Source organism: Henckelia pumila, chromosome 3 (assembly GCF_033568475.1).
Source record: "Henckelia pumila isolate YLH828 chromosome 3, ASM3356847v2, whole genome shotgun sequence".
NCBI classification, from domain to species: Eukaryota; Viridiplantae; Streptophyta; class Magnoliopsida; order Lamiales; family Gesneriaceae; genus Henckelia; species Henckelia pumila.
Window position 1 is genome coordinate 56303524 of NC_133122.1, and position 65316 is coordinate 56368839.

The 65316-nt window shown below is 35.2% G+C and overlaps 2 protein-coding genes and 4 pseudogenes across 3 annotated transcripts; 3 read left to right on the forward strand and 3 right to left on the reverse strand.

Annotated features, from left to right (window-relative positions):
• The first annotated feature begins 26732 nt into the window (after positions 1–26732).
• On the forward strand, positions 26733–29842 carry LOC140890840 (transcription factor bHLH122-like). 2 transcript variants are annotated; one of them, XM_073298955.1, is made up of 6 exons: positions 26733–27983; positions 28071–28255; positions 28336–28509; positions 28614–28679; positions 29279–29347; positions 29424–29842. In XM_073298955.1, the coding sequence occupies exons 1-6, from the start codon at positions 27419–27421 to the stop codon at positions 29475–29477; spliced, it is 1113 nt and encodes a 370-aa protein (XP_073155056.1). In that variant the 5' UTR covers positions 26733–27418; the 3' UTR covers positions 29478–29842. The 2 variants fall into 2 exon arrangements, with proteins under 2 accessions (XP_073155056.1, XP_073155057.1); XM_073298956.1 differs by having other exon boundaries at positions 26735–27983; positions 28339–28509.
• Positions 29843–37869: 8027 nt separating this feature from the next.
• Positions 37870–40448, forward strand: LOC140891398 (uncharacterized; annotated as a pseudogene).
• Positions 40449–40862: 414 nt separating this feature from the next.
• LOC140888759 (LOB domain-containing protein 4-like) lies at positions 40863–42681 on the reverse strand. Its single transcript, XM_073296458.1, has 2 exons — positions 42501–42681; positions 40863–41218 (listed from the first exon to the last, which is right to left on the reverse strand). Exons 1-2 carry the CDS (start codon positions 42679–42681, stop codon positions 40863–40865), a joined length of 537 nt encoding a protein of 178 aa, XP_073152559.1.
• A 4297-nt stretch (positions 42682–46978) lies between these two features.
• On the reverse strand, positions 46979–54060 carry LOC140888760 (uncharacterized; annotated as a pseudogene).
• A 1930-nt stretch (positions 54061–55990) lies between these two features.
• Positions 55991–58508, forward strand: LOC140888761 (IRK-interacting protein-like; annotated as a pseudogene).
• A 4779-nt stretch (positions 58509–63287) lies between these two features.
• The window catches only part of LOC140888763 (ETHYLENE INSENSITIVE 3-like 3 protein), a 2349-nt pseudogene continuing 320 nt past the window's right edge, over positions 63288–65316 (reverse strand).

Genomic DNA, 65316 nt, shown 5'->3' on the forward strand with positions numbered 1-65316 from the left:
GAATTGAACATGAGACAGAGACGTTGGATGGATTTGCTTAAGGATTATGACTGTGAAATCAAGTATCATCCAGGAGCTGCTAATCTCACTGCTGATGCCTTGAGCCGCAAGGTGCGACTGTCCGCACTACAGACTTGTTCTGTGGCAAGTGCAATTGAAGATTGTTGTTCTTAAGGATATACCTTCAAGCATAAGAAAGGTATGCAGAGTATCCAGATGTTTGCGATCTTATCTGAGCCTGCTTTGTATTCTCGGATTCGAGATGCTCAGATGGCTGATCCAAAGACCCAGCGTTTGGCTCATTTAGCCAGGGATGATAGTTCGTCTGGATTCCATTATCAGTCAGATGGTTTTCTTTGTTTATCTGGCCGTATTGTTGTTCCGAATGATGATACTCTGAGGGAGGAGATTTTATCCCAGGCTCATCGTTCTAAATTGAGTATTCATCCGGGGAGCAACAAGATGTACAAGGATTTGTGTATCAGGTTCTCGTGGAAAGGAATGAAAAGGATTGTGTATCTATATGTTTCTAGATATTTGGTGTGTCAGCAGGTCAAGGCAGAGCACCGACGACCTGGAGGGTTGCTTCACAGTTGTAGTAACCTAGATACCATTTTAAGATAATAATATGTTAAACATGATTAAGGGTTGGTATTTAACCAATTTCGGAGTGTTATTGGACTTCAGAAGTAAAATTTGGGCTTTTTAATTTTGGGCCGGATAGTAAGCTCCGATCCCAGATAGTAAGCTCCGATCCTGGATAGTAAGCTCCGATCGGAACGGAAGCTCCGATCCTGGAACGGAAGTTCCGATCCCCAGCTGCCAGAAATGATCGATGACTCAGTCGCGAGTTTTGACAAGTGTTGATCATAGAGCAGATCGGAAGCTCCGATCTTAGATCGGAAGTTCCGATCCTGGCGTGGCAGACATGCACGCAATGAGCTGGATCGGAAGCTCCGATCCCGAAATCGGAAGTTCCGATCCTGGCCGAGAAATTTGCCTATAAATAGGGCTTCTCAGATTCATTTCTGAATTACGAATTCCCGAGTTTCTTTATTCAGTTATATAGTGTGAGATATACACTTGAGGGCCCTATCGGTTATAATAAAGGTTCTGGAATAACCAAGGTGTGGTTATAGTCATCCGGGACTAGCGACTTCAAAGGGCTAACTACGGACGAAGGTATGGTTCGGGAATCTATTTAAGTTTTGGGAGTACTTATTAGCTTAGTTAAGGCTTATAGAATTTATGTAGTGATACGGTGAACTTTTGAATATAGGCTTGGAACTAGGATCCTATTATACTTGAACTAGCCTAGAGGTACGTACACATTGACTGAGATTGCCAGCGAGTATAATGTTTATATGTTGCATTTATTTGGCATTGTTATATGGCATGATGTATGATTTGTCGTTTTCTATACTTGTATGTCATGTGCATATACACGTTGAGCTTTGAGGATTTTATTATACAGCAGGATTCGATATAGCTGTATAATGTTTACTGTTTAAGATTTCGATTTGGTTGTATCACTACAGATTTAAGTCTAGATTATGTTACTAAGCTGATATGTATATTATGGTTTTGTTTCCGCATGTCTTACTCTGTTAAGTTATTTTGCTGTATTAAGTTTAATGCATGCTATTAGTTGTCAGTTAGTAGGTGATACCATGCAGGGTCACTACATTTTTGGTATCAGAGCATGCATAGATTTTGGGATTGGTATTTGGGATTTAGTTTAGTCTTGAGTAATTCTTGCGCATTTGGGATTTTTAATGTGCAATTCTTTTCAGGATATGGCTGACGAGAGTCACGGTAGTGTTGGCCAGGGAGGTGGTCATCATCATCGTCGCCATCATCATCAGGATGATCAACATCGTCCTCATGAGGGTCAACGTCGCTATACTATTAATAAGTTTATGCAGGTAGGACCGAAACCCTTAGTGGGAGGCGAGAATCCTGAACAAGCTAGAAGCTGGATGTCTAAACTTGAGAGCACGTTCCGAGCTTTCGAGTGTACTGAGGAGCAGAAACTGGAAGTTCTAGAATTTGTTCTAGAAGATAGAGCACGTTTTTGGTGGGATGCCAAGGTTGCTCAGGCACGTACTGAGAGAGGACAGGTGACTTGGGGGGATTTCTGTCGGGAGTTTCAGAAATTGTATTTTCCTCCGGCTGTTCGCCAAGCACGATCTATGGAGTTGCTTACTTTGAGGCAAGGATCAATGACTATTGATCAGTATCAGCAGCGATTTCTTGATCTGCTACCTTTCAGTCCTCATATCAATGCGAGTGATGCGTCGAAGTATGATATCTTTCTGCAAGGCCTGAACCAAGATATCTACGCACAGGTTGTCGTCTGTGATGACCCGGTGTCTTATGAGACTTTGGTGAACCGTTGCCGTCTTGTGGAGACCAGCAACAGGCGTGGACAGTTGATGATGCCAGCACAGCCTAGTGGATTTGTTGAGCATATTCCTTGTTATACCTGATTATAGAGCCGCTCAACTCTATACTCGATAGTCTGTCACTGAGAGTACCGCGACGGCGGGGGCATTTATGTCTGTCTACTCTGGTGTACTAGACGAGTGTGGTTGCACCCAGAGGTTGATCCGTGCGGTGGCAGCACTCATATGGCGCCGGTTCTGAGCATGACTTTTCAGATGATCTTTTACCAGACATCATGTTGCATGCATTATATACATATGTTTACTCATGTCTATGTACTGAGCGTAGCGCTCACGTCCTAGTTGTTATCTTGGACACCCTATTCCATGGGGCAGGTCGCAGGATGGACGGAGCTGGTAGTTCAAGGCAGGACTAGGGAGGAATGAGATTCGTTTGTATACTATTCTATCTGAGCCAGCATTATATTCTCGGATCAGAGATGCTCAGATATCTGATGTTAAGACTCAGCGATTGGCACGTCTAGCCAATGGAGTTAATACATCTGGATTCCATTTTCAGGCAGATGGTTTATTGTGCCTATCCAATAGAGTGGTTGTACCTAATGTTGCGGAGCTCAGGAATGATATTCTATCTCAAGCTCACAGGAGTCGATTATCAGTTCATCCTGGAAGTATGAAAATGTATAAGGACTTGCGAACTAGATTCTGGTGGAAGGGAATGAAGCGAAGTGTTTATCAGTTTGTTTCGAGATGTTTGGTTTGTCAACAGGTCAAGGCTGAACATCGACGACCAGGTGGATTACTGCAGAATCTTGAGATTCCCGAATGGAAGTGGGAGCACGTGACTATGGATTTTTTTACCCACTTGCCTATGACTTTACGTCAGTGTGATGCTATCTGGGTTGTCATTGACCGTTTAACAAAATCAGCACATTTCATTCCTTATAACCGGGAGTATTCTTATGATCGCATGGCACGCTTATATATCCAGGAGATTGTGCGATTACATGGGATTCCAGTGAGTATAGTCAGTGATAGAGATCCGCGATTTACTTCACGTTTTTGGGTAGTTTTCAGCAGGCGTTGGGTACCACTCTGAGTTTGAGCACGGCGTATCATCCGGAGACTGACGGACAGTCAGAGCGCACTATTCGTACGCTGGAGGATATGCTACGTTCTTCTGTCATGGATTTTGGCTTATCTTGGCAAGATCAGTTACTTTTGATTGAATTTGCCTACAATAACAGTTATCATCGTAGTATTGATATGGCACCTTTCGAGGCATTGTATGGTCGACGGTGTCGTACTCCGTTATTCTGGGATGAAGTAGGGGAACGGCAAGTCGAGGGTCCTGAATTGGTGCAGCAGATTGTAGACAAGGTAGATTTAATCAAGCATAGGATCAAAGTTGCTCAAGATAGACAAGCCAGTTATGCGAATATTCGCCGCAGGCCACTTCAGTTTGAGCCTGGTGAATATGTTTTTCTGCGAGTATCACCTTTTAGGAAGGTGATGAGATTCGGTGTGAAAGGCAAGTTGTCTCCTCGTTACATTGGGCCTTTTCAGATACTGGAGAAGATCGGAGATGTTGCTTATCGTTTGGCTTTACCGCCATCTCTTTCCAGTATACATAATGTTTTTCATGTGTCGTTGCTTCGACAGTACATAGCTGATGAATCTCATGTGATTCAGTCTACTGATATTCAGCTAGAGCCAGATCTGTCTTTTGTTGAACGACCAATCTGTATCCTAGACAGGAAGGAGAAAGTTCTTCGGAACAAGACTATACCACTTGTGATGGTACAGTGGCAGCGCCGAGGCATTGAAGAAGCAACTTGGGAAACTGAGAGTCGTATGCAAGCAGAATATCCTGAGTTGTTTGCTTTGTATTTTTGATTACCATGTAAGATGTAATTACCATTGTTGTAATAAGACATGGTTTGATGTTTCATATTGTTATCTTGATTTGTCTTTAGATGTTATTTCGCAGACGAAATATCTAAAGGTGGGGAGAATGTAGTAACCCAGATACTATTTTAAGATAATAATATGTTAAACATGATTAAGGGTTGGTATTTAACCAATTTCGGAGTGTTATTGGACTTCAGAAGTAAAATTTGGGCTTTTTAATTTTGGGCCGGATAGTAAGCTCCGATCCCAGATAGTAAGCTCCGATCCTGGATAGTAAGCTCCGATCGGAACGGAAGCTCCGATCCTGGAACGGAAGTTCCGATCCCCAGCTGCCAGAAATGATCGATGACTCAGTCGCGAGTTTTGACAAGTGTTGATCATAGAGCAGATCGGAAGCTCCGATCGTAGATCGGAAGTTCCGATCCTGGCGTGGCAGACATGCACGCAATGAGCTGGATCGGAAGCTCCGATCCCGAAATCGGAAGTTCCGATCCTGGCCGAGAAATTTGCCTATAAATAGGGCTTCTCAGATTCATTTCTGAATTACGAATTCCCGAGTTTCTTTATTCAGTTATATAGTGTGAGATATACACTTGAGGGCCCTATCGGTTAAAATAAAGGTTCTGGAATAACCAAGGTGTGGTTATAGTCATCCGGGACTAGCGACTTCAAAGAGCTAACTACGGACGAAGGTATGGTTCGGGAATCTATTTAAGTTTTGGGAGTACTTATTAGCTTAGTTAAGGCTTATAGAATTTATGTAGTGATACGATGAACTTTTGAATATAGGCTTGGAACCTAGGATCCTATTATACTTGAACTAGCCTAGAGGTACGTACACATTGACTGAGATTGCCAGCGAGTATACATGTTTATATGTTGCATTTATTTGGCATTGTTATATGACATGATGTATGATTTGTCGTTTTCTATACTTGTATGTCATGTGCATATACACGTTGAGCCTTGAGGATTTTATTATACAGCAGGATTCGATATAGCATTATAATGTTTACTGTTTAAGATTTCGATTTGGTTGTATCACTACAGATTTAAGTCTAGATTATGTTACTAAGCTGATATGTATATTATGGTTTTGTTTCCGCATGTCTTACTCTGTTAAGTTATTTTGCTGTATTAAGTTTAATGCATGCTATTAGTTGCCAGTTAGTAGGTGATACTGTAACACCCGGTATTTTTAATTACATAAATCCGCCTGCATAATTAGGATATTTAATTATTTAAAATTATGATTTATGGGTTAAATAATTATGTGAATTATTTATGCATGATTTAATTTATTTTAAGCATTTAACCCATAATTAGGGATTTTTATGATTTTTAGTATTTTATTATTTGATCGCGTAGACGGGACCGTGGACGGACGAGATGACGACTTTCCACCCAAATTATTTTATGAGCCTTTTTAGAGCCTTAAAATATTATTTTAAGTTTTATTATCTCAAAATTTTAAGTATTTAATTTTATTTAATTTTTAGGGGTCATTTTTATCCAAAATTAGTCAAAATATTGACTTTTTAGTATTTTTAAAATCCCCTTAAATTAATATTTCGAGATTTTTCTTATGTTATCAGATTTTTAAAGTTTAATTAGGAGTTTAAGTTGTGTAGTTAATATTTAAAACCTTTTATATTTAATTACTAAACCTATATTTTAATTAACACAAAAAAAATAAAAAAATAAATAAAACCTAATCTACCCAACCCTACTAGCCGATCACTTTTCTTTCCCTCATCAGCCGTCACCCTCACCTCTCAGCTCTTCATCATCGGCCATCACCATCCAAGAAGCTTTAGCCGTGAGTTTCTAGCTCGAAGTCACCCCGTCGTCGCCCCGTCGTCCCGAAGCCCGTCGTACACGTTTTTAGCTCTATCAATCGGTGTTAAGGCATGATTTTATTCCCTTTTAAATCCTATATCAGTGTATGTATGTGTGTGGGTGTGTAGTGCCGAGATTCAACGTTTTTTTGACAGCAAGTTTTTCAAATCCTTTCTCTATTTGCACTCGGTTTGGCTTCATGGTGTTCATGCTCACGTTTTTCATGTCCATGGCTAGGTGGGCTGCTGGTCCATGGTTAGAAGGGTTCCTTGGGGTCCCTAGGGTCGAGTGGTAGGGCCGGACAAGGGCTGGAATGGGCTAGGATCGGCCTGGTTCGAATTGAACCATGGCTGCCAATTTTCTGCACAGATTAGGGTTTGGGGAGAAAGGCTGCGGCTCGGTGGTTCCTGGCTGCATGGGGGCTGGGGCCTGGTTGGGTTAGGTCCGCCCGGACGTGGGCTACGTCCGGGCGGCGGCGCCCCGGCCAGGGGTGGCCGGAGCCGGCCGGCAGCAGGCCAAGAAGGCCTGCTGCTCTCGGCCGAGAAGAATGGAGAAGGGGGCGGTCGGGTTCTAGGGTTTTGGTGGTTTCCGGGTCGGGTCTTGGGTCCGGGTCGGGTCAGTAGGTTAGTGGGTTAAGTTAAGTGGGTCCGGGTCCGGGTTATTTTATTTGGGCTCGGGTATTTTTATTTTTAAGTTTTTAAGTTAATTAGGAATTAAATGGACTAATTAAATTCCCAAAAATTTAATTAGTACCATTTAATTTATTTGGGTTCCATTAAATTATTTTGGGTTATTTTATTTATTTTTGGGCTTTTAATAATTTTTAATTAAGTTTTTAAGTTGGCCAGCAGCTGTATCAACCCATGAGAAAATTGCATGTGTCCTGATTATATATTTAATTATTTTTATGCATTTAAGTTATTTTAATATTTATATGTTAGTAAGAAAATTAAATTAAATATATGAAGAACACACAATTTATTTAAGTATATGCATTCATGAAATCAATTTTTATGCTATGATTGAAATTCTATGGTTGAGCAAATAAAATATTTTAGTTGGAAATTGAAGTAGTGTGGCCATTTATGGGCAGTTTTCTGCCATTTATGTATGGGCAGTTTCTGCCATTTATGTATGGGTGGTTCGCCACCAGCCTCGTACGATGGTTTCTTAGACTGATCAGTCGCACTATAAGTATGGGTCACACTTACGGATAGGACCATTCGATGTTAAGAAAATAAATGCTCAACAACTCAAGTATGTATGTTATGTATTATGTATTTATGTTTATTTAAGTAAGTTATGTTATGTAATTTTAAGCCTGCTCATTCATGTATATGTATGTATTAGTATTAAATTGTTTTAAATTATTTTGAACCCTTGTTAGTATGCATGTTGGGCCTCTAGGCTCACTACACTGATATGGTGCAGGTGAGTACGTAGAGGAGCAGGTTACTCCTACCGGTGGTGAGGATGTATGAGCAGCGCTGCAGTAGCCCCGTGACCGTGACAGCTTCTGAGTCACCATGTTTGAGTGTCATGATACATTTTAATATTTTTATTGGTTGAGGTTTATTGGAATATTTTATTAAATATTTTTAGTGCATGACACATTTTATTATTTTATTTATGCAGTATATTTTTAATTCTAGGGTTGACTCAAATGTTTAATTATTTTAAGGATTGCATTTTTCTTAAGTATTTAATTATTTATTTATTTAGTCATGTATTTATTTTAAATATTTTATTCTGTGCATATATGTATGGGCATATATGTACATATTTTATTTGGTAGTATAAAAAAAAAAATTTCCGCATATTTATTTATTATAGAGTTAGGGTCGTTTCAGTTGGTATCAGAGCACGGTCCTTGGAGGGGTCACTACTGCTTTGCGAGCTCAGAAATCCACGCTACCGGTCTGTAAGTTTTAATGTTTATAGTATGATTTAATTTCTAGAATTTAAGTTAGCCTTAATTTTAAACACTTAGTTATGCATGGCGATTTATGTAAATAAATATGTGGTGGTGCAGAATGCCTCCCAGACAGGTGAATCGACGTGGGAGACCTCCACATCCACCTCCACCTCCACCGCCACCTCAGCAGCACCCCATGACAGCACTGGAGCAGGCCAGTGCCACGATGATGGCGGGTATTACTGCCTTGCTGGAGCAGCAGGCGGCCCGTCCCAGACTGTCCCACGAGGAGGACGTCGCAGAGAGGTTCCAGAAGAAGGGGCCTAAGGAGTTTTTGGGGACCACCGATCCGTTGGTGGCTGAGGGATGGATTCGCTCTCTTGAGTCCATCTTCGATTATATGGGGATCACAGACACCGACAGGGTGAGCTGTGCGACGTACATGATGCGAGGCGATGCAGCCCTTTGGTGGGAGGGTGCAGTCAGAGGAGTCCATCTACCTACACTGACGTGGGCTGAGTTCAGGCGTATCTTCTACGCCAAGTACTTCACCGAGGATGTGCGCAGTCGCATGATCCGTGAGTTCATGAGTCTCCGTCAGGGGGACAGGTCGGTTGTGGAGTATGTGAGCCAGTTTGAGAGGGGCTGTCATTTTGTGCCCATGATTTCTGATAGTCCGCAGGAGAAGCTGCGACAGTTTGTGGAGGGCCTGAAGGCTGAGATCAGGCATGATGTGCGGATGGCAGACGTCTTTACATATGAGTCTGCAGTCAGCAGGGCCTTGCGTTCCGAGGAGGGACGGAGGGAGATACAGAGAGAGCAGCAGGGTAAGAGGCAGTTTGTGCAGACAGGGTATCAGCGACCATCTTCGCAGCCACCTGCGAAGAAACAGTCTACAGGGCCATCTAAGGGCCCGAATCAGCAGAGGCCTCAGGGGAAGCCACAGCAGCAGACTAGGGGCGGGGCCCCTACTCCAGGGAGATATCCAGTGTGTCCGAAGTGCCAGAAGATGCATTCCGGGCAGTGTCTATTGGGAGCAGGAGTCTGCTATCGTTGCAAGGAGCCAGGGCATCAGATTGCCAACTGCCCGCAGAGGCAGAATGTCAGTGGGCGAGTTTATGTGATGCAGGCTGAGGAGGCAGACCCAGATACCTCCTTGATCACCGGTATACCTAACCCCTAGAACTTTTTCAATTCTTTGCTTTTTTTTAATTGCGATTATATCTGAATGCCTGTTACATGAGTTTAATTATCAGCATGCTAGAATAAGAATTTTGTTTCTTTGTGATTAGAATTAAGGATTTTAGTGTTTTAACCTTGGGAGCATAGTGGTATGAATTGTTGGGAATCTTCTGCGTGCAGGGAGAATTCTAGTTGGAGGCAACTCCACGTTTGCGTTGCTAGATTCAGGAGCCACGCATTTGTTTATCTCCCGAGATTTTATCAGACGGATAGGCATTTCACCGGAGGTTGTAGACAGTGGTTACGATGTTACCATGCCATCCGGACAGATTATCACTACCACTAGTGTCATCAGGGATCTGGCATTGGAGTTGCAGGGACACTCCATTCGAGCAGATCTAGTGGTTCTTCCATTGACTGGGTTTGACTTGATTTTGGGTATGGACTGGCTATCAGTTAATGGAGCTTCGATCGATTTCCGACTTAGGACAGTGTCAGTGAAGCCAGCAGGAGGTGAGATGTTTACTTTCTTTGCATCTCAGTCTAGCAGTATTCCTCAGATGATATCACTTGTTCGTGCGAGGAAACTGTTGCGCCATGGATGTCAGGGTTTTCTTGCTAGTGTGGTCACTACCTCGGATGTTTCTAGCAGATCTTTATCAGACATAGAGGTGGTACGTGACTATCCAGATGTTTTTCCTGACGATGTGGCAGGAGTTCCACCAGTGAGAGAGGTGGAGTTCAGTATTGAGTTGTTGCCAGATACTGTGCCTATCTCTAAGGCACCATATCGACTTGCTCCTACAGAGATGAGAGAGTTGAAGGAGCAGATTCAGGAGCTGTTGGAGAAGGGCTTTGTTCGTCCTAGCTTTTCTCCATGGGGAGCTCCAGTGTTGTTTGTGAAGAAGAAGGACGGCAGCATGAGATTGTGTATTGACTACCGAGAGCTCAACAGAGTCACGGTGAAGAATAAGTATCCGCTACCGAGGATAGAGGATTTATTCGATCAGTTGCAGGGAGCTTCGGTATTCTCCAAGATCGATCTGCGATCTGGTTACCATCAGCTGAGAGTCAGAGATTCAGACGTGTCTAAGACTGCCTTTAGGACACGATATGGGCACTATGAGTTCTTGGTGATGCCCTTTGGATTGACCAATGCTCCAGCAGTTTTTATGGATCTCATGCATCGTGTTTTCCAGCCGTATCTAGATCAGTTTGTCATTGTATTCATTGATGACATATTGATCTACTCGAGGAGCATTGAGGAGCATACACAGCATTTGCATACAGCCTTGCAGACCTTGAGAGAGCATCGACTGTTTGCAAAGTTCAGTAAGTGTGAGTTTTGGTTGGAGCAGGTGGCGTTTCTAGGCCACATTATTTCTAGGGATGGGATTGCAGTGGATCAGTCCAAGGTGCAGGCAGTGAGGGATTGGGGGATTCCAAAGAATGCTTCGGAGATTCGTAGCTTCTTGGGTTTAGCAGGATACCATAGGAAGTTCATCAAGGGTTTTTCCTCTATTGCAGTACCCTTGACTTCCTTGACCAAGAAGAACGCGAAGTATAGTTGGAGTCCAGATTGTCAGAGGAGCTTTGATCAGCTGAAGGATGCACTTACTTCAGCACCGGTGTTAGCTATGACAGTGCCACATGAGGAGTTAGTGGTGTACACCGACGCGTCCAAACTTGGTTTGGGCGCAGTACTTATGCAGAGTGGCAGAGTTATCGCATATGCGTCGCGACAGTTGAAGATTCATGAGCAGAACTATCCGACGCATGATTTGGAGCTTGCAGCAGTGGTATTTGCGTTGAAAATCTGGAGGCACTATCTTTACGGCGAGAAGTGCAAGATTTTCACCGACCATAAGAGCCTCAAGTACTTCTTCACCCAGAAGGAGTTGAACATGAGGCAGCGCAGATGGCTTGAGCTTGTTAAGGATTATGATTGTGACATTAGCTACCATCCGGGTAAGGCTAATGTAGTGGCAGATGCTTTGAGTCGGAAGTCGTCAGTGGTATCATGTTTGACTGTGCAGTTACCACTACAGACCGAGATTCAGAGATTTGGTTTGGAGTGCTATCCGAGCGGCCATGCACCGAGCTTGTCAGTGTTGACGGTGCAGCCAGTTTTGAGAGATCGGATTAGAGAGGGACAGTCCACTGATGAGGAGCTACAGCGATGGAGACAGAGAGATGAGGCCAGAGGTAGTCTCTTGTATACAGTGGAGGATGGCATCGTTCAGTACCGTGGGAGGATGTGGGTACCGAACGTTGATCAGTTGAGAGCCGAGATTCTAGCAGAGGCTCATGCATCTCCGTACTCCATTCACCCCGGAAGTACGAAGATGTACCGAGACTTACAGTTATTGTATTGGTGGCCTGGGATGAAGAGTGACATCGGGAGAGTGGTGTCAGAGTGCTTGACTTGTCAGCAAGTCAAAGCAGAGCATCAGCGTCCAGCAGGACTTCTTAGACCTCTTCCCATTCCGGAATGGAAATGGGAGAATATTACGATGGACTTTGTGGTTGGCTTGCCGAGGAGTGCCAGAGGTTGCACAGCGATTTGGGTGATTGTAGACTCACCAAGTCAGCTCATTTCTTGCCGGTGAGGACTAACTATACAGTATGCAGAGCTTTACATTAGAGAGATTGTTAGACTGCATGGCATACCAGTGTCTATTGTGTCAGACAGAGATCCGAGATTCACATCTGCGTTTTGGAAGAGTCTGCACACGGCTATTGGGACTAGGCTTCTGTTCAGTACAGCATTTCATCCCCAGACAGATGGTCAGTCTGAGAGAGTGATCCAGGTTCTCGAGGATCTTCTGAGAGCTTGTGTCATTGATTTTCGGGGCTCTTGGGAGACTAGACTGCCATTAGTGGAGTTTACCTATAACAACAGTTTTCAGTCGTCTATAGGTATGGCTCCATATGCAGCACTTTATGGGAGGAGATGCAGATCTCCGGTGCATTGGGATGAGGTTGGTGAGCGGATTTTGTTGGGTCCGGAGATTGTGCAGCAGACAGCTGACATTGTGACGCAGATTCGAGATAGGATGAGGACTGCGCAGAGTCGACAGAAGAGTTATGCAGATGCCAGACGACGCGATTTGGAGTTTGCAGTAGGTGATCACGTATTCTTGAAGGTGTCACCTATGAAGGGAGTAGCGCGTTTTGGACGGAGAGGCAAGCTTAATCCGAGATATATAGGGCCATTCGAGATCTTGGAGCGAGTTGGCACGTTGGCCTATCGTTTAGCTCTACCTCCAGGGCTAGCGGCAGTGCACAACGTTTTCCATGTATCCATGCTTCGGAGATATGTCTCCAACCCGTCGCATGTGTTGGATTTCGAGCCCTTACAGTTGCCACCAGATCTTGTTTACGAGGAGAGACCAGTGCGGATCTTGGCTAGAGAGGAGCGGAGGCTTAGGACACGGGTCATACCGATGGTCAGAGTCCAGTGGCTGAATCACTCGGAGGAGGAAGCTACTTGGGAGACCGAGGAGGATATGAGGACTCGCTACCCGGAGATGTTCGGGTAAGTACTTTAATTTCGAGGACGAAATTCAATTTAAGGGGGGGAGAATTGTAACACCCGGTATTTTTAATTACATAAATCCGCCTGCATAATTAGGATATTTAATTATTTAAAATTATGATTTATGGGTTAAATAATTATGTGAATTATTTATGCATGATTTAATTTATTTTAAGCATTTAACCCATAATTAGGGATTTTTATGATTTTTAGTATTTTATTATTTGATCGCGTAGACGGGACCGTGGACGGACGAGATGACGACTTTTCACCCAAATTATTTTATGAGCCTTTTTAGAGCCTTAAAATATTATTTTGAGTTTTATTATCTCAAAATTTTAAGTATTTAATTTTATTTAATTTTTAGGGGTCATTTTTATCCAAAATTAGTCAAAATATTGACTTTTTAGTATTTTTAAAATCCCCTTAAATTAATATTTCGAGATTTTTCTTATGTTATCAGATTTTTAAAGTTTAATTAGGAGTTTAAGTTGTGTAGTTAATATTTAAAACCTTTTATATTTAATTACTAAACCTATATTTTAATTAACACAAAAAAAAAAAAAAATAAAACCTAATCTACCCAACCCTACTAGCCGATCACTTTTCTTTCCCTCATCAGCCGTCACCCTCACCTCTCAGCTCTTCATCATCGGCCATCACCATCCAAGAAGCTTTAGCCGTGAGTTTCTAGCTCGAAGTCACCCCGTCGTCGCCCCGTCGTCCCGAAGCCCGTCGTACACGTTTTTAGCTCTATCAATCGGTGTTAAGGCATGATTTTCTTCCCTTTTAAATCCTATATCAGTGTATGTATGTGTGTGGGTGTGTAGTGCCGAGATTCAACGTTTTTTTGACAGCAAGTTTTTCAAATCCTTTCTCTATTTGCACTCGGTTTGGCTTCATGGTGTTCATGCTCACGTTTTTCATGTCCATGGCTAGGTGGGCTGCTGGTCCATGGTTAGAAGGGTTCCTTGGGGTCCCTAGGGTCGAGTGGTAGGGCCGGACAAGGGCTGGAATGGGCTAGGATCGGCCTGGTTCGAATTGAACCATGGCTGCCGATTTTCTGGACACATTTTAGGGTTTGGGGAGAAAGGCTGCGGCTCGGTGGTTCCTGGCTGCATGGGGGCTGGGGCCTGGTTGGGTTAGGTCCGCCCGGACGTGGGCTACGTCCGGGCGGCGGCGCCCCGGCCAGGGGTGGCCGGAGCCGGCCGGCAGCAGGCCAAGAAGGCCTGCTGCTCTCGGTCGAGAAGAATGGAGAAGGGGGCGGTCGGGTTCTAGGGTTTTGGTGGTTTCCGGGTCGGGTCTTGGGTCCGGTTCGGGTCAGTAGGTTAGTGGGTTAAGTTAAGTGGGTCCGGGTCCGGGTTATTTTATTTGGGCTCGGGTATTTTTATTTTTAAGTTTTTAAGTTAATTAGGAATTAAATGGACTAATTAAATTCCCAAAAATTTAATTAGTACCATTTAATTTATTTGGGTTCCATTAAATTATTTTGGGTTATTTTATTTATTTTTGGGATTTTAATAATTTTTAATTAAGTTTTTAAGTTGGCCAGCAGCTGTATCAACCCATGAGAAAATTGCATGTGTCCTGATTATATATTTAATTATTTTTATGCATTTAAGTTATTTTAATATTTATATGTTAGTAAGAAAATTAAATTAAATATATATGAAGAACACACAATTTATTTAAGTATATGCATTCATGAAATCAATTTTTATGCTATGATTGAAATTCTATGGTTGAGCAAATAAAATATTTTAGTTGGAAATTGAAGTAGTGTGGCCATTTATGGGCAGTTTTCTGCCATTTATGTATGGGCAGTTTCTGCCATTTATGTATGGGTGGTTCGCCACCAGCCTCGTACGATGGTTTCTTAGACTGATCAGTCGCACTATAAGTATGGGTCACACTTACGGATAGGACCATTCGATGTTAAGAAAATAAATGCTCAACAACTCAAGTATGTATGTTATGTATTATGTATTTATGTTTATTTAAGTAAGTTATGTTATGTAATTTTAAGCCTGCTCATTCATGTATATGTATGTATTAGTATTAAATTTTTTTAAATTATTTTGAACCCTTGTTAGTATGCATGTTGGGCCTCTAGGCTCACTACACTGATATGGTGCAGGTGAGTACGTAGAGGAGCAGGTTACTCCTACCGGTGGTGAGGATGTATGAGCAGCGCTGCAGTAGCCCCGTGACCGTGACAGCTTCTGAGTCACCATGTTTGAGTGTCATGATACATTTTAATATTTTTATTGGTTGAGGTTTATTGGAATATTTTATTAAATATTTTTAGTGCATGACACATTTTATTATTTTATTTATGCAGTATATTTTTAATTCTAGGGTTGACTCAAATGTTTAATTATTTTAAGGATTGCATTTTTCTTAAGTATTTAATTATTTATTTATTTAGTCATGTATTTATTTTAAATATTTTATTCTGTGCATATATGTATGTGCATATATGTACATATTTTATTTGGTAGTATAAAAAAAAAAATTTCCGCATATTTATTTATTATAGAGTTAGGGTCGTTTCAGATACCATGCAGGGTCACTACAACAGTTTACCTATTCCTGAGTGGAAATGGGAGTTGATCACGATGGACTTCGTGACCCATTTACCGGTGAGCTCGAGGAATTGTGATGCTATCTGGGTTGTGGTGGACCTACTCACCAAGTCAGCACATTTCATTCCTTATAACCGAGACTTTAGTTTTGATAGGATGACACGATTGTACATCCAGGATATTGTTCGATTCCACGGAGTGCCTGTGAGCATCGTCAGCGATCGAGATCCCAGGTTTACTTCCAGGTTCTGGGGGAGTCTTCAGCATGCTATGGGTACTACTCTTAGTTTGAGTACAGCATATCACCCAGAGACTGACGGGCAGTCAGAGCGCACGATTCGTACTCTTGAAGACATGTTGCGAGCATGTTCTATGGATTTTGGTCCAGCATGGCAAGATCAGTTTCCATTGATTGAGTTCGCGTACAACAACAGTTACCATCGCAGTATTGGGATGGCTCCGTTTGAGGCGTTGTACGGGCGACGATGTCGTACTCCACTGTTCTGGGAGGAAGTGGGGGAGCGACAGGTTGAGGGACCAGAGTTAGTCCAGCAGGCTGTTGATATTGTTGGACAGATCAAGAAGAGAATTAAGGTTGCGCAGGATCGACAAGCTAGTTATGCGAATGTCAAGCGCAGACCTTTACAGTTTGAGGTGGGTGAGAAAGTATTCCTGAAAGTCTCACCATTTCGCAGGATTTTTAGATTCGGTCACAAAGGTAAGCTATCTCCTAAGTTCATTGGTCCATTTGAAATTCTGGAAAGTGTTGGAGATCTGGCTTACAGGTTGGCGTTACCACCGTATTTGTCAAAAATCCATGATGTGTTCCATGTTTCACTGTTACGACGGTATGTGGCGGATGAGTCTCATATCTTACAGCCGTCTGAGGTACAGTTGGACTCGGATTTAACATACGTGGAGAGACCTTTGCCTATCATAGGTCATAAGGATAAGGTGTTACGCAACAAGACCATTCCTCTTGTTCTAGTTCAGTGGCAGCGTCGAGGCACTGAGGAGGCCACTTGGGAACTTGAGAGTCGTATGCGTACAGATTATCCAGAGTTATTTTGAATTGTTGTATTTTCAGATTGTAACTTGTAAAATGAATCAATTTGAATAAAAGATGTTTATTCAGTGTTTTACTGCATTCAGTACTTAAGATTGTTCGAGGACGAAATATCTTAAGTAGGGGGAGAATGTAGTAGCCCGGTTCCATTTTACAAGATTAAGTGATTTTAAACATGTTAGAAAATGACATATAATTTTAAAAGTATCAAAACATGTTTAAGGAGTCCTTAATTGGCAAAAATAAGTGGAAAATCAGATCTGGAACGTCCGAAAATGGTGGGGTAGGTCCCTGGGGTCTTGGGGGCCCAAAACCAGTTCGAAAACATGAGAAACAGTTCGGAGCTTCCGGGCAGATCGGAGCTTCCGATCCTGAGATCGGAGCTTCCAATCTCAACCAGAAACAGGTGTCAAGGAGATTTAAACACGTGGCCAGATGCAGGAGATCGGATCTTCCGATCCTGCGATCGGAGCTTCCGATCTCGGCCGTCCAAAACGTGGCAAACATGCACCGATCGGAGCTTCCGATCAGGTGATCGAAGCTTCCGATCGTGGCCTATAAATAGGGGTTCCGAGGGCCACAATTTCATACCAATCTCACATCTTCTCTCTCGGTTTTAGAGTATTCTAGGTGTTTTAGGGGTGATTCTAGCCTTCCTAGGCTTGGTCCAGAGGTTGGCGAGGCGCTCCAGGGTTACGGTCGAGTGGTGCCCAAGTTCTGGGGCAATCATCATCAGTGGGCTGACAACGGACGCAGGTATAGCTCTGGCTCTTTATAGTAAATAGGGAGTATGCTATAGCGTAGTTAAGGCTTTTAGAATAAAGTGGTAATGCATGAGTACTTTGCATTGTAGTACGGACTGTAGGCTTGGACATAGTGCTGGTCTAGCTTGCCTAGTGTATGAGGTACGGAAGTATTATTCGAGATATCCAGATTGATTATGCATGTATTATGTGTTTTCATGGATTATGTGATTGCATATTTTATATGCCTTTATATATACAGCATGTCATGACTGTATGTTGCATACATGAGCATATTGAGCTTTTATCTTAGAGGTATCCTGTAGTAGGGCGCTTACCCTACGAGTTTGTGGATGGTTGTATACGTAAGTCTTGTGTCAGGTCACCTTATGGTTGGACACATGTACTAGTATCAGGTCACCATTATCCACTGGGTATATGAGCCACCTCCTGATGCGACGGCGCAGCGTGCTATATACCCTGGGCCCGGTCTATGAGCTTGTTTCTTGACCTGAGAGTCTTGGTACCTAGTTCACTTGCATACATGCACACATAACACCGTATACTCATACTCTCGTACTGAGCTTATCATGCTCACGTCTCGTACTTTGTTGTATCTGGACACCCTATTTCATGGGGCAGGTCTGCGGCTGGACGATGCGGGTGGTTCCAGGAGAGCTTAGGCGATGGAGGACCAGCAGGGTTATTGTCTAAGCTTTTGTTTCAGTTGTATTTGGGTTAATACACTGGTTTTATTCGATATGGTTGTAAACAATATTTTTATTATTGTTTAAGTTTCCGCTGTTATTTCTGATATTTTATTTGATTAAGTTAAATGCATGCTTAAGCTTTTGATTAGTAAGTGATCATGGTGCGGGTCACTACATTCATCATGCATAGCATTGACCCAAAACTCGTCTTTTAAAGCCTCACCAACATTTTTTGGTTCAATACTAGACACAAAACAAGAATGTCTTACCTGAGAGTATGCGAAAGTCATGCACACTAACCCACTCATCTTTCGATAATCAACTTTTTCCTTTCTTCGGGTCTGCATCCTTTCTTGTGCATCTCCTATGATTTGTGAAGTAGGATGGTTTTTCTGAATCTGCTGGGTACATCATGTCCAGCATCTCGTATTTCATCTTCAAAATCATCATGTTCTTCTGTACTCTGTTCATTAATATTCAGTGTTGGACTCAGTGTTGTGCTGGGTGATTTTTTAGGAGGGACAAAACTATTGACAACACTGGAATCAGTCTGTGAAGAGACAGTATCTAGCAGATCATCAATATTGTCTTCAATTGTTTTCCCCTTCAGATCAGCATAATCATCAAATACCACATTAATAGATTCAATGATAGTTCTAGTTCTCAAGTAAACACACGATAAGCTCGACTATTCAAAGCATATCCAAGAAATAAACACTAATCGTTTTTGAATCAAACTTAGCCAACTGCATCCTGTCATTCAAAACATAACATATGCATCCAAAAATATAAAAATATTTAAGGTTAGGCCTCTTTCCCATGAGAATTTCATAGGATGTCATAGTAGAACCTTTCCTTAAATATACCCTATTGGATATGTGACATGCAGTATTTAAAGTCTCAGCCCAAAATCTTTTTGCAATATTTTTGGAGCTTAACATAACCCTTGCCATCTCTTGGAGGGTTCTGTTTTTCCTTTCGGCAATGTCATTCTGCTGAGGTGTCTTAGGTGCTGAATATTCATGTGATATACCTTCCTTTTCATAAAAATTGATCAAATAATGAGTTTTCAAATTTCTTACCATGGTCAGTTCGAATCCTGATAACCTTCAAAGCAAACAGATTAGTGATCTGCTTTATCAATTTTTTGAAAGCATCGAAAGTTTCAGACTTTTCTCTTAAAAAACTTACCCATGAGTACCTTGAAAAGTCATCAACACACACAAATGAATACCTCTTACCTCCACAGCTTTCAACCTCCATAGGTCCCATTAAGTCCATGTGTAGGAGTTTAAGACATCGTGTTGTCCCACAGTGTTGTAACACTGGATGTGACACACGAGTTTGCTTACCTTTTTGACTGTCTCCACACACATAAGGAACCCCAGAAGTTAAATTTGGCATCCCACGTACAACATCATACTGGCTCAGTTTCTTCAATGCTTTGAAGTTGGCATGTCCCAACTTTTGATGCCATAAATTTAAATCATCAACCTTTGTGAATTTGCAAGCAAGTTCCTCTCCAAGTTGATAACAGTTGTCCAATGATCTAGACCCTGTCAAAACACACGAATTACTTTTATTAAAAACTTGACATAAATTCTTATCAAATTTAACATAAAGATCATCATCACAGAGTTGGCTAATGCTAATAAGATTAGCATTTAATCCTTCAACATGTAGAACATTGTGAAGCTTAGGCAGTCCTTCTACATTCAAAGTGTCTTTTCCAACAATCTTTCTATTGGCTCCTCCTCCATAAGTCACTTTTCCTTTATCCTGTTCAACATAGTCAGAAAGATACTTCTTCAATCCTGTCATGTGGCGTGAACTGCCACTGTCGAAGTACCAATGACCTGCAACATTAGTTTTTAAGGAAGTATAAACAACATTACAGCTGGATTTAGCTTTTGGTACCCAAACTTTTTTCTCTGTATTTTTCCTCCTGCCAGTGTTTTGGTTCAGTGTTGGCAACACTGATGACAGTTCTTGCCTAGAATTCCAGTACATATAGTCATACCTGAGTTTGAAACAGTAAGGCTTGATGTGACCTTGCTTGTGACAGTAATGACAAACAAACCTACGCTTCCTTTGCTTTTTCTTCTGAACAGGAGCTTGTGCCTTCAATGGAATTGGTTTTTCCTTTGGAATTGCAATAGGAACGCTAGCAGATTTACTGTTCTCTTTGACAAAAATAGTTTTTGATGACTCCTCAACTTCAAACTTGCTATTATGAAATCCTAGACCAGCTCTATCATCTTTTCCCATCATCAAAATTAAATTCAGCTTGGTCTTGCTTGAATTAAACTTTGCGAGAATTGCATTGGCTCTTCCAAGATCTTCTTTGACCTTGCCTAGTTCTAAATCCTTCTTGCTCAGAACAACTTCAAGTCTAGCCACTGAAGCTTTCAGTTCACTGTTCTCCTTTATTAAAGCAGAATTTGTCTTGTTCCTTAATATCCAGTCATTATATAATTCTTCATACATCTTCTGAGCATTATCCCAAGACAGTTCTACTTCACCAGCTTCCTGATTTGAGTCTCCAGAAACAGATGCATTCAGACAAAGTACTTTTTGGTCAGTGTTGTGACCAAGTGTTGTGACACATGTGACAGCACTGTGTTTCTTCTGCATCACCAAAAATGAAAGAGCATTGTGAGTCTCTTCTTCTCCTTGTTCTGTTCCTTCCTCATCTTCATCATCAGTTAGGGAAGCACACATTCCTTTGCGAAGTCTGGTTGGGCACTCATTAGCATAGTGACCGAAGCCTGTGCACTCATGACATTTCACAGATTCAAACTTCTTTGAGATATTCAGTGTTTTTCCTTCTTTCTAAAAGTGATTTTGACTCTTTGAAGGGATGGTATTCTGTTCTGGTCCGCATATCCTCAATGGTTTTCCAACAGTAGGAGCATTCAAAACTTTAGGTTTCTGACCAGGTTTCTTAAAATCTCTCATTCTCTTCAAGTAGTTACCAAATTGTTTGGTAAGAAAAGCAATGAAATCATCTCCTAGATCAGACTCGTTTACTCCATGTGTCAAATCAACAAAATCATGGTATGAGTCGTTAGAAACTTGAAGTGCAATAGACTTATCTTTGTCATTTTTTCCAAAATTCATCTCTAACTCATATGTTCGAAGCGAACTCATCAATTCATCCAAACCCAGAATTGATGTGTCTTTTGATTCATCAATAACACAAATCTTCTTTTAAAATCTTTCGGGCAGTGATCTCAACATTTTGCTCACCAGGTGTTCATTTGAAATAGCATCACCAAGATCAATTGCCTCATTCTCGATCTTCCTCAAGCGGCGTTCATATTCATCGATCGTCTCACTTTCTTCCATTCTCAGATTTTCAAACTGAGTAGTGAGAATCCTTCTTTTGGTTCGATGCACACTATCGGATCCTTCACAGTGCATTTGAAGTTTTTTCCAAGCCTGTTTAGCACATACACAGTTAGTGACCAGTGAAAACATATTAGAATCTAGAGAAGTAAATATAGCATTAAGAGCTTTGTTGTTCATATTCGAAGCAGCAGTTTCATCGGCATTCCATTCCGTTTCTGGTTTGAGGAGAAAATGTCCTTCTCCATCAGTTCTCCTTGGTGAATTCCAGCCTTGTAACACACGCTGCCATGTCTTTTCATCAATCGATTTGATGTAGACACGCATCCTAACTTTCCAGATAGCATAGTTGGATCCATCCAAGATTGGAGGGCGTTGAGCAGTTCCTGAATAAGGTTATCTCCATTGTGATGTCCTGTCAAACACAAAAATAGAATCACACTTAATATCGTCAAGTGAATGTCTCTGACGCCAATTGTAAGGTTTGAACAGTCTGAAATCACAGAAATACCAGAAATAAATATTCGAGTATGTGTTATCTTTCAGTGTTGTCAACATTTCACGATAACACTATGCAGCAGAATAATTAACTAACAGTAAAAGTAAATAACACAAAAATAATTATGCACAAGTACTAAGTACTTGTACAATGCCTCATGGAGAAATAATCACTAGAAAATCAAATCAGTTTACAAAAACCAACTAGTGATTGTTTTACGAAAAATCTACTTTTCTCAACAGATTGAGATAATAAACGGCTTCCTAAAAACTAGTAAGAACTAGAATAATAAACCAATAGGAAGTTCTAAACCGAAAAACAAAAACCAAAGAACCACTTTCAGAACAACACTTCACTCGTGTGTTCTTCAGTGTTTCCAACACTACTCGGCAACACAACGTAGCAGTAGTATTTTCTTCAGAAATTCTTCAATGATCGATCTTCAATACTCTAGAATTTCTGAAACACTTTCTCTATGTATTTTGCTCTCTATGTTTCACTCTCTTGATCTCTCTATCTCGTTGTTCTATTATCAGATCGGTGTAAGCACTCCTATAAATAGATCTTCAATATGTTTCCATAAATAAGAACCTACAAAACATGGAAACAATATATCATCAGAATCAAATATTTCGAATCAAGATATAACTGATATATTACTAATTTTAAAACTTGTTCTAAGAAAGGCAAAATTATAAATATAGAAATTGAATGCAATAAGGAAATAATTTAAAAGACATGTGCAAGATATGTTATTTCAATATATATATGTCCCTTTTTCATACTTCAAAAGAAAAAAAGGTATGTGTTTTTTTTCCCGTGCCAAAAGGCATAATTATATTAGATTACGAATTTTCAAAATATTTTGTTTCATTGTGTAAATTTTGGATAAAATAAGGGAATAAAATATATATGCATGTATGCATTTATTTTTTGGTGAAATAATTTTTACTATGAATGTATAATAAACATCACTTAAATATTTTGAATTGGTTTTTTGTGTGGAAAATGAACGATTATGGGTGAGATATACTGTAAATTAATTTTAAAATATAATATAATAGCATACTGATTTTTTAATATATATTTAAAATAAGGAAATAAACGAATTAAGTGAATGTTTAGAAATTGGTTTCTCAAAATGAAATCAAATCGTCTATGTTCTACTTTAGTATTCTGATATTTTATTTTATCTCCCAATTACAAAATAAAAAATTAAGATTGTATAAAAGAATATATCTATATCTTAATTAAAACATCCCAAAATCCTGCAAGATGCTAGTACTGCATGCATAAATTAATAGTGCGTTACTGCGTTTTGAAATAAATGCATAATAATAATTAGATTGCTAGTAATTGTGACAGTCTTTGTCATAATGATTAATGTTATTATTTGTTAGACTTGAATTTGTAGAAGTTGATTCACACACAAATGTCCATAAAAAATGTTACACAATTTAAAACAAATTATTCATCGTTGCAACACTTTCTTCAGTTCATCTAACACATGCACATTTTACACGTAATAGTAACTAAACAAAAATTCAAATTTTATCTCATTTTAATATTTCGTTGAAAAAAAACTAAATTAAAATACATCAAATGGAATAAATGATAATTTGATCGACAAGAGATAATAAATGTGTGGCAACAAAGACATTGAACAATTTACTTGCGATCTGACGCATGATTTGAAGTACAAAATCTGTTAAAAATTATATTTCCATACGATGCGGGTGCAATTTCGAAAAATTAGGACGAATCTTTACAGATAAAATAAATAATAACAGGTTGAATTAAATTGCGGCCCATGTGAATTTGTGTTCTAACTGGAAAGCCACCAAATTAAAGTCTTCATATGCATATAAAAAAAATTTGTGTGGTTTGAGTGATAGGATAAGTAATCCATAGATAAGTAATATAATGTAAATTAAAAATAAATAAGAAAAAATATTTAATACATTATTTGATTTGATGGATAGATTATAATTTATTTGATTTAATTGATGTAAAATTATTAATTAATAAATAGATAAATAATATGATAAAAATAAGGCGAAATTGATTGGGACTTATACATAGATTAATAATACATCAAACCAAACAATGCCAGACTTGAGTGATGTGATGATTAGAACTGACTGAATTTTTCTGAACAAAAAAACGGTTTAAAATTTTAATTCAAACAATTAATGTTAAATTTCTTGTAATTTTAATCCCGTGATATATAGATAATCTATATAAACACACACACACACACATAATGACATGTACTTGAAAGGAGTCTTGGCGTATCCTAATATAAGTTTATCATATGCTATTTTTTAACAGTATAGTCTAAATTATATGCCAAGCCAGATTTTGCGGAGATCATAAATCAGCAAACCATATAAATATTCAATTATTTTCTGGCATTTTATTCTTTCAACGATCTATTTCGTTATCATTAATGTTAAATCACGTGTATCTAACTGTTATAAGCTTATATATATTCCCCGTCAATATAATTTTTAATTTAATATTTTAATACAATATGAAATTCCAAATACCACCATATCAAATAAATTTTCAGGCTTTAGGATAATATTAATCTCGATCCCAGTAATGTGGAAGAACTTTTAAACAATGTAAAGATCCAAAATTCAAAGAAACATAGTGTAATTTTAAATTAACATGTTATATTAGTTTTTTATATTATATCATTGATATTATTAGTTTATTACTATATTAGCAAATATAAATTTGTTTTTTTATATTATATCACTGATATTATTAGTTTATTACTATATTATCAACTATAAATTCGTTTGCGTAAATTAAAATGATCTAATTAAATTTTGAAATTGCATGGGAAAAACAAGAAATTATATAATATTTTTTAAAAAAAGCAATACCCTTTTTATATATAAATAATAAAATAATATATATGAAGGCTAATCTTATCCGTTTAAGAGACAAAGTCAAAGTTAAACATTACAAATATTTTTTTTTTCAAATGCATACAAAACTCCCGAAAAAAAATCTTGAATTTTTTTTTGAATCGAAAAAAAAATCTTGAATTTAATCATATGAGCATCATAATTATAATAGTTAATAAAATACTTATTCGAAAATGAATCAAATATTTATTATTTTGAACATGTCTATTGTCTAAGAATAGTTAATAAAATACTTATTCGAAAATGAATCAAATATTTATTATTTTGAACATGTTTATTGTCTAAGAAGAGTAGATTTCTTTTAAAACCATCACATGACATGCATATCCAGTTCAATAAAAAATGAAAAGTAATAATTTTGACGTAAAAATTAATATTTTTTTATGGATCGAATCGAATAAGATATATATCTTATAAAAATTGACTCATGAGACCTTCTCATAAAAATTTTTATGACCCCCTTGCTGATTTTGTGGACCAATCTATTGTTTTATTTCAATCAATTAAAACCCACCCTAACGTATAAAATAATTGATCATGACAGCTAATTCCGCATACATAATTTTTTTTTGTACAAAAGTTTAAAATAATAAATAAATTGATAATCTCGTGTATTATTGATTATAAAGCAATGTACGCGTAGGGGATTCATAATTTTATATGCATGTGGTGATGGGTAAATTAATTAGTTTTATACGAACGACTATGGTGAAACGAACTCGTGTATTTATAATAAAGAAATCAATAAAATAAATAAATAAGCGAATAATTTGTTTTTAAAGTAGATTTAAATGTAACATGTCTTGCTTATAGGGACAACTCTGATAACTAGGGATATGTCGATATCTTCAATGAAATTCAGAATTTTTTCCAAAGCAAATTAGTAATGTAATCGGCTCTACCAAGTTCGATCTGTCCCTGTCCTTATTAAGGGATTAGTCAAATGGGAGTGTGACATAGCTTCGTCAAATACCACAACTCATTGCACGGCACTTGTGCTTTCCCATTTAGGAACGCAAGCGAACCCATTATTTATTGCATGCTAAATATATTAAATTATATTTACATTATTCAAATTTTATCTAAATATTTAAACTAAGCTCACGATCTCGTAAACGGTTAAAATATGACCTCCAACTTATCATATATTTGAAAAAACTTCTAGGAAGCACTTCTCAATTTTTAAGTGCTTTTTAAAAGTTCTACCAAACACTACCTAAAACTAGCTAGAATTAAAACGATTTTTAAATTTATCGAGCTTGAATCAAAATTCACTTACTCAATGGCTGATAGCATTTCGTTTTTTTTTCTTCGTGGTTCAATCTTTCACATAGTTGTAAGGAAATCTATCGAGCTTGACTTACCCAATCGACAATATTTCGTTCTGCTCTCCGTGAGAAGACATTGTTCTCAAGTAGTTTTTGTTTCAATTCATGAACATTAATGCCAAAGATGTGTCGATCAAGAAGCTAATAAGATTGTCCAATAAATTTATAATATAGACGGGACTTCATGTTTTTCGATGCAATCCCTTTTCTTTTTTTTTTGTTTGAAAAATGTTGTAACCAAAGAGTTGTTGCCAAGTCATTGCATATTAAGTTTCATGATTTTTTTTTTAAAAAAAAACCATCCAGTGTTTTTAAAAATAATTTTTTTTAAAAGAGCGAAATTTTAAAAATCATAAAGGTCATTCATCCCACGTATGTTGGATAACATAAATATCTTGTAATAAAGAAGAGATCTAGATCGGTCGTAAAGGATATCGAAAAAACCTCATTCCTTATAATTTTTTCTTTAAAAAGATTAGGTTCAAGTGGATTTGAATTTATTTTATGAAAAAAAAAATATATATATATATATATATATATAAAAAACAATGTGTCCTTTGTTGACATAGCCATTAAAGGCTAAGATGATAAAAGGGCAACCGTAAACTGAATGCCAAAAGGAGGAAGAACTGTCAAATTTATTACATCATTTACTTCTGTAAAAAAAAAACACTACGACCCCTACTTCATCATAAATGCAATGTTCTGACCTTCTTTTGCCAAATTAATCCAAGATCATTGGCACTCCTGAGTTCCCATTGGCTGCGCTATATTCAACTCTCTCTCTCTCTTCCCCTCTCACTCTCTCTCTCTAAACCAAACCCGCCGCCGCCGCCGCCACCGTCACTACTAGTGCTCTGGACTGTTTTATTTGAGAACCCTTTTCGCAGGAAAGGATAAAGAAGCAATCTTTCTGTGAAGAAAGTAAAAAAGTCGTTGCGCTTTTAAAAGCAACACGTGTGCTTGATTGAAGGCTCTGGCTTTTTCCTGTTTGTTGTTTTTTCTTTCTTTAATCTGATTAACTATATGTATTCTTCCTTTTCTTGATTGTTCTTTTTCTTGTTAATCTTATCGTATCCTTTTTTCACTTCAATCACAGTTTCAGTATTATTTTCTAGTTGGTTGTATTTTAAGATAAATCCTTGGGATATCACTTATACATCAGTAGGCTCATATTCTGCTCAATTCAGGTTCTTGATTCTGTAAAGTTGAGCATTTGAATATTCCTTGCTTTTATGCATGTCTCGGATTGATTGGCTGGTTTGGCCGGATCCTGTAAAAAAAGTTGTAATTCTTGGATTTTCAGACATTTTCAAGATTTTCTTTTTGATCTAATAGATTTGTTTTTCCCCCGTTCTCTCTTCTTTTCTGCTTTTGATTCTGCGCCAATTCTTTGTTTTTCAAAACTTGATGAATAATCAGCAAGAGTTCCGGCAAAATATGCAGATAGGCTCTGGATTAACTCGCTACCGATCTGCTCCAAGTTCTTATTTTTCAACTCTTTTAAACAGTAATAATAATAATATCCTGGGTGATGATGGATTTGGGGAAGATGAATTTGAGCATCTTTTGAACCCTCGAGCTTCAAGTCCCGAGACCCAGAAATTTTTCTTCATGAATACTTCCGAAACCATTCAAGAAAACTGCTCTTCCAATTTGAATCCACAATCACAATTAGATCCACAGTATCCGCCGCCGAGAAAGATCGAATCTTCAGCCAACAAACCTCGGCAGCAATTGCAAAAACAGCAGAGCAATGACTTTTCTTCGGTTTCTCATATGATGTATCAGATAATCAATTCCGGTGACACAAATTCTGATATGCAAGAAGATTCGAATTATGGATTGATGGATTCTATGAATTCGAACTCCGCCGCCGTGCAGATGAAGACGGAAGAGGGTGGTGGTGGAGGCAGTCTCATTCGACACAGAAGTTCTCCTGCTGGATTATTCGAAAGCATAAACATCAAGAATGGTGGTTTTTACTATTCGCCTTTTACAGCTGATTTTCCAGTAATTTTTAGTTTCACAGGATGCTGACATGTTTTAGCTCTCTGTATAGAGCTCGGTGCAGCTAATTTAAGCGAAGTGGATTATAAAACTGCAGCAAACAGTCATGGAGAGGGACGATTCAGCGAAAATCGTGATAAAAATGGTGGATACAGCTCGGGTTTCCCAGTAAATTCTTGGGATGATTCAGTTATCCTGCCTGACAGTTTCTTCAAAGGATTAACAGATACTCATCAGGTCTTGCCTTAGAATTCTAATCATTCGTTTTTTTTCCGGATCATTTTGAGATTAATGATGTAAGATACTGATATGTTTAGCAGAGTATTGATGGCGGAAGTAAGCACACAATCTCCAAGTTGTCTCATCACCTGAGTCTGCCTAAAAGTTCAGCCGAAATGTTTGCGATGGAGAAACTGATGCAAGACTCGGTGCCCTGTAAAATCAGAGCGAAAAGGGGTTTCGCCACGCACCCGCGAAGCATAGCTGAGAGAGTAAACTTCCCATTCTTTACTAGTTTCATGCAATAAAAAAAAGAAAAACGATATGGATTTTTGAAGAATGAAGTGCATTTCAGGATTTTATGCCATGATTTCAGGTTAGAAGGACGAAAATCAGTGAACGGATGAGGAGGCTGCAAGATCTCGTGCCTAACATGGAAAAGGTAAACCTCTTTCTTGCATATATTTTGATTAAATACCGATTCACAAATGGAGGCACATCTTTAAATGTATTAAATTGTATGCGAAGGATGCTATTTAGTAGGTTATTGAAAGCCATCCGTAGTGTGGTATGGTGGATGCCGGTTTCTCACGAGGTTAGCAGTGTTAATCCTGCATCGGCTTTACAAACGATTGTGCAGTGTTAGGTTTGATGATATACTATCCCAAGGTAGTCTTTTGGGTTTAGATTATACTCGGTTTAGATATTCATTCCAAGTGTAAGGACCTATTGTTGGTTCATTTTCCACAAACCCAATTCTTCTTTTGGAAAAATTGATTTCCATCATGATAATAGAGTAAGCAGGTGACAAGTTAAGAGATCTTTGTTGTCTGCGTTACTTATTTAGCAACCTTTTTCATCATCTAATATTGACCATCCTGCGCATGTGAACCTAGAAAAATCGGTTTCTGGTTTATATTTCATGTCTGTTGCTCATACTGTATGAAAATGGTTTCTAAAATTACAGTGTGCTCCGGATTATGACCTCTTATGTATTCTCTTTAATGGACGATCAATTTCTGCATTCACTTCAATTTGCAGCAAACAAATACATCAGACATGTTGGATTTAGCTGTTGATTACATTAAAGATCTTCAACGACAAGTAAAGGTGTGTATACCAAATTGCCAAATCACTAATATTATTTTTTGAATCTGTCAATGCCATTTGTTTTTTGAACCCTCAGACGCTCTCTGATAATCGCTCGAAGTGCACATGTTCGGCTAGACAGAAACCATAGAGCAAACGCCTTTTCATATTCAGCAGTAGGAGCTCTGTTCAGGATCAAGAAATCGCCCCCTCAGGCTCCCAACCGAGAAGGGTTCGATGTATTATTTCGTGGATATCAAGGATAGGAACTCAAGCTCTGTTCTGGTGATAGTGTGAATCAAAGATTTAGCTGTTTTTGTAAAGATTCATATGGCCTCTTTTTGTACTTGTAGTTCATGAATTCCTCCCACTTCTTGTCAGATTTTTTAAAGGTCACGAGCATTAAACTTGATTTACTTCTTGTCACGTTCTCTATACTTTTAGAAATGCTCGACCCTGTTCTAATCTAGGCTGCATAAAAAATTTTGGATTATCTTAATAATCCTTTTATAATTACATCGTCTGTCGAATTGTTTCGGGTAAAAAAAACCATGGTAGGTGGGAAAATAAAGATACGTTCCAAAACAAGAGGGATGAAAAATATAAAGATACGTATGATACCTTTTCCTATCTTGATTGAATGTAAAGTCCATGGCCAGCCAGTGCCCATATATTCTGAATCTTTAGTTGTTTGGAATGGAATTCATATGGCTAAGACTAAGAAAAAATGTGACAAGTTTGAATTTTGGTGTTGCCAAGTGTATTTGTTGACTTTGAAGTTGAACGTACAGTAACTTATATAGCACAGTGAGGAATCTTAATGCCAAAAGGAGAACATGATTTGCTTTGACTGGTCTGAATCTGTCTGATATTGGATTATATTTCTTTTGTTTTCAAAACGGCCAATTTTTAAATTTTTATTTATTGGAATCTTGGGTTTTTCACATATATATCTATTATCTATTAGGCTATTATTATTATTATTATTATTATTATTACCTATATAAATATACAAGTTTGAATTGTGAATTTCCTTCAATACCCTCATTATTTCATTAGTTATTTGGTTTTAATTATCAATTTATAATTTTGTCCTCATTATTTCATTTAATAATTAAAATTTGTCATTTTCAAGATTTTTTAAGGTCTTGCATTTATTTTATACATTATTAAATTTATTTATTTAAGGTAGATTAATTTTTAATATTTAATTCATTTCAATTTTTGCTCATTATTTCATTAGTTATTTGGTTTTAATTATCAATTTATAATTTTGTCCTCATTATTTCATTTAATAATTATAATTTGTCATTTTCAAGATTTTTTAAGGTCTTGCATTTATTTTATACATTATTAAATTTATTTATTTAAGGTAGATTAATTTTTAATATTTAATTCATTTCAATTTTTGTGTCTAATTTATTTATCCAAGGTAAATTAATTGTTAATATTTAATTCATGTCCTAAATCCATAATTTGACATTTTTGGTAATGAATTTACAATTTTGTCCTCATTATTTCTTTTAATAATTAATATTTTTGTCATTTTCAAGGGTTTTTAAGGTTTTTCATGTCATTTTATAGATTATTAAATTTATTTATTCAAGTTAGATTAATTGTTAATATTTAATTCATATCATTTTGTGTGTTCATTTATTTATTGAAGGTAAATTAATTGTTAATATTTAATTCATGTTCTAAATCTATATTGTGACACTCATGAAAATAAAAAGTAATTATTGAAAACTACCTTAATTTTTTCTTTATAAATTTTAAAAAAATTAATTTTTTGGACTTATTTCAATTTTATTGTCATAGTTACGTTTTTAATTTACTATACTATTTTAACGTAATATTTTGATTATTAAAATTTTAAGAAAAATAAAAAAATTAAATCAAACCATTAACTTTCACCATTGTATTCAAGACGAGTGAAATCATGTCATAAGTCGAGGTTCTAATATTTTATTTATATAGAAAATGTATCCACATCCTTTATTCAATCATTCATTTATTTTTTTTAGATTTGATCATTTAACTAGACTTTCTGAAATTTCAGTTTTTAGGAAGAGATATTATAAAACAAATGGTGATGACTAATTGTATAATATTTTTGAAATTTTAGGGACTACAAATGTAATCAACAACATCAATATTTTCTTGTCCAAGGTAAAAAAAAATATATACTCATTTTGTCCTACGTACTAATTTAGGCTTGTGTATATTTTCACATATATATATTAAGAAAGTATTTGAAAAAATAAATTTCTCATTTTGCCCTTATTTAGTGAAATTTTAATAAAATAAAATAATTACACATTTTATGAATTTAATAGGGATAAATTGTTAAAAAAATAATACAAATGATATTTAATATGAAAACTATACTATATAATTGAGAAAAATAAAAAATAATTGTAGTTTAAATAAACGAGATATAGATAGTATGATTATTACTAAGTTTCATATTGATGTTTGTACTACAGTATAATAGTTGACTAATATCATCAATTAATTTATACTTATGAAATCGTAAATATTTGCGTGACAAAAAATAGAAAAACACTACACTCAAATCGATTTTTATGTCAGACAAATTACTCTTATATCTAATTTACTTAAATCCTTGAAATATTGAGTATAAAAAATTCTAACTTGTTTAACATATGATTGTTCATCCTCTAAAAAATATTTTTCTTCGCATTTTTTTTATCTGCTCATATTTTTTTCAAATAATATATTTATCTATTATTCTATATAAATATACAAGTTTGAATTGTGAATTTTTTTCAATACCCTCATTATTTCATTAGTTATTTGGTTTTAATTGTCAATTTATAATTTTGTCATCATTATTTCATTTAATAATTAATATTTTGTCATTTTCAAGGTTTTTAAGGTCTTGCATTTATTTTATACATTAATCAATTTATTTATTCAAGGTAGATTAATTTTTAATATTTAATTCATATCAATTTTTGTGTCAATTTATTTATCTAAGGTAAATTAATTGTTAATATTTAATTCATGTCCTAAATCCATATTTTGACATTTTTGGTAATGAATTTACAATTTTGTCCTCATTATTTCTTTTAATAATTAATATTTTTGTCATTTTCAAGGGTTTTTAAGGTTTTTCATGTCATTTTATAGATTATTAATTTATTTATTCAAGTTAGATTAATTGTTAATATTTAATTCATATCATTTTGTGTGTTCATTTATTTATTAAAGGTAAATTAATTGTTAATATTTAATTCATGTCCTAAATCTATATTGTGACACTCATGAAAATAAAAAGTAATTATTGAAAACTACCTTAATTTTTGCTCTATAAATTTTAAAAAAAAAATTAATTTTTTCGACTTATTTCAGTTTTATTGTCATAGTTACGTTTTTAATTTACTATACTATTTTAACGTAATATTTTGATTATTAAAATTTTAAGAAAAATAAAAAAAATTAAATCAAACCATTAACTTTCACCATTGTATTCAAGACGAGTGAAATCATGTCATAAGTCGAGGTTCTAATATTTTATTTATATAGAAAATGTACCCACATCCTTTATTCAATCATTCATTTATTTTTTTTAGATTTGATCATCTAACTAGACTTTCTGAAATTTCAGTTTTTAGGAAGAGATATTATAAAACAAATGGTAATGACTAATTGTATAATATTTTTGAAATTTTAGGGACTACAAATGTAATCAACAACATCAATATTTTCTTGTCCAAGGTAAAAAATATATATATACTCATTTTGTCCTACGTACTAATTTAGGCTTGTGTGTATTTTCACATATATATTAAGAAAGTATTTGAAAAAATAAATTTCTCATTTTGCCCTTATTTAGTGAAATTTTAATAAAATAAAATAATTACACATTTTATGAATTTAATAGGGGTAAATTGTTAAAAGAATAATACAAATGATATTTAATATGAAAACTATACTATATAATTGAGAAAGATAAAAAAATAATTGTAGTTTAAATAAACGAGATATAGATATAATGATTATTACTAAGTTTCATGTTGATGTTTGTACTACAGTATATAATAGTTGACTAATATAATCAATTAATTTTATACTTATGAAATCGTAAATATTTGCGTGACAAAAAGTAGAAAAACACTACACTCAAATCGATTTTTATGTCAGACAAATTACTCTTATATCTAATTTACTTAAATCCTTGAAATATTGAGTATAAAAAATTCTAACTTGTTTAACATATGATTGTTCATCCTCTAAAAAATATTTTTCTTCGCATTTTTTTATCTGCTCATATTTTTTTCAAATAATATATTTAACATACTATTCTTAAAAATTATAAATTAATTATTACACTACTCCATATATAAATATTTTTTATGACATGTAAAAACAACATGTAATTTATATGTATATCAAATTTAAAACAACTCGATTAGATTACTATTGAAGAAATTAAGCAGAAAACATATTAATGTTTTATCAAAGCATTGTTGTATAAAATAATGGTTGAAAAACTAAAGGTAATGAGATTAGACGACATAAAATTATTCTCTTCATATACTTGATTAAAGGTTCAAGAAATATTAATATAATATATCTAGACTAGAAACTATGTTATTAGCGATAACAATAAAAAAATTAAAAAAATTTATTTATATACTTATAATCTCGAATAGGAAGAAAAAAAGATAATTTAAAATAATGTCACCAGTTCCACTAAAATTAATTTTCTAGAGTTTTTTGAACAAAATTTTACAAGATTTGAACAAATAAAAGTATAAAGAAAAGTTTGGATTGATTGTTGCAAATTATATGAATTTGATTTTTGAAAAAAGATATTTACCACATATTAATATGTTAGATTTTTTAAAACAAGAGTTTGATGAACTTATGAAAAATATGTATATATATATATATATCATTAATTAAATAATTATTTGTATAATTGAATTAAATACTCTTTGTATATATTTGTATATACTATAACACACAGAGTTTATATTATAAAAATATTATTTTTATTTCTATATTTTTTGTTAGAATATCGATTATTTTTTATACTATATTATTATCTAATTTATATTTAAATTTGATTATCGAAATCAAACAAACAAATTTATTCAATAAACTGGAAAAAATATACGTAAAAAATTTTGAATATGTTATTATGTATGACCAAGATGATTGAGAATCAAAACAAGTCAAGCTACAATAATTGTTTATGATTATCATGGTTTATAAGAGAAAAAAATAATACATTATTTATATTTACTTTATTAATAGAAGATCAACATTTATTTCCAAATAAAACTTTTAAATAAAGGAAAAATAGTTTTTTTTTGTTCACTAACTTATTTACTTTTAGGATCTGGTCCACTAAGTTTTTAAAGTTTGTTTTTGGTACGCTAAATTTTAATTCTCAGCAATTAATTATCTAATTGGTAACGTGACACTGTAAAATAATGATTTGTAATAAAAAAAACTACTGACATGACGTAAAAATGTTGAGATCGAAAATTGTTGAATTATCAAATATCACGTCAACAATTGGACTAAAAATAGTAAAAAAATTAAATGTTAGTGCATCAAAACCAAATTTGACAACTCAATGTACTAAAACTCAAATTTGGACAAGTGAATGAATCAAAAAATCATTTCTCTAAAACAAATTACTATTTTTTTTTCTTAAAATCAATATAAGTAAAATTATCATTTAACATAAATTATTCATGACGCTTGAGATTTTGTACGTATTGTTTAAAATATTAATTCATGAGTCGTATTGTTGCCATCAATTATAAATTTTTTTAAAGCGAGAAGCGTTCGGTCATACAATTAATATCGGAGTCAATGTCATGATTTCGATTCACATTGATTGAAAGCACAATAATGGATAAGGTGATTGTTTGGGGGCAATAATTGTCCTTCTCCTGGATTGAACAATTGAAACATGTGTTTGTTTGTACTGTTACCATCAACTACATCTTTTAATAACAGACATCACTTGATTCTACAGTTTGTAACAAATATATATATATATATATATATATATATATACATGAGTTCTTTTATGGTGCCCAACAACTATGCTCAACTTCGTGCCCACCATGTATAAGTCAACTCACCAATTGTGCTGGTCAACTCACCTATTGTACACGTTGGGCATAGTTGTTGGGCACCATAAAAGAACTATATATATATATTACGTTTTTTAATAAATATACAATATATGTTATTGCTTTAAAGTTGTCGGTTAAAAAATAAATTAAACTCAAGGTATAAACATATAATATCTCTACAAAAAAAACGTTGATCAAGAACCGACAAATATCACAAAAAAAAAAATTAAAGACGTAATATTCTCTCTTCACCTGCTAATTGGATATTGAATCATAGTGACTGAATTTTAAACTTGTCAGTAAAAAGTATAACACGTGATTTTAATAAACATAAACAAACATAAACATTTGAAATTCGATAACTTCAGTCTCAATCGAATAAAATTATAATTACATGCAACACACGTACATTTTTCTAGTAAAATTAAATATTTAAAAGAAAATATAAGTTCGTAAACTTTTCATGGAAATTTATATCTAAAACCGGGACGTACATTGTTTGTTGAAGAGCATTAAAGAAATCAACACACACATTTACGAGGGAAAAATAAAAAGGGAAAAAAAGAAAAAAAAAAAAAAGAAGAACTTTTCGTTTTTATGCGAAAATTTTCTTCTTAATAAATTCAAAGGATAAAGCTTACATATGTTTAGCTACCTATAAAACTCCATTGTTAGGACAATCCCCGACCCATTTTGTATATTTTAAGAACTTTCCATGGAGTCGTAACGATATATGAGTACTGATCCGATTAAAAGAATATGTTATATCTGAATTAAAAATCTCACCTCCGATGAAAATAAGGTTTTGGAGGTTTGTATAATTTCCCCTGATTAATTAAGAGTCAAACATTATCAACTAAGGTAATGATCACCAACATTGTTTGATCATTGACCAATATTGAAGGTGACAAATTGATTCATGTCTAAATCATTACCGTTTCTAAGATATTTTTCGATCATATTCACATATGAAATCTATTTAGATACTTAAAATTAAAGTTGAAAATGAAAACAAATTTTCTTTTCTTTTCAAACTATATATATGGCCCTCAAGAATCTTATTACATATATAATTAATTACAATACGTCATTCATCTACCACGATCCAAATTCAATTCGAGCCATGTGATACCCACGCATATATGAATATGAATATATTAAAGGGATGGATTTCAAGGTTTTATTTATTTATTAATATTCTTGAAGTACTAATATATATATTCTTAATTTATGTATAAACATTACTGTATATGAATATTATACATATTGATTACTCATTAATCAATATTAGTCATAATTAACATAGTAATTATACATAAAATACAAATTTTGTTGTTGATACGTCTCGATATTAATTTACTGCCGGGCTGCTCCTCCAGCAAGAGCTTTCACCATAATTTAAGTGCAATTAATGTCCATTATATTCCTTAGAAATTTGAGAGAATAATTTGATGTATATATACAAGTCTTGAAAAGTTGGCGACATGGTTGATCAAATTCAAGCATTAAATCAAATTTTTCTTTGAGTTTTACTTGTCTCACAAGTTATTTAATTAAAGTCCCATCAAAACATGCTTAAAATTAAATACAATTGAAATGATCCACAGGTTAAAATAATAAGCAAATCAACGGAGGCTCATTTACGCACTTTTTTTTCTTTCTTTCTAAAATTGCAAAGAAATAAAAAACTTTTCAAGATTCATTGTTGTTGGGTTCAAACGAAGGCTTAAGTCACCTTCAAATATTTATTTTGGTTCACTATTGTTTTTTTCCGAGCGAAAAAATCTATCTTTTGTGAACTAAGTTTGATACTTTGGTAATTGTATCCTATTAAAGTCCTATAAGAATTTTTTTTTTGAGTATTAAAACATATTAGATACCTTCACTATATCATTTTGGTCTTAATCAACCGTACATCCTTTGATTCTTTGTTTTTTTGTTTAAAAACCAAAATTTAAAGCTTGAAATCAGATTAATTATAAAGTACGAGCGTCTATCTCTCAATCAAATATATGTCTATAAATATCACGAAACTACTCTTTAAAGTTGCGGGATCTATGTCTTAAACCTTAAAAATTATGAAGAGATCGATATATGTAAAATTCCTTTCCATAAAATTAATGTATATAAAGTAGTCGTGTTTTTATATCATGTCGTCGAAATTGTCATCCGTCGGGCTTGAAATCGTAAAGACTCGATGGTTGACCTTTCATATAAAATTGGAAATATTATTTAAAAAAAACGAAATGAAGCCAAATAAATATTTTTTTTATATCTAAATTTCCAAGAAAAAGCACCAATGAAATTGCAGTGTGTGTTGTTTGAACACAGGCACACGCAATTCAACTTCCTTCTGGATCTTTGACTTTTACAAGCATCTCTAATTTCTATTAAATATATATTATTATATTAATGATAATTATTATCTCTACAAAAGCATTAATACAACAACACAATTCCCTTCCCAATTATCAAAAGTTTTTCTTCTGCAAACGCAGATTCCCATTCGAAACAAAGATCCCAATCTCTCTGCAAAAAAAAAGAAAAAAAGAAAAGGAAAACTAAATGCTCATTTCCATACAAAAACACAAGTAGTACTGTAACTGAAACCTCTCACATGGATCCATCACCGTATTCCTCTTCTTCATCGGACAGTTCCCAGTTCTCCTCCACCAATTCCTCTCCGGCCAAAGGGTCTTCCACGGTGGTTCTTTCCATCGAGTGCTTGAAAGGAAGCTCCAAAGCCGACGAGTGGACCGGGGACATGCTTCAGACCGGCGACATAGTGGAGGAGCTGAGAATCGGCAACATGATCATCAGCTCGCCGTTCAAGAAGGGGAAATCCGAGGTGCAAAAAATCCTTCACAACTCTTTCAGGCAGAAGGAGACTTCGATCCACGTCCGTGTCCGCCGCGGCGCCGACGAGTACGCCGAGCTGCAGGCGTGTATTGTGCCCGGAGATCAGTTCGTGGGGAGGAGACAGTACGTGTTGCGGGCCATCGACGACCCGAATTACGCCGTCGGATTCCTTGATCGGAAAGAGAGCGACTGCTTCGAATTGCAAGGTAATATTCAGGTTGACTTTTCGATTGGATTATTTTTTAAGCAGATTAATTTCTATGAAATGTGATCCACGACGTGCGATTTTAGAAAACGTTTTTCGACTTGTTATGTTTGGTGGTATTTTTTTTTTTTAAGTCACGTATCTCATTTTACTTTGGAATGTTCCAAAGTGTCAATTTAGTTACATTCTATTCTCTCTTTGGTTGAAAATAAAAATTAATAATAAAGGATAATTTTCTAACTTTTATTTTTGTTTTTTTTAATGTCATTTGGCGTTATTACACCATCATATATAAAAATGGGTTGATTGGGGCAAACAATTCGGCTCTAGTTTCATTGTCGTCATTCCATGGTCAGAATAGTGGTGCTCATGAACTAAACAAAATTTTAATGAAAATGTATTTTGTGCATATTCTATATATGGTCCTTGAAACGAGTGGGAAAAGTCAGTAAGCAAGGACTAATATTGGCCAAGTAATGCTGGACAAGAAGTTGGATTGTGGAGTCAGTCACCTGATTTTGACTCCCGCGTGCTCGTGCTTTAATTTGGGATGATTTTGGATTATATTTTCTGAACTAAGTAACATCAATGTCGTGCAGCTTCAAGAATGGCGAGAATGGTGAGTGCCCTCCAAGAAACGCCCCTTCAAGACGGATACGTCTCATATCCATGGGACAGGAGGATGCGCGACATGCTGTCGATTCCTTATTCAAGCAGCTTCTACTCCATCCTATTCCTCCCCAAAGCCTCAGATATAGTAAATTCTCGTTACAACGATTTAGAGGACACTCTAGCACGAGCTCACGCCTGGATCAACGCGTCCCAAGCCTCCGGTGCTCCCATTGTCTTCATGAACATCCAGACTGAATCCCTCCTCACCAAGGTACTAGACTCACAGCTCATGCTTACAAGCGTGATTGCAGGACTTGTCTACTTGATGAAAATGTTTAACTCAAGCTATCACAAGAATCAATTGCATAGTATAGTCTTCTTGTGATCACATTTCATAGAATTTTGATAGAATGGAGTATTACAATAACTGTCTGGGATTATGATGTAAAGAATTTGGTTTCAATTCTTGTTTAGGTATCTGGTGAAACTGCTCTGCAACTGTGAACGCAGGCTCGCTCTCGGATTTATCAAATCTTGCAAACACAAGTCTGTACGGTTTCGAGGATTACCATGGTGTGGATATAGGTGTGGTAAGAGCGGTTCGTATGTGGTTCTCCCCTCTCGTAGGGGAGATCCCAATCGAGATAAGAATCGGGGAAGCAGATGCAAAACTTGGTTTCGCCATCAGCAGAACAGAGGAGGTACTTTCTTGAAAATATAACCCTGAAACTTCTCTACATTTTTGTAAGAAAGCTCGCAGAATTTTAACTTGACTCGGCCACTTTTTGCATCTCAACAGGGATTCATTTACATATCAACAGTAACCGAAGGAGAAGACGATGTCCCGGCAGCTCGGTCTGGGCTTTGCCATCTTTACAAACAGGCTAACAGTTCCTCCCCATCCCGCCTCTTGATCGTATCCAGAATATCAAACCAGAAAGTCCTCCCATGGATGGTTTCAACAACAGGGGCAATTCGCTGTTTCGACACCGTTTCACTGAGCCAGAAGCTCTCTCTACACCGGCACACACGGTTGCCGATTCTGATGCACGTTTTCTTATGGGACAGAAATGCAAATGTTTCAAATGTGGGTAGTATCAGGGCCCGAGCCATGTCCACGTGCCCGCCTACCGCACCAGCCAAGGTTAATTTGCCACATCCTCCGTTTCTCCCATCGTTAACAGAAGACGACGATTTAGAAGATAGCGTAGCCATTGAAGGGTCGGATCTACTGCGGGAAAGGGACACTGCAGGAGAGTTTTCATTCAGGTCACATGAATTTACCCTTACGGATAATTGGGTCTGACAAAAATCTTTTGTTGGTTTGGCCCTCTGTATTATATCATTCTGATTCATCTTGATCCATGCGCATATATGAGAGTGCTGGTTGTGTTTTCTTGTATCATTCTTATTCATTGTGACAACTTTAATTCCATATGATGATAATGAACTTTACACATGAAAAAAACATCATCTATGAAGAAACTAGCTAAAACACAATATATGTATATATAGACACATCTTGATCACAAGCATACATAGTTATATTCGGACTAAATAATCATGTCCCAGAATTTACAGAATATAGTTAAAGATAGTGATCACCATCACCATCATCATCTCTAGCGCAAGATATATTCTATATTATACAAAAAAAACCCGGAAAGAAGAAAATAAGCAGACATATAATAGTACCATGCACTATAGTGTGTGTGTGAATATATATATGTTATATATATCAATGCCAAAGGGAAGTGTCCATAGTATCTTGATCCACGACCATGTCCATGTTAAAATGGGACTTGGCCTTGTGGGATTGCGAGTCCCTTGACGAGGGAGACGCGTTCTCCAATTGACGCAAGCGCATGTGAACCACCTCCGCCTGCGCGAATGCTAGCTGAGTCTGCAGCACATCAATCTGCTGCTGCAGAGAAGATATGGCGCCCACGCACCCGTAGACAGGGTCTCTCACCCTTGCGTTCGCTTCGTATACCATGGAACTCACGGCGTCGCCTCTCTGATGCTCCGGAAGCTCCTGCAAATTCCAGTTTTTTTCCTCATCTTGGATCCCACAGATTATTTTATATTTCATTTCTAAGAGTAGGGTGAACACCCAAAAGCTAAATTTCAAGTTTTGGGATTCAATACTTATTTTTTTTTAATGTACAGAAATTTTATATTTATGGTGGAAAAATAGTACACTTTGGTTAAACTCGATCGTCTCTTATTCTCTCATGCATGACACTCATTCCGGAAATTTTTTAATGAACATTCATTAATAATATTTTAAAATTCTATACGATGCTGGCCCATAAAATTTTAATTGTTGTGTCACAAAGTAAATGAAAAAATTCGGAAATAAATTTTTTTTTATTCACGGAAATTTTAGATTCAATATATATATATATATATATATATATATATATATGTTTTATATTATAAACCACAATAACCATTTTTATCATCTATATTATCAAATTAAATTTCAATCTTACTCATCTATGTCCATCTCCAATTTTTTTTTTTTTTTTTTTTTTATCATTTTTCATTGAGAGTTAGCATATTGAGACTTAAATTTGACGAAGACCAACTTAAAATCTTAAATAGACCAATCAAATATGCAAATGTACCAAAAAGGTTTTAGAATGAGGGAGGGATTTGTTGCTTTATTCATGTAAGCACATTTTCTAGAAAAAGATAGAAGAAGAAAAAAAAAAGAAAAAGTAATCTCAAGTGGTCCATCCATCCACACAATTTGTCATTCTTTGACCAAAAATTATATTAGTGTACATAAATAGAAAAAGGAGTGTGAAAATAAATTAAATGTATGTGTACCTCAATAAAAGGTTACAGAAAAAGGATTGCATGTATCAAAATAAATGATTAATTACCTGAAAATTAATGTTACTCATAAAATAAATATGGACTCATTATTCTTTTTAAAAAATAACCTATAATTAAGTGCATTTGCTAATTAGTTGCCACTATCAAGGTTGATTTTATGAGAAAATTAAAATGATCAGAAAAAGTTGTAAGAAAGCAATGTGGCTGCGTGGAAATTAATTGTTGAAAGTAAAATTTTGCTTCCACCATATTTATTATCCGGAGAATTTAGACAATTCAGTTTTATTTCACAAAGATTTTAATATTATTCATAATACTATGCCTTTTCTTTAAAATTAATATATCATGAATAATAAAAGTTAATAGAAATATAAATAAAAACCAAAAATTTACAAGGACCCAAATGATCCCAAAATAACCACCTGTATCACTCGACGAATATAACATATATATTTGCTTATAAAAACATAATTTTCAATAAAACTTGAAAAAAAATATCGATTTATGGGAATTAAATTAACAAAAAACCAACCTGGAGCATTTTGTTTGACATTGCTGGCACCAAACACTTTGTGAACGCTAGCAAATTTGTGGGGCTCGTCGGCAGGAAAATACGGCGAAAACACGCAATCCTGCGTACATCTCCGCCGAAGAAGCTTGCACGCGGCGCACGGAGACGTCGCCCCTTGCTTTCTACCACTACTTTCTTTCATCGTTAATTAATTAGACTATATATGTGTCTTATATATATATTCTACTTATGATTATATATATGTTTACATGTGTATCATGTACACATCTGGCCGGTTTCTTGATCTTTATACAAAAACTTAATTCACGAACTTGGCACTTGAATTTGGTGTCTGCTTTGTGGGCTACTAGATCATAATTTCAACTTCAACATGCAACTCGATCACCATGATTCTTTGTCCTCTAAAATGTGGAGGGAATCATTGGAAGCTAAGGGAGGAAATTTAAAGGGTTGGGATCGAATAATTGAGAGTAAGAGACGAAGGGTCTAATTGGGGTGATATAAATAGAAAAAAAAAAAATATATCATGGGATTCAAGAATTTGATCAAGGGTGAGCAATTTATTTGTTTTATGAATAAATTAAGATATATATATATAAATAAAAAAAATAAAAAATTTGTGTTCGTGACTATATATGCTGCGAAAAAGAGATGCATGCTATGTAAAATATTTGATATACAGGTCCCTACCATAGAAGGAGCTTTGGATTTTGGTGGGGAAAAGTAGTGTTAGTAGTTACTTTTTGTCCCAGTAAAATATATTGGTGTCGCGTGTGTTTTTTTTATTATTTTATTATTTTTTTTTATCGATGGTTCTAAATTCGTAATACGATATGGAATAATGACTTCTAACATGTATTAATTAATTTATTCTTATGTTGTTTTATTTTATAATATTATATCAAATCAAAAGATTGGGCTGACGTGATTTCATATCGGCGATATTCAATGGATACTCATACTCGAGTGTGACACATGAAAAACAAAAATGGATCAAATCCATCGAACATTAAACAAGGAATGAAAATGACTATTAATTGATCTTCAACAGGTCATGAGGCAATAATTTTAATGCACATGTTCCACTATAATAATTCAGTTTTTTTTTTTGTAATTTCTTTTTCCATATTCAAATATTTGAATTAATGGTTAATATGAACTATTTTCACTTGAATTAAAGGTTTAAAAAAAAAAAAGATTAAAATAAACAGATAAATAAAAAGAGCTTTTGGGGGCCATGGCTTTTCCCCCCGGTAGTTGTAGCCGTTATGTTGTCCTTAACGCTTCATGACTGTTTGCTTTAGAGCATTTAATTAAAGAGGATCTCAGCGACACAGTATTTCACTATTTCATGTTTTTCGTAATTTTTTTTTGTTGGGAGAACGATCAAAATATGTTATTGAATAATAACATTAAATTATGAAGGTTATATAGATGATACTATGTTGGGTATCTAGTGTGTAAAATATCTAATTTCTCGTCGTTGCTCGATCTAATTTTAGCCCCTTTTTGATTTACTGAATGTGGATGCATTTGGGTTGAATTTAACCAAACCATTTCCCAAGCTTTTTGAAAGAGTATTTGACCATTAATCTATGTACACCAATTAAGAATGTATCTGTCTAGGTTTGTTTTGATTAAGTCGTTCGATAATCTAGTCTTCTAGGATAAATATAAAACATAAAGTTGGTCCAGCATAATTTGGAGTTTTCATCAAATTCTACATTTCGTGGGGCCTTCTTGTCCTAAGTTACCAAGTAGGTTTAATGTTATTTGTATGTGAAGTAGCGAACATCACCGATTAAAAGAATCACATTTATCCATTGGCATGCTCAAACTTGTTCATCATTTCTTTCCTCCAAATTTTAAAAAAGACATGGGGGTCATTGTTGCTTGCTTTCATATGCAACAATATATATATATATATATATATATATATATATATATATATATGAATATTTCAATTACCAAAATCAAAACTGAGTTATTCTTCTTCAATTGATATGTAGCCACTAGATATATATATCTTCACAAATTTTCGTCTACCATATAATTTTGTGCTTCGGAGATTGAAGGATTACAAGCATTAAATTGGAATTTCCAAATATTTGAATTTAAAAAAACACGAAAATTGATTTCTTTAGATTCAAAGGACAGACAAATCCATTGACAATGTACTAAAAATAAATAAATAAACAACTTTAGTCGTTCTAAATAATTTTGTGGGAAGGTGACAATTAGGAATAGCTTTGTGCTTCATCAACTTTAGTTTGATTGATTCATCGTTCTAAATAATATTTCTAAAAACAATGTCATTGTTCAAAGATATACAAAAAATATTCGAAACAAGATTTTTTAATGTATAGCTAAAAATTGTATGTGGGTCACTCCCAATTTTGGGTCTTGGTCACGACACACACAATTTATTAAAGTCCACTAATCCTAAACTTTGTCTTCCTCGCCTTTTTCTTTAAAAAATCGTGAGTTTGACATCACAAAGATTAGGATAAGATTTTGCTTCAAGGAAATTAAAGGTTAAGATAATAGATTTTATTCGAAAGCTAAATGATCAGATAATTAAAATTCCAAACATTCATTTTTTAAAATTTAATAAAAAAAATAGATTAATCTATCCGTGTATTTAAAATCTTGAAATGTAATGCTATGTGATTCCATCACAAATCACCTAACCATACCAACCAACAAAACTAACCAAAGAAAAAAAAAAGTAAAAGTGGGTTCATACCTTGCTTTAAATCTAATAATTTAAATGCAATTTTTTTCCCCAAACATTCATCGAAGGATGACATATATATATGTGTGAAGTATATATTTCATCTGAAAACAGAAAGGAGAGACTCGGACAGTATTTTTAAAAATGCAATCTCTAATATCGAAAATTTCAAAAAGAGACTCGATTCAATTGCCATTAAAAGAAAAATTCAAAGCACTTAATTTGGTGGTTGCGCAGGCAATTCCGTTGTCTCAATCCACCGAAAGCATGAGTTTGATGTCATTAGTCACCAAAATAATTCGTACTACCGTCTCTTTTTATGCAGTTAATAACATGAATAAGATTACCTAATTAATAATATTTAACTGATTTCTCACGTATATACCATAGATCGAGTAATATTTTCTGAAATTAATATCCAAAACATGTATGTGCATGCTTATCAATACCCTAAAGTATCCAAGTCCTAAGATCACAGACCCGCTTATATATAAGTAAGAATAAAAATTGAACATACACGTGAGACAATATCCTAAGGATGGGTTGAACTCAACCGCTTATCAAATACCAGTTTGATAAAAACATATGAACTTTGCGCGGTAGAAGTTCTGGATTTATTACCCACGAATCTAATGCCGGCCCTCGCTGTGCTTAGAGCCTAGATGCACAGACTTTCAATATATATAGTATGATATATGTAATATGATTATATGATATGATTTTAAACCATATCATACATTGTTATCACTGAGATTGAGAACAAAATCTCTAGATCTCGGGTGGCCGAAAAGAAAGTCATTTTTGTAAGTAAGGGTTGATCTTATGAGAACTAACAGTGAAAAAATAATTAAAGAATTCCGAATTTGTAGAAAACAATGGAAAAAGACAGTTTAGAAAATTAGAAAATGGGCCATAATTAACAAATTGTTAGGTACAGATGAGAAAAGCCACCGTGAAATCGTGTGGGGACAAGAATTGGAACATCAACCATTTTCAGAAATAGCCTACCATTCAAAACATTGTTATCACCATGATTCTGAAAAAAGATTATGCCTGGGACAAAAATAGACATTTATGAAGGAGGATTGAAGTGATGCAAGAATTTGACTGTGAAATCTAATGAAAGAATTTGGACTGTAGGGGAAAAAACACAAAGTGAGAAGTATATCAAAGATTTTTAGATATAAAGTTTGAAAAACCAAATAGAGGCGTGTATAATATCATTAATGAGAATAAAGCTTGTTGATTTGACCTACATGTTCTGTGCATTAATTAAAGAATTAATGGATGTTTAAAAAAGAGCAGAGACTGAAGGTGTTTGATCCCTAAAAAGAAGAGAAAGCATAACTTGCAAAATGGAGCCAAAATTAAAAAAAGGAAGAAGCTACGTTTTTTTCCCTCATAATCATTTCAATACCCACGGCTTCTTTAAGTGTGATTAATGACTTTTTGACCTAAATAATTCACAGCCGGAAATAAAAATGAAAGTTTTGTTTAATCTTTTATGTCACGCTTCTCCACATGATGAAAAGAAAATTCATGTCAATATATACCAAAGTCAGATTTGGTGGCAAATAATCAGTTTTGGTAAAGGTAGTCAGTCTATCACTACAATGCACACTTCAGATACACTTCACACATTAGATCAATGTCCCCTCTCACGTTTTTAAATGACATTCATTGAGAAAACTAGAAAAACGTAAATTACCTTACCTGAAGACCAAAAAAGCACCCAACATCTTGCGCATTCCTCATGTATCTCTTTGCATAATCAAAGATGACGTGGAGTTTCCTCAAGTCCAGATTATTATTTTACTGAATGGATGGCCAACTGCTGCTCAGTGTGACACTTTTGAATCAGAAATAACCAGCAATGACGAGAGCTAAAACAGCCACAAAAAAAAACTAGAATTAACAATCATGAATGAAAATATTTCGGGCAAAGCAGATTTATTCTATAGATCTGCTGGTAAGCACTATGGGAAAATGCAAACATCAATATGATGAATCTGCCAATCGATAAACTTGTAATTAAAAATAAATGCAGTATATTCATCAGATGTAGCATGTTGGTACGCAATATCGACATGTGGTAAATACAAAAATGAGGATCGTCCCCACAACCGCAATCATGTCCATCAAATAAATTGTAAATTTGGGTTGAAGTAGAATAAAATCTGCTTCCAATGTGAGTTTTAAAACTAGATGAAGACAATGTGAATTTATAATATTTGATTATGAACCAAGTTAAAGCATGCATATGGATCAATAAGTTGGAATGTACCTTAGTTCCAGCCACAATGGTGCCATTCAAGGGATGAGAAGCACATGCAGTAATACCTTCAGAGAGTGACAAAAATCTGTTCTGTATACGCTGGCCACTTGTTCCATCATTGCTTTTATCATCACAACTAGCAACAAACTTCAAATTAGCAGCCCAAACCCAAAAACTGTTATTTGTTATTCGTTTTTACATTGCTAGCTAAAGAACTGGGGAATCACACTGAAACACACACCTACCAGCCACACAACATCAACAAATCTTTCTCGAAAGAGAAGAAGGATCAAATGAATGGATAAATAATATCAAATCTGGAAATGGATTTTTAGCCGGTTTAATACGTTACATAATAAATGGAGAGCTTATTAGCCTCATGTATCAAGTGATCAGACACACTGCTTGAACAAGCAACTGATACCGTAATTCTAAAGAACGGCTGAAATTTGAAGTGTGTGGTAGTTAGTCCCTTACTTGTAATCCACATAACAAGGAGAGACACTGTCTGGATAGAAATCCAAAAGGTAAAGGCCATTACTGGTCGACGATCCCACAATGTAAATCTGCAAATACGTCAAGAAGAAAAGTTGCAAAAATGAGAACATAGTCAAGATACAACTGCACACTAACATTAGTAGAAGTCACTCTAGATCATAAGACTAAATTCCCTGGATGAGATGAGAATATATCAATCAGAGAAAAACTCAGCTCGCATTTTCATACCATGATATAAGCTAGAACATAGAAATGCAATAGATAGACAAGTCCAAAACATTTTTATAAATTTTACTTTATTCCACTTTTTCCTTTTCTCCATGGAATTACAACCTTTCTAGAAAATCAACAATACAAAGTCATACTGCAGTCGAACAAACTTAAGATAGATTGCTTAAATGACTTACTGAGTTTGTTAGAAGCCAACATGGTCTTCTCAAGAATGAGACATTGGTCAAACCATCGAATTCATCCCTGTAAGTTGACATCAGCAAGAGGGAACAACATTCAGCGATCCTTATTCAAAAGAAAGTAGCAAGTTCATTTTGTACATACAGCCAAGGAGGTGGAGGACAATGAATATGTGTCACTTGAAGCTTGTTAGTGTCTAGAACACCTGACCTGGAAGAAACAATAACAAAATAAGCATAAAATCCAAACTGGACAAGCCAGATATATAGGATGGAAGATTCCGAAAATAAGGTAGGATGGCATTTGAAGATTGTCAGGTGGTAAATTCAGCTCTTGACACATGGTAACAAATGCAATTAATTACAGCTGCCACTAGACTTAAGCCCATTCCAAAACATAAAAAAAAACAGCATGCATTTGCTTGTAAACATACCAACCATCATCAAGATGAAATGCCAATTGGTAAGGGCACGATGGATCAATATCAATTGAGTGTATTTCCTTTGAAACAATATTTGATTGAGCCTGCAGATAATTGATAATATGTAGTCATATACAGCCAATGCACATAAAAGAATCAAAGGGTCAAACAAATGGTAAGTCATCGAGCAGAAAAGGAGTTGATGATTTCAAGAATACAAATCATTAGAGAACTATGATAGATTGTAAATTTAAAATATGGAAAGCATTTTCTGAACTTAAGAGGGGGGGGGGGGGGGGGGGGGGGGGAAACAAATGCCTGATGTGAGATTCCTTACAAGAATAGCACAAAAAATGGTGGTCTTGCTAAACTCTTTTAAAGTTGCAATAGTACAGTAACATACTAACATATGACTAATGAAACTTGAATTGCCCTTCATAACATAACCCAACATGTGCTTGAGCGGAATTTGATTGATAACATAGTGGAGCATGTGAATCAGTAGTCCCAACATCTACATACCAAATAAAATTCTTCCACAAGGCATTATTGAGACAACAAACAAATAGTATCTACAGAAATTATCTTGCAGACAACAATATAGTTGAGTAAAGTAATATTTTCCTCTTCAGAAATGGTTCCCAAAAAAAACAGTTGGATTCAATGAAACCAGCCCAGATATTTTACGTAAACGATGAAAAATGGGTCAGAAAATTTCAGCACAACAATTGATGCAGTATAGAATTAGAAAACTGATGTGGATTATCTTGCATACCTTTAAGGACCATATCTTCTCCAGCTCATGTGATAACTTCACCGCAATAAGAGGAGAACAATATCCCTAAATAAGCAAAGCTACTGTTATGGCTAACTGGCTATCGATCAGTCAAGAAAAATTTCTTCTTAAGATAATGGGTTTGAGCTATTCATCCAGCACAATCTCAATCTTACACGTCTTTCTATCTTTGCTGTTTGTTTGTTTTTTTTTTCTTTTTGATTATATGACGCAGACTTTATGCCCAACAATGTTAGAATAAAAGGTCCTCTGAGCCAAATCAGTGGCATAAACTAGAAAATGCCCATACCTCTTTATGATTACTGAAAGCTGTAGATGATCGTCCTCCACGGAGATCCCACATATATATAATTCCCTGCTTGCTAGCTCCAAATATAATCTACAGGCTCAACAAAATAAAGTGATGGCTATAGCCTGTCATTGAAAGTGAGTGGTGAAATAAAGGGTTTTTTTTTTTTGCCTCATTAGTCAACTTCAATAAAAATCATACCTCATTATCCCTACTTAACTTAATACTGTTAAGTGAGCCAGAGGAATTGGTTGAGAGTTCCAAACAGGGAAGATCGCTAGCTCTTCTATCCCACACATTAATTGATCCATTAGCATCAGAAGCAAGCAACCTATTGAGGCATATTATCACAAAGCAGCCACAAGAAATGAAAGACTTGTCAGCATATAACTAAAATAAAATAACAGTAAGAAAGTAAGCATCACGAAGCACAGCACCTTAAATTTTTTGCTCTAAATTATCGTTTTTCTCTGAGGTCGGTCTAATCAAAACAATGTTACCTCAATAACCTACTTTCTATCCTCCAAAGATCACTTGTCCTATTCTTCCATCTTTTTAAATGAATTCTTGGCTTCCCTAACATCATAAACACTTATATAATTTCTCTTGCAATATACCATGGATTGAAAATCATGGAGAAGACGATGCCTCTCGCTCTTTAGAAACTAAAAAATTTCAAAGCAAGAGTCCTATAGTTTTAAACCTTGAGTTGTCATCAGAAGAAAAAGCTATGTCTGAGAAACCTTTATGAGCATTAATCCCATGAACAGTGATATTGGGCCTCTTTTCTTAGCACCTGCATATAAAGTACACAGAAAGATGAAACACAAATGCAAACTTATAACAGCTACAACAAAAAATACTGATCTACGATTTCAGTAGACCGACACCACCTCCAAACAAATTAAATGCTTGTTCTTTGTCTTAAAGTATCAGCATAAGAGTAATTGGTGCCTATTCAAGCTTTTCATTCATGTTATTTTCTCTCAGTCCAACTGATGCATTCATCAGAAATTTCATCAAAAGACTAATGGATCAGACTTCGATGAAAATGCAAATTTTGGTAAGGATGCTATCATAGATTGCCCATATACGACAAGCTTACCAACAAAACTGCTTCTTTGTATATCATACCAGTTACCGAAAGAAAACAAGGAGGAATCAGAACTGAATGAATTGCATGAGGTCTGTCATTATCAGCCCAGAAGAGATCTAACGGATTAGCTGTTTTTTTAGTTGAATCCATGGTTTCCCTTTCTTTATCATCACTATTCAGAGGATATCATATAAAGTGGCTCAACCTTCGATATCATCACGTTCATTAGTTTTTTTTTAATTTTAGGTCTGCTTGTTAAGTGTTAACTTGACAAGTCTTTGTGCATCATCGATGAGATTCCCAGGATAAAAAGTAAGGTAGGTTTTTAGTTAAGACTAAGAATGCAGGAACTTCATTGAAGAAAGGTGAAACAAGGCTTACCTCGACCGGTTCAGAGGAGACATACCCAATGTCATAAACATGAACTTCACTGCTTTTTATTGATGTGCAGGCTATCTGCGCGGTAAGAAAAGAAGTGTGGAGAGGCAAGTTACAAAAAACTTGTTACTAGCAAATAAGGTATCAAGAAACTTGCGGGGACAAATTTTATCAGTACCTCCTGTAAAAATTCAAAAAACGAAAACCACTTGTGTAATATTAATTGCAATTGAAACCCCATGCTTTTAAAATTCAAGGATAAAACCCCTTACAAATGGGGTAAATATGCTTGAATTTTTTTAACGAAGGGATTACACGTGCTTGATTTTTATAAATTGGATGATACATTAGCCTATTAATATTAGGGGGCTGCATGCCTTTTAGACTTTTCATAGGGGGGTCTGGTGCAATTAGCCCAAATTTGTGGCATTTTGTGTTTCTTCGAATGCATGCTTCTTGTCTATGCCAACTAAATTTTAGTCAAGGCCCTTAGGATGCAAACCTCATCTTGGTTAGCAACATTCCAACGGATGACATCAAGTTGTTGAGAAGTAGATACATGCAGCACTTGTTTTGCTTCATCCTCTTTCACATCTAAAGATTTTATGCATCAAAAGAACTACATGAGGACATTTTGAGTTCTAGGGATACCAGGCAGAAAGATAATCGAATCAGAAAAATTTTAGACAAAAAACAATGAAGACACTGATACACGTTTCCATTACTTCAACAGAGATAAATATCTAATCTTGAAAGTATATTGCAAAACCACCCCTTCGTTTTATTAAGTAGTTGAAACTCTGATGCAAAAAGTAAAAGTAGGAAAAATCCCCTTTATTTTCAAATTAGTAACCAAAACTCCAAAACAAAAATTTTATCGATCTAATGCCTAAGATCTCATGTGAAAATTTTTAATGAGATAAGAACATCTTGTGTTATTGAATTTATCTTAAACTTCCCCCTGTTGAATTTATGGTATGCGCTGCTGCTCATACATTAAATTACATAAAAAATAAAAAAGCCCACAGTCGAAAATGATATTTTAAATATAACAGCAAAATTACATGTTTTTTCCTTGTTTTATAGCATATTAAAATTTCAAAGTCATGTTTTAAAAAATAATATTCTAAACTTGAGAAACAAAAGAAAGATAAACGTATTTTTATTATACTTCAAAATGTCATTTTCAAATTTGAGTAATTTAATTATCATTATAATTTCATGTATAGGTGCTTAAGAAGCAAGTATACTACCAAAAAATTGTTGGCATGGCAGTTTTGCCAACAAATTTTATAAAGTAGGTTTTAGCTATAAATTTTATAACGGTGAGTTTTTAATTCATGGCTGCTATAATTTGAAAACAGGGAATTCTGCATTTAATTATTTTTCTCAGAGGATTTTTACCGACTCATCGATAAAACAAAGGGGGTTAAATCCATTCTGGCCAATCGTTAGGTGTGAATTTGTAGTGGGCTTATTTTATAAAATGTTACTGAAACAAGGAAGTGCAAGTCAAAGTTCTAAAGAGAATGTGCTTAAAAATTTAGAATTTGTATCTCATAGCCAAATTATTGGTACCAAATGATCGGCCACTTCATTTTATAAAAACAGACAAGAAATTTTAGAATTTGTATCTCATAGCCAAATTATTGGTACCAAATGATCGGCCATTTCATTGTATAAAAACAGACAAGAAATCTAAGTATTAATGATTGGTTACCAGGACTACAGATATTATCAAAGTCATGCACAGTTAAGCAGCCTGATTTGTCACTGATGCTAGATATACTCCCTACAAAAACAAATCAGCACATTGATAAGATAAACATAACATTGTCTCTTAAACCAGCTAAAAGCTAAAATAATCTCCAATGTACGAGTTCGCTGATACAAAATCGACAACTTGGCATGAAAGTAGAACAGTTTCAGTGAGTCTTATTATGATTCTGGTATATCAAACTCACTACCTTGCACGCCTTAAACATACTAGTCATGACATTGTAAGGGTGATTATGCTCTCCGAATTCTGGTTTTCCCTTCTTTACAAGGTCAATAGTCAAGGGCCAATGATACTGTATTAAAAAAAATAATCAGTACAAAAAACTTGGTCCAGACAGTTAGTAGATGACTACAAAATTACCCATGTGAACTGACTGACTATTCTCTCAGTTTTGAGACTATTGAGGCGAATAATTTAGCTGCATTCTGCAAGATTAAAGCATATGTCACCCAAATATAGGGGTGTAAATTTTGGAAATACCACTAAACCTTGGTTCTCAAAGGATAATATGATTTATCATTGCTGGACCAAAGAATGTTCAGTGCCAAACGCATAAAAATGGAAAAATTTGAGAATCCGTCAGGCGTTCATTATGAGCTATTCATTACATGAACTATTTTTTGCATCAAGTTTCTAAGATGACATGACAAAATTTATATCCTGAGCTCTTTAATGGTTGTCCTGAGAATAGAATTAACAATGAGAAGAATTTTTCATATTTAACTCAAGTCTAAAACTATCTGAATGCAGCATGCAACTACACAAGGGACCATTACGACATGCAACTTGAGGATCTAGTAATGCAGCAAAGTCACCTTGGAGTCAAATTCAACTGCTGAAATGCCCCACCTGAAATTGAAGTGCCAAAAGAGTGGCAACCATTAGCACTTGAAATAAAAAACTATTGGAATACAATAAACACATAGGTAAAGCAATATGTTCTCTGTACACCACTCAATGAAAATCCATTATGATAAATAAACTACTGATTGTACAGTTTTTCATGAACTGGGCGTTTTGATACAAGTGGTTTCTAAACGTAGCCACCACATGAATGTGTTTCCCGCACAAAAAAACATCAGCATATTGAAGAAACACTAATCTAAAAACAAAAAGAAAGCCGAAATTCAACCTGCTGGTTGTGCCGGGATTATTGTTCCATGTTAACCAATCAATCTGTCAAAAGTGCCGCTAATTAAAAAACCAGCTGAAGCCAAAATTTGGTAACGAAATACAAATTTTCTATCTAACATAAATTCCTTAAAAAGTTCCTTACATGGGTCTGGCATGGTTCTCCATCCACGTGATATGTATGAGGAAAAGCTCCAATCTTGGAGCAAAGAAAGAAAAATAATCAAGTCATCATCCACACACTCAATTGGTTAGCTAATTGAGTAATCAAACAGTAAATAAACCTCAACTGACCTCAGAGTAGGATTGAATTATGAGGCCAGAAATACAACGTCGATAATTAGGGGTCGAATCTGCCGTTTAATTCGATGAGACTCCTCTTCCAGCGATGCCTGAAATGCATTGGATTTCAACAAGTGAAGAAATCTGAAAGTGGGGAAATGAAAGAATTACCTGTGGGAGGGTCTGGGCCTCTGATTCAACGAATTCAATGGGGCTAGGTATTGTTCCATGCAATTCCTTCCGATGATTTATCCTCTGCTCTCCTTGTTGACTGACTTGAGTAAACAGGGCTGGGCCAAACGCTATCGATGACTTTGAACGTCCCGCCATAAATAAACACGCCATCACCTAAGCAAGCTTGGTAAATAAATAAATAACTATTTTTCAATAATTATCTTATCCTAATATCAAAATTCTTTTTTTATTATTTTATCCTATCAATGCATTCATCAAACAAAGGAAATATAAGAAGACAAATTAAATATATTTTACATTACATTTTAAAATTAAAAAAAATTATGCATATTTTTTTAGGTTTTTAATTTAATTGTGTATTGGGTTTTTTTTCCAATAATAATATAGTGAGGGAAAAAAATTGACATATTGTGACAAAAAAAATTTAGGCTATGCTAGGATAAGTAATTATACAATGTTTTTATAAAAAAATGTTATTTACAAAATTTTGTTTCGTTAAAAAAAATGTATATGCCTTCTAAGATTCAAACGTGTTTGGGAGGATGTTGATTATATAATATGCTCTCCGCAAAAGTGGTTTTGGTTATTTAGGGGAAAAAAAAACCTACAAAAACTTCGACTTCAATTTCTCTATTTTTTTTCCACTTATTAATCATCTAAATAAAAGTATAATCAAAGAAATGTGCGAGATCGAGTTAATTTGGATCAACATGATGAATATTTGTACATTCTGATTGAATTGTCTACCTAGCTTAAATTTGGTTGATTGGAATATTCTTCTTGGAATTGAAAGAACCGTGAAAGGTATAAGGCAAAAAAAACAGAAGACTATGTGTAATGCATACCTCTACGTAAAAAAGTTAATATCTACAAAATTAGAAAGAAGCAGCCAACTTATTTCAGCATTGAAAACGATCAAGATTTTTTAACACCCATTCTGCCAACCTTCAAAATATTTTTCAAGAAATATATATGCTTTTATGTCTTGATAAATTTAGCACTATTTTCAAGACACCATATCATTGTCTATTAACTCTAAACGATATAAGATACCTAAATTTAATTATTATTTAAAATAATTGGCTGAAACTTCCTTTGGCTTAGTAATTTATTATTATTAAAGATAACAATTATGGGGAAAGAATAACAGAAATTAACCTTTTTTTTTTAAATTTAATAATTTATATTTGGTGTCCCCATTTAAATGTCACTTTTGCTCTACGTTGGAAAAAGCCAAGACAATGAAAGGCTCGGGGACCGGAGATGGTACCTTTTCATGTCCCCATTAAAAAACATATTTGACTAGAATTTTAAAATATAATGTTTCGAGGGAATCATGAAATGAATTATTTGTATTTTGAGAAGACAATGGAATTTGAATCTGTTATTTTTAAAAGTAAAACATTTTTTTTAATAGAATAAAAAAAAAGCGAATCATGATTTATATTATAATATTCTCTCATTCACTAGAAAAACATACAATACAAATTATTCTTTCTTCTTCACTCGTTATCAGGTTCACATGCACTCACTCTCTCACTGGTTCCAAATTTAACTCGAGACTAAATCCATCTTTCTTCCAGATTTTTGTTGGCTATATATCCAGAGTCATTTGGCTGGATATGATATCACATGATCTACTTCTCTGTGCTGCAACCCAAATCCAATCGTTGGATTTCGTCCTGCAATATTCACTATTTATATTCTTCCGTGTTCTTTCCTCTCTTAATGGCTGATATTCGTCACAGAGCACAGTTAGAAAATTGGAGTTGGAGAATGATGTGAGCAGAGAAGATATTCAGGCGGCGCTTGCCACAAAGCTGTGGAGCTTCGGGCGCTTCACGCAGCCCTGGACACTGGGAAAATTAGCCAGCTAATCATGAGATTCAGCGCTGCTTCTTCTCCTGTCTCTTGCCTTGCTCCTCCGCTCTCCGCACAAGATTACCCTGTTTTTACTCCAGTAAGTTTTTTGTTTTGTTTCACCTTTTTCTTTTTGCAAGTTTGTTGGCTGTGAATATTGAGCTTTCAAAAACTGAAAGATTGTTGGAATTTTTATAGCCTTGAAATATTGCTCCTGTTTTGCGCATGTTCATTTTTTCCGCTTTGTTTCTAGTTTTCTTTAGCCAACCTTGGACTGGATGGTTCTTGCGGGCGCGAACGTTCAGTTTTGGAAATATGTCGACTTTAGGCACTTTTTTTTGTTACTATTTCTGTTATTTATCCACAAAAATGTACTTACAACTTGCTTCATTTGCAATATACAATCTTGACAGAGTTATGAGGACGAACCTTTACCAGGATAACCATATCATCTACTGGAAAATCGAAATCATCCCGAAAGTTGGGGAGTGAGCATATCGTAGATTTAGAAAATGTCAATCAAAGCCTTTTACCGAATTACCTGAAACCAAGAAAAGGGTTGCTCTCCGAATTCATAAGCTTGGAGGGACACAAATTCCCTGCAGAAGATCAGAATTCAGGAATAGGTTCTTGTGCGAATATATTTTACTGTTCTTGATGAATCACCGGGCTGGTTTCCAGCAAATCTAGAAGAAATCGTATAGGAGAGCTTAAATCAGTATCATCTTGCAACAGATGCAACCCTGGTTTGATAAGTAGTGAATCAGTTTCAAGAACTTCTCTTTGTTCACCTCCAAGAAACAGGGTTCTGAAGTTTCCTTGGCTTTTTTCTAGTACAAAGAAGAAGAACAACAAGAATGAAAATTCACCTGCTCGATCAAAGCCGGTGGAAGTTTCTGAGAGTGGTAAAGACTCGGAGATTATTTCTATTGAGATGTTGAAGAAAGAACTGGAGGAAGCTAAAGAAACCCGAGATTCAGCCTTATTTGAAGCTGCAGAAATGAAGAATCTCTCGTGGATTTAAGCCAGAAAATGGAGTATTTGGAGACATACTGTGAAGAACTGATGAAGGCCTTGAGGCAAGAGACGCTCACAAATCTTCCGAAAAGAGGGACACCTGGTTATGAAAATGCAGAAAATTTCATGCCAGTTAGTGAAGAGGTGATGGTAGAGGGATTCTTACAGATTGTATCAGAAACAAGATTGTCAATGAAGCAATTCTGCAAGATTCTAGTTGCACAAATCGAAGAAACAGATCACTCGTTGATTGACAGCATGAACATTCACCTTCAACAACACAAACTCTCACTCAAATCCAAGTACTCTAAAACCGTGTTATACCATATCGAGGCTATGATAAATCAATCACTCTACCAAGATTTTGAAAACTGCATTTTCCAAAAAAACGGTGTGCCTAAGATCTTGGACCCTCATCAAGATCGCGAAGCTCAGTTCCAATCTTTTGTTGCACTACGAAATCTAAGTTGGAATGAGTATTGAGAAAAGGAACGAAGTATTACAGCGAAGAATTTAGCAAGTTCTGCGACGATAAAATGAGTGGCATAATTGCAACTCTAGGGTGGACTACACCGTGGCCCGAGCAGCTTCTACAAGCTTTTTTCGTTGCTGCTAAGTGTGTTTGGTTGCTCCATTTGCTCGCGTTTTCATTCAATCCTCCATTGGGTATTCTCAGGGTCTACGAAAATATGCCGTTTGAACCTCATTACATGGAGGATATCTTTGCGGACAGGCAAAGATCACAGGGTCCAAGTCGGGTTAAAATCATGGTTATGCCTGGTTTTTATGTGCATGATAGGGTACTGAGGTGTAAAGTTCTTTGCAGATACAAATCTTTCGCCTGAATTGAAGTTAACTCAGTTCTCCTAATTGGCTTAGTATAGCTAATGCTCGCTGAGAAAAATCTAACTTGTAATCTTTATTTTAGGCTTTCCTTTATTGTTCCGCATGAATTTTACTGATTGTTTAGTTAAATTTTATATAATCATTTCAAAGAACTTAGTCATATTGGATGGCATGCACTATATTATATTAACATGTTCTCGTCATATTATATTCGTAAACAAGAGGTAGTAGCAACCAATAACCTCAGTCTTGTTTACCTTTCTTGGAAAAAAAACTCTTGTTTTTATGTAATAGATGATTCTGTAATTGATTCCGAATGAGATGAAAAAATGCTATTTTGGCATTTCGTTATATTTATGTGAGGCTATGGCTTCAATCCACACTCATTTCACTTGAATGGCTGGAAGTAATGATAGCTGGTTTCATCCCACTCTTTAACGATTGAACAAAAACCAAAAAACTGAAATAAATGGCAAAAATTTTAAGAGAATCCGAAGAAGAGAACTTGTTTCTATTTCCTAGTTTCTGATGAAACAGAAAACATAACTGTTCATTCCCTTTGACAACCCAAATTCCATTATTTCATCTCAGAATATCAATCATCCTCTCATCTCATAAACTCAACCTAAAACCCAACCTTGAAACTATATATTAAGCATTATTGATGTTTATGTCATAATCCTTAATGTCCATGTAGAAGTTCTGAACCAAAGAAGACCAAGGAAAATGAAAGGACAAGAAACGATGTGAACCTTGCTGCATGAGGAAATGCAGCCGGATAACCAGTTTTAAACGACGAATGGCGAAGCAGAATTGAGGAAAGTATTAGGGGAACTCTCAAGTATTTGGGTCTGCATATATGAGACCCAGAATCTGCCCCTTAAATGGAGTTTCTCTTAACCCCCTGAATACTCTTGGAAGCTCCATCCTCTGGGGGCAAGGAATTCGGTTCCTTCATTTAATATGGCCAGTGCATTTGCAAGAAGCAGGCAGCCCTCTCAACAGCGTCCACAACCCCATTTCCTGCGGGCAAGATAGACCCCAATCAAAAGTTCTACTTAATTCTACATGCTTTTGTTAAGGTAATAACATATTCTTTTGTTCCTAAAACAGGTGGAATGAAAAAACGTTGTACAAAGAGAGACGCAATGATGATTTCCGTTTGAGTATCGAGTAGTTCGATATCAGAAGGAGTGTTGAAGAGACGAAGCGTAGAGTTTATTCTACCAGAAACTACTTCATGCTGCTACAACAAAGCTAATTCTACTCCAACACAGTTTAAGAGTCTGTTTGCACATAATAATTGCATCAAGCATCCAAGACACAAACACATGCCAAAATGATGTGAAATGTGAAATCTAAATCCTAAAACAAACAAAATAGTGCCTGATCATTTGAGTAGTAGTTTAATAATCTCCTTGCAAAATAGTAAATTGAATATGCCATCCATGAACTGATTTAAACATTTACACAAACTAGGAACTGAAATAGAAGCAGGGCTGAATGGATTTGAAATTAAAACAATTAAACTGAAGTAAGTAAATCGAAATTGCTGAATAGTTGCTTGCTTTGAACCTGTTGATTAAAGTTTTCTGATTGAAATGCGGATTGATACCTTTTTTTTTACGATCTCTTCTGCTTCTGCTTCTGCCTTCTCTCTTCTTTTTTATTCTTTCCGCGATTCTTTAACATCGATCGCCATATTAATGGCACGTAACCTCAGCAGCATACTTGTTACGAAATTGCAGCAAATTTTACGGAAGATCTTAGGATTTTTGAGTAAATATTACCGATTTCAGTACACATCTTTTTTTTTTAAACAAACAAACCAAAAATAAAAAGAACATCTTTCAGAATTTTTCGGTAAAGATTTGTACAACCTTATTCAACCTCAAATCAGCTTGTGTTCAATGCTATAAAAGATAGAAAACAGGAAGTTTTCCACTGACCTTAGTAAACTCGGTGAATTGAAATTTCGCTGAGTCCACAGAATCGGAGAGGGGTTTTTTTATTTTTCCTAAATAATGCAAAAGATAATTAAAAATTATTTACCATGATAACAAATGTTTTTTTTTAGGGCACCATGATACACAACATGTTAATAATTTTTTGGTTATATTTTTATAATTATATATTTATAAAATAAAAAAACTTATAGTGTTTCTTGAAATTATCCATTTTATAATTAAAAATATATTACTACATAATTTTAGAACAATATAAATATTATTTTTAGTTCATAGTACAATTATGTATTAAACAGAATGGATTTCAAAATATGAAATTAATATTTGTCCTTTTAATTTGCGGTTTTACAACGAGAAATTTTTGTTAATGTATTAAAATATGCATTTCTATATTGAATATATATAATATAATAATTTTTAACTAGTAAATATATATAACTTATTTTATGTCAAAAAATCCATTTCTTCCAAATTTAAATATAAAAAGCCAAGTCTATAAAAAAAATATTTTTTTATTTACAAACTGTGTGATTACTTAATTGTTAAAACAATATTTAAACTCTATGCACGTGAATTTCTTGCTTGTAAAAAACAATCTGTAATTGAGTTGGGTAAATTTTAATATATTTGTTAATAATTAAGAAAAAATACATTTTACCATATGTAAAAACCGATACATCACTTAATATTTCAATTAACGAAATTAATTAATTATGTCAAATTAATTTTTTTATAAAATTTAATCCTTCGAAAAATATTTAATTTTTTGTATATAATAAATTTATAATTATAATATTTAATCATTTTTCATCATGTTACACAAACGATTTTCCAGATGTGAAATATTCACAAAAAAATTATACTACATAACTCTCTCCGTCCCAATTATATTGTTCATATTCTCCTTTTTTGTTTTTCCCAAAATATATAATCATATATTATATTTAGTAATATTTTTTATACTTCTTTACTAATATACCCCGATTAACTACACCTTGAAAATTGTGCAATCATTTTTTAATACATTGAATAGAGATTAAAATAGGAAGTTTATATAAAATTTTGCTTTTCCCAATATAATTTTTTTAAATCTGTGTGAAAATCCAAAAAAAAGAACAATATATATAATTGAGAACTTGAGGGAATACAATTTTAGAGTGCTTATATAACAATAAACATAATACAAATTAACATTTGTAACATACTGAATTCTATTTGCTTATAAATATTTTATTATAAGAGTTGATAGCTTATATTTATGTAAGAGTTGATATGGTCATGTGAGTAAGTTCTAACTGAGCAAGTGATTTACGTTTTATTGTGACTTGGCTTGAAGTGAAAAAGGGGTGGACAAATTTTCTTACCCATTGCCAAGAAATGATTGAAAAGTTATAAGCGCATGCTGCAGGCAGGCAGCTTTTTCACTCGATTTTGTGTCTATACAATCACGAAACACCACCCCTTTTGGCTTTTGACAATAGAGGAAAGTTAACACTCAATTTACAAGTAACCAATCAGTAGTCTCCAACATGGTATTATGGCCAACTACAACCCAAAGAATTGATTAAAAAATGCTAATTCTAACCAGGCTGAATGGCCAAGTGAAGAAGGAACAACAATTATTTCATAACTAACTGTCAAGGAAAATTCCACAAAATAGTGAACCGAGAACGCACCGGCAGAGGGAGAAAGAAGTATGCCTCACTTTTAGGCAACTCTTTCCTGCACCTAAAAAAACCACAATGACAGATTTATATGATCATACATACACAGTAGTCAGGTACATACATGAGAGAACTATATCAAAAAAATTTCATTCTATTAGATTAGATGACTCACGTGTGAAACATGTTGCCATTTTATGGAAGCAAAGTAACTTCATCAATTCAGCAAAGTTTACTGTCATCTGATGAAATTAAATCATCAACAACAAAGTCGAAATCGACCAGTATCTAACGAACTTGTCCGCCATCCACAAGGGAAGACTAAGATGGTTCTGTACGCTGCTAACTCAGTTGACAAGTTATTGAGGAGAAGTAAAACTGTGTGTTCCCACATTTTCTACCGATTGGAAATGCATCTTGCATCAATCGTGGGAATCCTTCTCTGGAAATTTCATTCCCGTTTCTCCTAGGCCAATAACTGGTAAATGGGAAACGCCGGCATTCCTCTGCTCTGTATCGCACGTCCACTGAATGCTGGGTTCAGACAGCTGGCCTCGATGGCTTGATTCCCAACTGTTATTGGATGGATGATGCAAGTAACCCAGATGAATTCATTTATGCAGCTGAGAATTTTGAAACTCTTGAGGGAGAGTTGAATCTTGCGGTCCTGGAATGCCAAATAGAATTTTGCGGAGACCATGATTCAATTCCTGCATCTTGGGATTCCGGAATTCGACACAGACTATTTGTGTTCTTTTCCTTTCGCGTAACTCAGCAAGTTGAGAGGCCTGCTTATGTAACTGGAGAATTTTGAGATGCCGGAAAGATATGAGCTGCATGAGTTACTAGGTTTCAGCACTCCTGAGCATTGGTATAAAGGTAAGGGGTTCATTATCCGATGGCACACTCCTTATGGGGACACCGTTTCGAAGAAGAAAATGAAGTATAAAAATAAGTATAATATCGGATGGCTTCTAAGCAGGAATTTTCCTCATGAGGCCTTGTGGTCATTATTCCATCAGTTCTGTCTGGCTGCCTTTCACTGATCAATAATCCAGATAATGATTCATTATGGTTTCTGTTCATCACCATGCCATCAAGAATCCTCATGTTTGATGCTGATTGGGAGATGGCACTGTCGGTTGGGTCAGCAAGGCCTGATTCTTTCTTTTTTCTTTTCCGTGGATGTTTCGTTAACAGATGGTACTCCCAGTTGGTTAACAGGGCTGGATTTTGGGTAATTTCCGCTCTCCCGGGATCGTTTCCCCTGCATGCTGTTTAACTGCCGAGGTTGAGGTGTGAACATGAACAGGAGGGCTCGAATAGGTGCTCTATCTGTAGATTCATCTCTCCTATCATCTTTCAGATGAGGACAGATCCCATGCCATCATAACACCATCGAACATCGTAATCACTGTTCGCTCTGTCAACGAGAAAGAGTTTCTCCTCTTACTTACTTCCAACGGTTTTTGGAAGGTGCCTCACTTATGCTGGATGATCCATTATCACTACTTGGGCTGCTGGATAAAGACTCCTCCCTGTCTCAAAACACCTAGCCATATTCGAGCTCTCTTTAGCAGTTCATTCTTATCCTGTAAACACTTGGACTGCCTAACTAGCCTTCTTATTTTTGAATAATAGGGTGACATATGCTTATATAACATCCGCAGTTAGCACCCCAACTTTCCATACCTTTTTTCAGATCATGAGGCTTCTTATACAGATTAAGTCTGACCCTTGGGTAATCCCAATCTAATCCACCATTTTCCTCATTCCCCTTTTGGCCACCAAGGAAGGGAGGGACACACCCTTTATCGAGTGGGTATTTACGCTGGCGGCGGATTGCAATGTTGCCATCAAGGAAGATAAAAGAGATCCAAAGTGTGGCATCTTGCAAATCTTGGAAGGACTCTTGGTGAATTAAACCGTTTTGGCCACCACCTCCATCTTCTCTGGAAAGGCCGTCCGGCCTCATACTTAGGCAATGGCCGCGTGGCCGTTCATGTCTAACTTCAACTTTTCTTTCCACCAAGCTCGAACATCTTTCTGACGCAAACCACTAACTGGTTTGCCCTTAACCGGAATAATGCCATACACAAAACCACGAGCAATTGCAGACTTCAGTGAGCTTCAACAAGTATTTTCAAAATGCCATCTTGATCACGAGCCATCTTCTTTCTTTGCGATCCTGATCCTAGGAGGACTTAGCCTTCCTTTCTCTGCTCCTTCTCTGCAGCTTGCTGTAACGCAAGTTTTCTGCCTTTCCTTAATCCATTTTGAGCCTGACTCTGTCCTTCCACATCCGCTTCTCCAATTCTTCTTTCTCAATCTCTTCATCACAGACAGGTCTTTCTTCGCCTCCATGTAACCAGCTGGCTGGTATGTCATCACCGTCGATAATCCGAGCTATTTCAACAAGGTATCCAAAGAAAATTCAATAAGAACGGTCGATAACATAAGTTCATATAACACTTCAGCACAAACCACCCTTCGAATATTAATTCAACTAATAAACAAATCAAGCCATCAAAAAAAATGAAAAAAAGAGGATAACAGATATAAATAACCTACAATTCGATACATATTAGATTAACAAATTTGATCATGAATTTTTCAAGAAAAAAAAAAAAACGAACAGAAAAAAATCTCCAGAAATCAGTAAAAATGATAAATTAATCAGTCAAAGCAATCAATGAACTGAATCATCTCCTTACACCAGTAATGTTAACACCTCATAGAATTGATGCAAACCCAGATCATTAGTTTTATAAGCTCATACTAAATCCACTTGAAAAAATCAATAGAGAAAAAAGATACGGAATTAAACAGACAGAACAATCTTCGAATGAAATCAATCAATCAATCAATCAATCAATCAATCGGACCTGATATCCACGCCAATGTACTCCATAGCATCCATAAGAAAAAACGATCTCTAATATCTTCCGGGAAAGCCAATCGGGAATTGGGGGTCTTGGAAATCAAATCAAGGGTTTCTTTAACTACATGAAAATGATTACAAATGAAATAAATAAAACATTAGGGAAATGATTGAATGAAAGTTTCGCGGATGGGACTTTTTCCCAAACAAAACCCAAAATCGAAGAAGCGGACTCGCACGTGTGAAGGTTCATGAATGAATGAAGAAGAGGTGACGGCTGCAGATTAGTCAACTA

Bases quoted from the DNA above. Each gene is read 5' to 3' on its own strand.
- LOC140890840 (XM_073298955.1), top strand. From the start codon at position 27,419: ATGAATAATCAGCAAGAGTTCCGGCAAAATATGCAGATAGGCTCTGGA. The intron at 28,256-28,335 runs GTCTTGCCTTAG...TGATATGTTTAG, and splicing joins GATTAACAGATACTCATCAG to CAGAGTATTGATGGCGGAAG. The intron at 28,680-29,278 runs GTAAACCTCTTT...TTCAATTTGCAG, and splicing joins TCGTGCCTAACATGGAAAAG to CAAACAAATACATCAGACAT.
- LOC140888759 (XM_073296458.1), bottom strand. From the start codon at position 42,681: ATGAAAGAAAGTAGTGGTAGAAAGCAAGGGGCGACGTCTCCGTGCGCC. The intron at 41,219-42,500 runs GTTGGTTTTTTG...CCCTACTCTTAG, and splicing joins TGTCAAACAAAATGCTCCAG to AAATGAAATATAAAATAATC.